Genomic DNA, 71,830 nt, shown 5'->3' on the forward strand with positions numbered 1-71,830 from the left:
AACGTGGCCAGCACCAGGTCATTTTTATTCAACGTAACAAGCGTAGGGTTCGGGAACGTTATGTGTGCATGCGTCTCCAGTCGGCGTTCTTTCTCTCGCCTTTTCTGCCTTACACTAGGCCTTCTCTCGTGGCAAGAGCGGTCGCTTTGTTGTTGCAGAGGTGTAGCAATACAGGTTATGTAATATCGTAGCTTGCTGCAATATATAAATATATATATATATATATATATATATATATATATATATATATATATATATATATATATATATATATATATTCACGAAACTAACTGTATCGGGCGAACCGGTACCCAGCAGCGCAAGTAACACCTCAGTACAGCGACAGCGGCGATCACAGTCGGCGATCGTCCAAATCTGATCTGCGGATCAGACGCGTCGATTATTCGTATACGTGGCTCAATGAACATTCCAGCGTTATCGCTGGCGCTTGCGGACGTTGTGGAATGTACACGAGTATTCGCATCGCGCACAGAATTTGAATACGCAAGGCTCGGCGCGACTACGCAGGCAACAGACAGAACCATCGATAGCATTCGAGAAACTTTCGACACGGAAAGGCGCGTCTTGCTCTAGGCGATAACATTGAGCATTTGTTAGACGGTGTAATGCGGTAGCCGGATAAACAAACATTCGTGTCAATGTACTGCTGAAGCAACCTTGAGAAAGCTGCAGGGCTGGTAATTGTTTCATTTTGTTTTATTACCAGCCTTTAAATAGACGGAGCGCATGTGCTCTATCCCTCCGTGTGTCCCTTAACATCCTCTTAATCGAACTCGGGTGGAGGAAGTCTCTCCCTGAACACTTCGGGCTGGGGGCGGTCCTGGCCCTTACTCTCTTCCGCAACCTGGGGCCCAGCACTTAAATTCCTTGCGAAGTGCCCAAAGTGCCCTGCGCCCGCGTCTGCAGCAGTTCGACATCTGCTTGTGGGATGTTTCGAGGGACAAAGGCCACTAGAAACAATAGAAAGCTTTAGGTTGGGGTTGCAGGCCGTACCCAAGCACTGGGGGACGCAAGGCGAGCACTGAACTGAACTATGTCAGTATAGAAGAGACTACTAGGTGCTTGTAATAGATCAGGCGCTGACTCTTCGTTACGCATATTGCTCCAAACTCCTCAGTGTCCATACTAAAGTTTTTTATGATGATGATGCTATTCATATTTTAGCAACCTTATGTCAAACTCGTTGTACGAGTTTCTCTCCCCTCGGCCGTCAGCGCAAACAGGAACCCAAAAAATGCTCGGATTGAGGTCAAATTTCTCAGGGAGGTTCCTGTAAACAATGAAAATTGATGGCTCTGAAAAGAAAACTTGATAATTCTTGGTGTGGGCGGGAATCGAGCCCAGGCATTCGCAGTGCGACGCTAGCACGCTTCCCTGACGCCACAGCGGCTCCGTGTTTCTGGTTGGCGAAATATGTGCTGAAGTAAGGCACGTTCTTGGGCCAGGAGGTTCATAGATTCAGCAAAATATTGAACTGCACGAAGAAGACGGGACATGAACAGAAACAAAGACGCACCCACAAACCACAGACTTCCAAATGACTTTTTTTTAAATATGTATAAGACAGAAAATTGATAAGGTTCTACAAAATAGATAAACAAGGAACAAACAATCGTGATGAAATTGTGCACGAGGCACTGACAAAAAATTGCGCTCTAAGAGCATGGTAGAGTCTCAATATGCCCATCTAAGAAATCAGTTTTCTCCGTTGATAGTGATATAGAAGGTGAGCTAATGCAGTTTCCACCCCTTTCAACGATATGGAATGTCTCGATAACTTCTCTTTCTGTCTTTGATTTTGCCTTTGAAAGTAATTCAGTGTGTTCCAGATACGGCAAACAGCTTTTGCTGTCGCATCTCTTGCAGTGCAAGGGGAGATTACTACCCGTGCTGGTGCACATTGAACGCTCATTATCTGCGAGGTACCTCTGTCGTGCGGCCGGTCCTACTGGTCAAAGCGAACAGCTAACACGAACTATCCATGCGCACCGGTGCGGGTAGTAATCTCCCATGCCTTCAAAGCACGGCCTTCAAAATAGGTCGCGCTTCCTAGAAACGCCTCACTTAGGCAGTGCTTAAAAAAATATAACGCTTTCGTATCACTTTCTGACCTGTTTTGCTACTGTAATCACCCCATGGCACAACGCAGGCATTTCCTGCGTTTCAATTTCCCTCTTCTCGATGCTAAGAATTTAAATATGGCAGACGTGACGTAAATATTGTGCAGTCTTTAGCTACGGCACACAATAACATGGCCTTAAAAATTAGCATCCGTCGCTGTGGATATCTCGGAAGCCTGTTAGCGCGCAATAAGCATAAAATGAAACAAAATTGTGGATTTAGCAACCTTCGAGTTTTATATAGGTGGTGTGCAAATCCACGTCTCTATTAGAGTTACTGTATATGCTACCTGCGGTAGCACATACAGTAACTCTACGTCTCATGGGGTGGCTTTAGAGTTAAAGTGCTAATCTCAAAGTCTGTGTTGTTGCTTTTTGAATGCGGTGGAAGTAATCTTGAAAGCCGAATACACGTCAAATGCATCAAATTTTGGACACCACCTTTTTTGTGTGTGTGTGACTTGACTTGCGTATGGAAGCGTAGGTGAGAGCCAAGCCGAAGACACGTGGTGCGCAATTCAATCCAACGCCTCCTATAACTATATGCCTGGAACGTCGCTCTCTTTTCCATTGGGAGCTCTCTGCCGAGTGTTGCGACCATGCGCCGCAGAACGGCGCGCGCCACCGTACCGGTCCCCATGGCAACCACTGCCGCCGCCGCCGAAAGCTCACGACGCGCCAGCCGCTTGGCTGCCGACGTCGCTCCCGGCTGGCTCCCGGTAGCCGCGCCACCGGCGTGTTTACAAGGGCTGGCCACAAGAGGCGCTCGCCACCGTACCAAAAGGAGGAGAGTACAGGCGAGGGAAGGGCAGCGCGTTTGCGGCTCATGTTCCAGGCATAGGCGTTGTTCAATCATACCGGCAAACCTGTAGTTGCATTTACATTGTGTTATAACATTTTTGGCGCCTTTTAAGCATAACTTGCGCCATTGCATTGTCTGCAGCATGAATCCTACATCGGAGGAAGAAAAAAAGAGGCTGGCTGATGAGCTGTAAGTTTTTTGAGAACTATTAAGCCGTCTGTAAATGCTGGTGTTTCCGGTAGTCGGCTGTTCCATGTCTGCTCTTATAATCGCAGGAGGAAGCGTCAACGTTATTGGTTTATGGAGTCTGTAGGCATAGATTCCCAGGAAAAGATATTGACCGAGGTCTAGCATTTCAACTGCTTCCCAAGAATTTCCCGAGCGCTGTTTCCAGTTTACTAAGCGTTCGCCGTATTCCACCTGTTTAGAAAGCGCCTGAGACACCTTGTTTTGAATCGTAGCGATTGAGTGGGTGGGAGACTCAGCCATCCTGCAGCACATTCCATGGCAACAAAACGTTGACTATACTAGCAAACGGTGTTACGTTGCAAACGGCGGCAGTCGCAGTCCAGTCGGTCCGGTTTCAACAACATGGAGGGTGTCGAAATTTTCCAGCCAAGGACGTAGCGCCACCTGCCTGATGTATTGAGAAAAACTGATCTGTTGGCGCGATGTTTTGAATGGGGTAGCGACTCGAGGTCGCGCAGTTAGATTTCTTCTTTCTTTTCTTTCTTTCTTTTTCGTGCATTTTCTAGTCCTACCGTATACCTGACCGTATGCTAACCCTCAAGTGCGTATATGTAACTTCGAATAACAATGAGCCACTCAGTGACAGAGCGTAGTTTTGCTCTGCCGATAGCCGTTCAGCAGCGGAGTCGCCAATGTGGCGAAAAATAGCAAATCGCGCACTGCAGCGTGATAAAGCTTCACACCATACTTTGAACATAAACAAATAAATGTAGGACTGAAGCTCTTTATTATATATATATATATATATATATATATATATATAAATGCCCACTGTGCATTTCACCTGAGTCCTTAGCATGGCTGATAGTAATGGGCAGCCTATTGTGTTTCCTCAGATTTAACATAATAATTGTAGTAGACCACATAATCTATTTCTAAACATTTCGTATTACTTTCTAGAATACTTGTTTTTTTTCTGTTTGTACTTCCACAACCAGTGTTCTTTTACTTGGGATAACTCAACAGCATCAATTGGTATTGATTGTTGAATCAGCTGCTCATAACTTTTTGGTGAAGAAGGCATTGGAGAATAGAAGTGTGCAGAATACTCAGCGCTGCACTATGCTGCAAAGATCTGCAGTCCTCAAACTGAAACTGCTTCACAAGAAATAAGAATTGTGCTTTGACAAGAAGATTGATAACCTGCTAAAAGAGTACTGTACACAAGAAGCACATCTGAAGTATTAAATTTTAAGCTCTTGACCGCTTGGGACAACCTCTTTCAAAGGACAATGGCCAATTATGGCAGTGGTGTTCAGGTGGGGGTTAGCCTCCTAGGTCAGGCCACAATTTTTCTCCTTGAGCGCATTTTTTTCTGGCACTAAGACACTTACTGCGTGTACATTAGTTCAATGTTGCGCAGAAATGCAAGCAAAGTGTATGAGACTTCATTTTAGCATTATTTGCTGTCCTCTAGAAAAAAATCATGCAAGCTGCAGGATGAAAGGATATTGCTAAGAAAAGTTGCAAATACCTCTGTGTGAGGATTGTGGTGATCTTTGCAAGCATGAGGGCAAAAAAACTAAGCAGCAGCCCCAACAATCCCAAATTCATAGTGTCATAATTGCTAATGAAGCCTGATGCTTTTTGCAACATAAAGTAAGACAGCTGTGGCTATCACAGTGGCTGGATTGGCGTTTGCTGTCACTGCTTAGGTGATAACCGCATGTACACCATTGCGCGGACGTCAACAACAATTTTTCAGTTTGACAAATGTTTCAACCTCGAATATGTAAAAAAGACACTCGAGATAGACAGCTGAGTTTCTCTTCACCACGCTCGAAGCCTTTGTTGGCCTTCATTGGCAAGTACGGAAAAGGTGTCAGCTGCAGGCCGACTGGATGAGGAAGAAGGTGCTTCACCATAAAATTCGTCATGCCAGGGTGTCTCTCCTCAGCATTTTTCTTCCTACTTGTCCTCTTTACTTGTTTCTGCCTTATCCTCATCTTCACACTCATTAATCTTTGTCGGTACGGTATGAACCAACTGACCCAGCAACAAATAATCTTAAGGCAACGTGGTAAAGGGGTACAGCATGAAAAAATCCAAGAACGTCAGAAGACCAGATGCCACAGTCATAACATGTAGTGTCTGCTCTTCTGTTGTCGTTGTGTTTTTCGCACTTTTAACATTTGCCTTTTACCATTAATATGTACGAACTTGCCCACCTTTCCCTCTTGAGTCATCTTGAAGTGACACTAAATAGAACCACTAGATAAATTTAGACAAATACAGTATTCTGTAAAAGCTATATTTTTTTTAATTTCAGTCATAGGTTGATCATTAGAAGAGAGAACGAAAATCGAAGCTCCATTTTTCGGGTTTCATGCTGATACGTCTGCACATTGTCACAGATTTGAAAGTATTTTTGGGGCCATTTTGGCTTTGTAAAACTTGTTGAAGCTTGCTAAATTCAATTTCTGGATCCTTTAGAATGAAATATAGTTCCATCTTTTTCAAGAAAGAATTGACTAGCTTCAAGGAGACTCTGTCAAAATCCGCAACATCACTGCAAGCTGGTGCGGGAACTTCAAGGCACCGTCATCACCCATGTTTTGTTTGTGCTTCTTTGCTGGCTTGCCGAGCGTCTATGCTTCTTCTCACAGTAAGAGTGGCTTTCTTTGGAATTGTAGAAGGGTTATCTACCGGCACAGCTCAAGTTATTTTTCTCTTCACTGTCCCTTTGTTATTTTGCCTTCCTCTGTTTTCCAGCCTCACATGCCTTTTATGGTCTCTGCCTTCCCCCCTTTCAAGCACAAATGCAGAGGTAAAAAATTGATGTCTTTATTGTTTGGAATCTGCAGGAGCGACTGCACAGCCCGCCTTCTCAGAATCTCGGAGCAGAGCTGTCCGCTAAAACACACAAAGCGCACAAATTACCTCTCGTGGCAAGACTACTTCATGTCTTCAGCTTACCTTGCAGCCATGCGTAGCAAGGACCCCAATACACAGGTAAGAACGAGCTCACTGTTAGCTCATATTTGTCAGTGGTGCACAATTTTTTGTTGCTTAGTTTGCTTTACTTCATTGCTGTTTGAAGGGCAATTAATAATTTTGGAGAGACTGTGCCAGGCAGGAAAGAAATGGTCATACTTGGCAAGACTCTTTGAGGATGGGTAAATCTGTATGCCTGTATTATTTCATTTATTCTACTTTAAGGGCCCATGGACATCGAGGGAAGGGGGGGTTGCATTTGTGGTGAATGTTATCAGCATCAAGGAAAAAGAAAAAGAACACTTTGTTTTTCTTTTCTGTCTTGGTGGCACTTTAGTTGGTGGGGTAAAGGCAGCCAGTACAAAAAAAGCAGGAAGTAATGAAAGGAAAATGTTGTGTCATATAAAGACAAATATTGGCCAAAGTGATGACTTGGTGAATGTTACAGCCGTTCATGAAGTGCACCCAGGCACTGTTTGCGAGGCCGTATAAAAAGACCAATGCCTGTGCATAACTTCCAGACACATACTGCCATTGGCACACCATGCCACATCTTGCAACCACTGCTACATTTCTTTCCTTTTCTTTTAATTTCACACACAATGAGTTTGCGTGCTGTGAAGACCAGGAGCCTATTAGTGTTGTTCGTGCACTTGTGGGTGCCGTCCTTGTACAAAGTTGCTAAATGTCTCTAACGGCATTGGAGGCACTTCCAGACCATGGTCATTCATATTGTTGCCTTGGTGCACGGATGCCATTGGGTGTCTTAGTACACTAAAACTAAGACTTCACTGTATCATGCATTGGGCAGACAACCAAGGCACTGTCGTTTCACCGTCTCGGAGACCATGCAAAACTATCGTACTTGCATTACTTAATTGGCAGACTGTTACAAAGTGTTAAAAGCCCCATGCCTGTGCATTGTTTTCTGACATGCACTACCATCAGCGCACCAAGCCTCAGATAACAGACACTTCTCCATTTGTTTACAATCTTTTCCATTCTGCATGCCTAAGGTTCACAATGTACGATAAGGGAACTAGAAGCGCCTGGTGTGGTTTTAACACCATCTGTTCAAGAAGTCTAAGCTACCATTCTGGCTTGAGTTACGGACAACTTTCTGGGGCAAGGAACGAAAAATCTATGCAGACAAATCACACAAAAGTGAGGGCGTTGCTGAAGAAAGTCCACATTTTCATCTGGCAATTAGTTAAAAGCTGCGAAGGAGAAAACACCAATATTTTATTTACAACAGCAGAATAAGACAAAATGCACCACTGAGTGTTAACGTCTACTTATTTTTCTGCTTTTCCCTTGAGCGTATGGGCACATCCATTGGACATGGAAGCTATGCTGATTCAGTATGTGTTCTGAGAAACTGAAAGCATTGTCAGGTGCTGCCTGATTAGTGGGCACAGTAACACATGTGAATAAGCTCTGCTTCTATAGCTTTTCCTTCAGTGCCACAAAAGCTTGTCCGCAAGTAAATCTCGTCTCTTTAAAGAAAGCCTGCTGTATTCCAGTCTGTCCAGGCGTCTTCAATTTTCTACAATCTCTATCTAATGCAGGTGGGTTGTGTAATCGTCAACGAAGAGAACAGAATCGTAGGAGCGGGCTACAATGGAATGCCCAATGGACTGAGCGATGATGAAATGCCTTGGGGCAGGTCAAGTGAGTCGCCCGTTGAGACCAAGTATCCGTATGGTGAGTATTCCTGAGGCTGGTCCTTCCATGCTCCTCATTTTTGCCTTTTAGTGACAGCTGTAAAATATTTTTGAAGTAAAAAATATGGTACATAAGCAGCTAGCAGACTTTGGCAATTTCTTTGGCTTTGAACTCATTCACTATTACAGCAGCATTCTTTCATAGTGGACGATCACCTTCTTGCTTGCTTGCTTGATTGCTAGCTTGCTTGCTTGTATCTCTAATAATCGCAATCATTCACTATGGGAGAATGGCCAAGAAGCCAATGGTTGCTTGGGGGAAATGGATGGGCGGGTATGCACTTGAGAAATAATGTGTTAAGTGCAAGTAAGAATGGGCGAGAAATTAAATGTCACACAATACTTAAACAGATAATTGTAGAACTAGTGATATTAAAGAAGAAAAAGTATTGTTTAGATAAATCATACTGTGAATTTTTCATTGTAATGCACAGAACTTCTTTTCTGCATTATTTAGTATCCAGCAGTAAACTCATACATGACATGATATGTGCAGTACCACTTACAAGATTTGTGCTAAAGAAGAGTTTTTTCTGGACCTTCACAGGGCTGATATATTGTGTGAGCTACTAAATAAACTGTTTTCACGTTTATGATGGCGGAGAACTGCACACTGATACATCGCCACCCTAACAACAATTTCTGTGCGACACGTGCACCACCATTGTCGTCTATACAGTGTTGCACATTGTGGCCTGCAAGATATCTTGCACCCTAGCTTTCTGAATCTGTGTGGAGTCCAAAGCCTTGCACTAATCACCAAACGTGATAGTGCAGCGATTAGCAGGTCCCCCGGCTCAGAAGGGCCCATTCATGCCGTGACATGACTTTAATTGTAGTGTCAGTCGTTTTAAGTCTTGTTTTACACACTTATTTGGCTAGGTGCTGTGTACATTTTGCCCACTATCTTAACACCTCATGTCTCCCATCGACATAGGTTTTGCAGCTCTGTTATTAATCTGCTAAATATCATGCGCTTTTATATTAGCAGGTCTGTCTGCTTTAGAGATGCCTATGAGCCTACAATACTATACATTAATACAGGTACTATGGTGTGTGTATTATTTGGTTGCGCTCTATTACCAAATCTGTCTGCTTTAGAGATACCTATGAGCCTACTATACTGTACATTTATACAGGTACTATGTTGTGTTTATTGTTTGGTTGTGCGGAACACATGGGCTCACTGGCATCATTCTGTGGGTCAGAATTGCTCTTTTCTATAAGCCGGTTCACTGGGGCTTATATTGCCTGCAGTGCAAGCAATGTAGTGACTATGTTCTTTGCCTTAGTGCGATGGTGAAGCTGAGATTTTGAAGACTGTCTGATGATGACAGGATAATGTCATTGACAACAATGGCCATCTTCAATGTAATGGAATTGATGGGCTGACAAACAAAGCAAACTCAGTTTCAATCACTTAACTGCTGTCACAGTAAAATTCAAAGTACTTTGTGCATTCAGCCATTGTCTGAGCCTTCCGATTCTGGGACAGATGCTCATTGAACTATAAAGGTGTTGGTACGAGCAAGCTTTAGGAGATACTGTAATGGACTTTTTCAAAACAAACAGAAATGTATCTTGGAACTACATTTGTCGGACAGTGTGAAACAGAAAGTGAAAAGGGGATAAGGCCAGAATATTCTATTGACACATTGCCCGACCTCATGCGTAGACGTACAACGCATGGTGCCTTTGAAAAAAGGATTGACTTTGTGTTCACCTATAGTATGGCAAGCTGATCAATGCAGTTTTTCCTGCACCACTAAACATTCCCCAGAATGATGCAACCGAAAATCATTCAGGAATGATCCTTGGTTCTGCCCAGAATGATTTCAACTATGTTATCAGAAAGCAAACTCAAGCTTCAGGTTAAGTATGTTACAGAGCATCCTAAATGCAAGTTGCATTGTAAGTGTTTGGAAACTGGAGAAGTAAAATGAAAATGGGCAGCGACAAGCATTCTTTTTCCAGTTCCAACATAGGGAATTCCAATAAGAAGGATTTCCGACTAGCTCCTTTTGATTCCCTGCTGAGTAGCAATGAAATTTTACTTTTTCTTAGATTAGTTATAAATTTCTAGTGTAGACTATTGTATTAGTATAGAATCTTGGCAAAGCTGCAGCACAGGTAATCGTCTGGTTTATCGCTTACGTTAGCAGATGGCGTTGAGAGGCTAGCAAATATTATGCATATCTGAAGCCATGACCTCCAAGATTTTCAGCATGCCGCAGGCACCATCTATTCTCAGAGTTCATACCCAGCCACCCTGCTGGTTCTCAATGTTCTATCTTCTGCATTATTTCCGTAAGCCAGTCATTTATTCGTTTCTTCACCTTTTTTTTTCTTTGTGCACGTTTTTGTATAAGAAACATCTATTTTTGCTAGCTTTTCATAATGCATCTGCATGTATTTCAAACATGCTGCTCTCTGTCTTTACTATCTGAAACCAAGCTTTTTGCCTGCTCCAAAATTTCTTTCCAGTTAGCCTTTAAAAACACAAACTGTTGCACTGTTTGTTACGATCTATCTGCTGCCTATTGACAGCCTATCTGCCTCCTCACTTTCCTCCAGTGTGCCACGCGGAGATGAATGCCATTTTCAACCGCAATTGCTTCGAGTTGCGTGGCTGCACGTTGTACACAACGCACTTCCCCTGCAACGAGTGTGCCAAAATGGTTGTCCAGTCCGGAATCGGGCAGGTTGTCTTCCTGTGCGACAAGCGCCCCGAAGAGCCGACTTATGTTGCATCGAGGCTCATTCTTACCAAAGCTGGGGTTACCTTCAGGTTAGCTCACTGCTCTTTTCTTTCTTTGTTGTTTTACAGCAAGGACGACAGTTGCATGAGAGTTTTTATGCAATGGCGGTGTGAGTGCCACTGCATCGGAGCCCCGAAGTAGCCATGTAACCAGGGCATCGATGGAAACATGGAGTCCGACACTGACATCATCGATGAACAATTACTAAGAAGAGCCAGAGATGCAGCTCTGCCAGGTCGTTGGAACGCACCACCCTGTGCTGGCATTGTTAGAGCTGGCATCCACACAGGAACATGCAATGTACAGGAACAGGAGTATAGAAGTACTAAGCCAACATGCACTGAAGTGTTTGAAAATACTTCACCGGATATAACGAAGCATTTGCAAAGTCTTAAATAGACTTCAGGCAGTAGCAAGCAAGTTCCCTAGGAGTTTTTAAGGGTTTGAAACTCCCTTGTATAGCTTTGCTCTTTCTAAAGTTCGAGTAGCTCGACTCTGCATACATCTGCGAACATGTCTTTTTCGTTGTTGTTGTTGTTGTTGTTGTTGTTGTTGTTGTTGTTGTTGTTGTTGTTGTTGTTGTTGTTGTTGTTGTTCTTGCAAAATCAGTCGGGGCTCATATTTTATAAAGACTATTTTTCTGTGCTTCTATTTATTTGTCATCTGTCCCACCTATCAATCCTGGCATGGCAGGGGTGTGACTTCGTGCGAGCTAATGGCGAAAGGCAGAAGTACTAGAAGTTGAAAAGAATTGTTGCAGAATACATCCCCTGCACTCATAACACCTGCACTATGAAGTTACTGCTGAAGCTAATGCAGTACAGAGAGACACGCGCGGAGGACATAGCAAATAAGGCTGATTTTACATAGTTCTGTCATTCTTGCACCCAGCTATTTCAGTCATGTTTCTTTGTCTATGCTTTTCTTTGCCCCTCCTGCTTGGACTTCGGACTGCAGCATGAAGTAAAATTATGCAGATCCCACGCACTGTGGGAATCGATTTAAGTGACGCTTTCCGTGCTGCATGCTTTGATTGACGATAATTAGTGGTGATGTTGATGGCTAAAGCTTAATTTATTCAACGTTTAAGCTAACACGAGAGTGGTGAGTTGATGTTAAACGTTACCTTGTGTACACCACTGCTGTTTCTCTGTGTAGTACACAGAACACACAGGGAGAGGTGTTTGCTGGAGGCGTTGTTGTGCGCCATATTTTATAACCTCTGAGAGGGTCCTGGTCCGGGACCAGGACGAATTTTTCTTCAACTATGAGGATTTTCTTTCGAGGAGCCCGTATGGGTTTCCTTTGTAGCTGTTGGTACGAACGGGTGGATGTCTCTTTTTCCCTTTATTCATTACTTCTCTCTACCTTGCGGGTTTCCGCAGAACTAATATACAACACTATTCACAACGCACATATAATCTGATCAGGTATGCCACCTTTGCTGTAGAATCGGCAGCAATGTTAAAGGAATTCTGCATACTGCAGGCATGCCTCGCGCTGAGAGAAAACTTGATCACAGTGTTAATCTGGTGACAATGTGCACAGGAAGAAAGAGAAGCAATGACAAACAGTGATTCGTCCTAGTCAACCAACGGGAAGAATGCCTTAGTGTGCAAGGAATTCAAACTCGTGGGAGCTTCGCAGAAAAAATGATAAAAAAAGAGTGTGACAGCCAAGCATGGCACGGGCAGAAGTGTATGAGAAACTTATTGTGACAAAAACTACTGCCCTCCTTCCGCTCCCCTAAAAGAAAGAACTACTCAAATGCATTGTCATGTTTACAAGTTCGATTGCATTTGTAGAAGTTGCTTGATTCAGAATCGAAAACTTGCACTTGGGTCTCTCCCGTACTTAGCAAAGCAGTTATGTATCACACGTCCATGTATGTATTTGCAAAGAACAGGCACTCTTAACTGTTTTCTGTTCGCATTTCAATTTATGCTACTGGTACAAACACTATTATGCTACTTTCCTTTATCTTTAGCAAAGAAATAAGATGGGGAATAGGGGGTGACTGTGCAATAAAGACACTGCGAGGAACATGCAGGAAGAGAACATGATTGGTGCTGATTAAAGCAAAAGCAACTGTTCAGGGGGTGTGAGCTTAAGCAAGTCGGTAAACACGGCATCGTGTTTGTTGCACTTTTTAACGTTTTCAACTGTTCATGGTTAAAACACCTCTTCGTTTTCTTAGGTGAATGAAAACACAATTGGTTTCAAAGCTGGAGTTATTCCTTATAGTACAACCTAATCATCCTCCCTTTAGTGCTGTCCTAAATCTAAGTGCAAGAGCATTTTTGCATTCTTCCCTCATTGGGATTGTGCCTTGTCAGTTGGGGATCATGCTCACGAACTCGTGCTTTTCAGCTAAGTGCTGTAGCTACTGAGCAAGTGCTGTAGCTACTGAGCAACATCTAATCCTCTGCTGCACTCAACTGCATTTCCCATCCCTTGGCACTGATTACTATAACAGATCACTAGTTACCTGCTTTCTGCATTGCAAACCTTTCTGTCTCCATATCTGCCTCTTAAATTTCTTATAGAATATCAGCATTAACCATACACTCTCAGATATATACTGCCATCTTCCTGTCTCATAGAAGTCTTACCTCATGAGATTCTCATCAAATATATGAGAACTCAGAAATTATTTTGCTTGGCACCGACTACCCTTAAATATATAAGGTTTGTTGCATTAAAAAAGGAGTTAAAATCTACTAAATCTAGGGAGCAGAGTTCTTATTTAGGTTACTGAAAGCCATAAATATTAAAAAAGAACTGCAGCATCGAGCTTACTGCTATATATCTGAAGCAAAAAGAAAGGATGTCACAATTCTATAAACTGCACCTTTTTGAAACATCTAAAGTGGACAAAATTGATGCAATATGTCCAGTCTGTCATAACTTTAGCTCTTCTTACGGCATTAGCTTCACATAACTAACCAGCATTATACACTACTCTGAAGTATACGACTACAATTTATGATTACGGCTTTTGTGAAACTCTAGTATAGCTAATATTGTAACGATATCACATACTTTCTATAGTTTCTAAGCCCACATATGTATCATGTTTACCCACCTGAGATGCTCTAACAAACTCAGTTCACAGAATTGTGGCGTCTGTTTTTTGGTACAGAGTTTGGTGTTCTACCAATTTTCGATCACTTAGATTAGTACTGGTACAATACATTGATTTATATTTTTCATTTTAAAGGCACCATTAAGCTGTTGAGTGCCAAGGTGTTTATTTGCAGCCATGGGCACAGTTCATCCATGACAAACCTGACAAACCTGTCAAAGGGGGAATCGAAAGAGGAAGTGAGTGAATGTGTGCAGCACAGCGTTGTGACACCAAAGTCAAGTTCCATAGCTGGTGATGTTCGTTGAAGACATCTGGGATTACCCAAGGGCCAGTGGTCGTTGCACGAAGAGGAGGCTGCTGTTGCGCCATGGGGCTTACTTGGAACTTGCAAGCACTATATTTAGAGCACTGAGCACTTGCGCTGCACTTCACGCTGACGTAGTATGCAGCTTGCTTAAGAGTATATGAAGGGTATTTATGAGAGAGGTCTTCTTCTGGCAGTTTGTCAGGAGTCGGCACTGTGTACTCTACTACGGTGCACTGTATCCTTTGATGTGACTGCGCCTCTAGCTGTGGCACAGGTAGTGGCTTTGGCTGTGGCTTCAGCTGCGGCATTGGCTGTAGCTCTGACTGTGGCTTCAGCTGTGACATGGGGGTAAAATGCACTCTTCTAGCTCAGTTTAACAGGGGGCATGCAGCCTTAAATACATGAAAGCAAAGGCGCCCCATTCATGACAGACACCTCAGCAGGGAGCTGATGGATTGGACCCACTTGATGGATTTCAATGAAGTTTCAGCCACAGTACTAGGAATAGTGGGCGTTGCTAAGAAGTTCCAACTGGGATGCTGTGATTGTAACAAGATATACTGTGTCATGGTATCATTTGGCATTAAGGTTGGCAGCAAGAATGCCACTTTGCATGTCTGCTGATGTGACCATAAGGTTTGTCATTCACGGATGGCATAGGGATATGTGACAGGTTACACAAGAAAGATCTCGCTGACTTTGGCAGTTATCTTCAATGGTTTGTGCCAAAAGTCTTTCATCTCGTTAACTCAATGTTTCATCAGTCACGAAACAGTCATGTTGGTGATGATATCTCTAGTCGCCTTTGAAGGCTGTTAAAAAAATTGAACATTTACCTGAGCTTTCCTTTTACTTGTCTTTTTCCAGGCAACATGTTCCCGAGACTAAGAAGATTGTAATTGACTTTGAGCAGTTGGCTGCCTTCAAGATTTGAAAATCACTTTACTCTATCATCACCAACACCACCAAATGATTTTGTCCATATTAAACAACCTTAAAACTTCATGCGAGGATAATGTGAGTCATCTTTTTTTGTGATCTGACTCATTTCATAATTACACAATCTGTCCACTGATGTTATTGTCTGTGAACTGCTGAGTGGGCTATTTTACAGGTTAAACCACTTCTATTTTCTCCAAAAGTGCTGAGCAAAACTTGCATACGTGAATCCTGAAAGTGGCTGTGGTGTGAAACACTTTGAAATTGTTACCACGTCAAATTGTGTATGTACATTGGATGCATTTTTCATCTGCTAACACAAGGAGGATGCATAGTGGACATAGCATTTATACATGGCGTAAATTAATGGAGCCAATCTTTTGTTGGCAGATATTTCTTGTACACCTCTAGTTAAGTACATATTCTGCAAAACTCATGTTGAAACTATTCGTGTGATTGGTATTATTACATGTAGAAAAGCACAGAATAAACTTCACTGGAGACTCTTTAAAATTTCTGCCATTTGGTAAAGTATCTTCAAAATTGAGTGACACAAACTCATATGGATAGAGATAGGATTTTATGCAGCACTTGAATGCCATTACATCTCTGTGCTTCATCTGAGTTTATGCTGTTCTATTCTAAAGACAGGCAACTTTTTTTGCCAGTAGATTCCTGACCACAAAGTCACTGCCATCTGGAAGACAATTGCAGTGCTAATCTTTAAAAAAAAAGGAAGAAGGAGAAGAGTGCTTTAGAGTTGCACTCACTTATGGGGAAGTTGAGTTGTAGGTTGCCTTGACCACATTGAGATCATGTCATTTCCTTGAGCCTTACATTTCACAGTTCAGACAGTATGCTTTATGTACTATTGAATAATGATTAGATGATGTGATTATTACTATACCTGCATGCGCAATTTTTGTGGGAAGCTCTATGCCTGCATTAGTGGCTATGTAGTCCATTGGGGTAGTCCGCACCACGAAACGCAGACGCAGTGGAAGAAAGCCAACTCTAGAACTTATACAATGTTCTGTAGGCAGTCTTTCCCACGCGTCTGGAGTGATAAGTGGCGAAGCGCTGTGCCACTGTGGCAGCAGGAACGGTGTTGGTGAGCGTTTGTTAAGTCATATCGCTTACGGTCGCTTAGGGGACATAACTCCAAGTAATTTTTTACATGCTTGGTCACATATATCGAACTGCCTTTCAAGTTCTGTGCATGGCTTTGGCATACTCGAAATGCTGCAGCTTTGAGAAGTCTCTCGTGATGGCAGCGCTTTTGGTGCACCTGGTGAGTATCTTTCGCGTTCAGTTCGTTCAGGTCGCCCGTGCCAAAAGTCTCACTGCTAAGTGTTGTCGCGCCAATTAAAGGCGCATTCCTGAACTCCCAAGGAAACGGTTTGCTCCCAAGGAAACGGTTTGCAACCGTTTAGAAATTGTCCGTTGTCAGAACACTTTGAATTGGCCCCGAGCTTAGCTTTAACAGAGCAACAAACCGGTTCATATAATACGTGTCGCGCAGAAGTCGCTAGCAATGACAGCGCTTTCGCATACTTTGGTGGTCGCAGTTGTCCTTCGATCGGTTTTCATAGTTTTCTTTTGCATGAACGGATGCACTATATGGCGTGTAGCGGACGGGCCATCTGTTTTCCGAAACTTTTGTGGGCGTTGTCTGTCCCGAACAAACACGGCGAATGTTCCGCAGTGCCAGTGAGCCGCATATTTACGGAGGCGCCTGGAATCGACGGTGGTGTACGATCAACGACGGCCGCGAAGGCGAGCTGAGCTGGACGACTGCCGAAAACGACAGTAGCTACTGTCGTCGCAATCTCGAGAAACTGTTCGGTCAGTGCGGTGACGGACTCGGTTGACGGCGTATCCGCGAGCTCCAGCGGGAGCAGAAGAAGAACGGAAACGCTCCGCACTGCCGCGCTCCCTTCGCATCCGCGGCTGCCAGCGAGGAGGGAGTCTCCTGCCGAAGCGCTTTCCTTCGCCCTCCTCCTGAGGCGTATAAAAGCAGCCGAGCGCCCTTTGAACACCGATAAGACCGGTTTGAGGACGCGGGCCACTTCGCGAGACACTCTCGAAGCGTTTGCGGCTCGCGCTAGACGCTTCCTTCCGCCGTTGTGCGCCCGATCAGTTGAAACGCGTGTTTCTTTCCGCTGCTGGCCCGTGTGTGCCGGTCCCGAAGTTTCGTCGTCTCGCAACGCAACAAACGGCGATGGCATTCCGCGCCTCGGTCGGCCGCTCACCGTCGTTGTGGTGCCTGGTGTTGGTGGTCACGATTTTACCCTGCCTCGGACTACACAACGGTGTCGCCCGTTATCGGCACTTCGATGGTAAGCGATGTTTTTTTTTCGCACCGCGTGGGGTGGTCGTCGTGTCACTATGGTGTGTGTGTGTGTGTGTGTGTGTGTGTGTGTGTGTGTGTGTGTGTGTGTGTGTGTGTGTGTGTGTGTGTGTGTGTGTGTGTCGCATCATTCGCGATCGGTTGCGGTGGTGTTACAAGTCGATAGGCGCAGAATAATCCAGCAAACAGTACTTAATTAACGAGTCTCCTCTCTGTCAACTGGTATTCCGCAAATACAGGAGTTGGAATTCTTATCTAACGAACAGAATACGGAGTAACGAGCGAATCGGTTTTCTAGACGGTTGATGTGACAGCGCAGGCACATGGCTTTTAAATGCAAACAAAGCGTCGCCCGTCATATGTCGGTCAACAGACAACGTTCCGGACATCACCTGGTCCCAACCGAAAACTTCGATCTGTTAGTTGTCTGTTTTCCTTTAGTAATTGCCGCGACGATTCAAGAAAGATGCGCCGAACAGTCGTATAGTTCACCTACCGTGACCTTGTTGTGTTGTAGCTGCAGCTATCTTTGTTTTTTCTCCTTTTCTCTTCTTTTTCTTTTCAGCACAAGCTGAAGTGTTGTACTTGATTCCCTCCGTTCGACAATGTAAAGCTATTCGGTTTCGAAGTGATGTCTACTATTGCATACGAGCTCTTTGTTTGAGTTTCGTTCGCAACTTTTGTTGCTTCTTAGTAGTTAGATGGTTCGCGTTCACGCCGGCCTTGTTATGTTTACATCCGCAAAGCTAACAGCGAAGCCACACAAAGGGCGTAATCTCGTTCCTAACGTATTAACGTATTTTAGTTGTAACATGCATTTTGCAATCAGAACGCATGCCACGGAAGCGTCCTCGCACTGGTATGCGACTTCCGACACGTTCTGTAGTAATTGCTGATGCGTGAAACTTTGTTCGAGCAGACGACATTCACAAATGCAGACGACACCGCGGGCGCGCTCCTGACCGGCCCGCCATAGCAACAGCGGAGCCACGCCAGAGAAAGAGCGCCGCGATTCGAAAACGAAACTTCCGTGAGCCTTCGGCCTCGTATCGCTTGCAGGAGAAAGCGTTTATGGAAAGCAGAGGAAATTACGCATGCAAAATCGTGCGCATCGATCGCTGGCAGCTGTCCGCCCTTCCTGGGTAGTGTTCGCGCACCGGGTGCCTCTCTCGGCCTAGTTTCGTAAGTGGCTAATTTCCTCTGGGGGGAAATGATCATAGCGTGCGCTGCCCCGAAAGTTTTCCATCGGAGGTTCGGGCGTTTTCGGTGTTGTATAAAAAGAACCATGATGATGATCATCATCGTCATCATTAGCATAGCCCTACAACCGTGTGACAATACGAAACGAAACACACAGAAGTACACTGAGGAGACAGGGAAAAATATCGTAAAAAGAAAAGATGGCATGAAACCAGGAATGGTGCGTACTTGAGCAGTCAAACTGAAACATTTAGTACAGGATGTATTGATAGCTTTGACGTGACGTCACGGACCCAGCTTATCACCTTGGTGGTGCACCAACATAATAAGACCACCGTAATATATAACTCTCACAAATTCTAAAAAAATATTTGTTCTCGCTGCATTTGCGATCTGCCGTACTTGAGCAGTCAAAGTTTTTTTTTTTTTTTTGTAAAAGGGGTGTTCGAGAATGAAAGATAAAGAATCGCGGTAATAAAATAATTAACGACATCTTTCGTCTCGTCTTTCGTTGTAAACTGGAAAGACGATGTGTTATTCGTTCCTATTCCCTTGCAAGCCACGCATTTAGAAACCAGGTCATATGTTGCTGAAGCCTACTTTGCTTATCGTTTCTCTCACACCTCGGTGCAGGTCCTACCCTGCTTGTTCGGAAAACCGCGCACGCATTCATCCCGACGCGCCTCGTATGCCTGGTTTTCTTTTTATTTCTTGCGCAAAGTTTGTCAAATGAGAGTTTATCTATGACCCAATACCCTCAAACATTTGAGAAAACTGGGCCTTCAGACCTAATACCTGATTCGTGGTGAATTTAACAGCAAAAATGAGGACGAAGCCGGCACTGTAATCTTTAACTTTTTTTTTATACAGTAATAACATATCATGTTATCATTTATTCAAATATTTCTTAAATAAAAAAAAACAGACAGAGAATTAAGTTAATTTGTTGCGATTATCCGTTCATGTATTCATATTCCTTTAATATATTTTCTTTAATTTTACACTATTATATTTCTATGGAGTTTTCTTTCTACTACTGCCCAATTCATGGCCAGCTTCTTTTGTGGATACGTGTCATAACTAAGGGTCATGGTCGCATTGCCAATAACACTAGCACGGACTGTCGGCGACAGATTTATTCCGGAAATGGGGTTCAATAGATACGTCTCCGACTGTGCATGCGCTTCCAAGGCAGCGAAACGAACTTGAAAAGCGCACGCAATTCAGTCAGTTTTCGGTCTCTCCGTGCCTGGTGTTCCGGAGTTGGGACGCTCAGCTCGCTGCTGAGGCGTGAGCGTTGACTGCTATTCGTACTCAACATGAAATGCATTTGCCGCTGTCTATTCTGGAGGTTGTCACGGCTCGTAATACAAGGCGGAGTTGTGCTTTGCTCGGCAGGGACGCACCGATGACAGCGGGAGACATTTGCCGGCGACTTCATTGGAACGTGTGTAATGTTTGGCCGGCGGCCTTCACAACAACAACAAAAATTTAAAAAAAAGCATGCTGTAGAGTAACACGGGAATCGTGTGTAGTATACACGTGGATTTGTCTAATTTTTATACTTGTGGCTTCGGACGTTTCTGTAGCGTTAATTATTGCACCTTTCTAGATGTTCAAGAAAACATAGTTTTTCGTTTTTCTTTCTCTCTTCTTTTTTTTTTTTACAGAAGCAATGAGCTTATCCGCACATGCATAACTGCTGTGAATTCGTTTGTTTAGAAGAGAACATCTCGTCTAATTTGATAAATCTGTAACGCAATGCGGCCGCCATGGCAGCTGCATTCAGATGGGGGTGGTGTGCAAAAACATTCGTGTGCCGTGCATATGGTGCACACCTGCAACTTAACAAGAATACATTGTCGGACGCGCTGGTTAGCACATAACGCTATTTTCAGCGCAAAGGACGTAAAGAAGTTGAATAAACAGAGTGCAGACTGTAAAAGTGATGTGTTCGTACAATTCTGCAGAACGTTAGCGTGTGAACCGCGTAACTTGTGCCAAAACTTAACAAAAAAAACGGAAGTGCCACGTAGCTGGACAGAACCAAAGTAATGCTTGCCGTCGCCTGGAGCGGGTCGGGACCATATTTTCTTGCATCTCCCCTAATCATATACAATTAGTTACAATTAATCAAAGAACGTCTCAAATGTTATTGTGAATGAGAAAATTGTACGCCGTCGTGAAAAAAAAAATTACCGATCCAGCTTTCCAAGCCTGAAAGAAAGCCCGCGAAGCACGAGAAAAGTACCGCGCGAACGTAGTCCGAAATCACTGGAACCACGAGGTTGATAAGCTGCCTTCTAACGTATCTGTTTAGGCGCGAGCACGGTGTAAGAATATACCATACTGTGGGTGCGAGTGACCCCGTGCAAGTGTTTGCACAGTGGACGACCTTCGATGCGAGTGGGTGAATGCGACTCGCTCTAAGCCTGTAGTGTGTGCTGGCGAGTGCTCGCTGTACGTGTATACATGCCGCGCGCGTTCTTCATGCACACGGCCTGATGGATTTGCGTGCGTCCCCGCGATAAGGGATCGGCGCTCTCCTCGCGTGGCGTGATTGTTGACCCCTCGTCCCTCTCCTCTGGCGCGCTTACGGCGAAAACGCGTTAAAACCCGAGACCCGCGGCAGTGAACGAGTGAAGCTACGGGAGAGACGAGAGCGTTCTTGCCTCGCTCAGACCCGAGCGAGTCCTTATCGGTGGTGCTCGTTCCGGCTTTTAAGTGTACCTCGAGTGGCATCGCCTATAAAGACAGCGCTGGTCTGAACGGACGCCTTGCTGCACGCTGTACTTGCCTCTGCTTTTCTGCGTATACCAAGGGGCTTGCGTGCTGCCTTGGAGAAGATCGGACGGCGTTCTGGAAGGTTTCGACGTTTTTGTTTAATTTTCTTACTGAACTTTCCTTTTAATGAGCAAGCGGCCTGCGATGTCTGCTCCAGCCTCGTTGCGGGACGAGGCGCTGGCCTCGGCTTCTTGGCGAAATCTTCTCGAATGGCGATAGCGAAAGTGCTTGTAACGGGTGGCGCTGTACGCATACGCATATGTTGACATCGCCACGAAAAGAGCAAGAGAGTCGGTAAAGGAATTAGAAAGCGAGGCTGTGTGCCCGCGCCACGTTTATCTCCAAGCATCTGCTCTGGTCAGTTTTATCGGCCTTGGGCAGTGTGCTCACGTTGAGACCGCCTATACGTCAGGATGGTTTCCTTTCTTTCTTTTTCTATTTCTTCTTACGCCGTATATATGCAACAGTCCGCAGCGAGCCACTTACTGAATCTTCTATGCAGCTGCCGTCGTCGTTCGTTCTGTTTGTTTTATTTTTTATTTTTCTTTAACTCAGCTGACAGCACATACGGGACGTTTTCGGGCCACAGGGGAGGGGCGTCGACCCGGCATCGTGAGCAGGGAAGGCGCCACCGACTTTCTTCTTTTTCCTTCATCTCTCTCTCTCTCTCTCTCTCTTATTATTATAATTTTTCCTGAGGGACGCCGCGAGGCCTAGCTTGGTCTTGTATAGTAGCCCAACTCTGCGGGGTCTGGTACGAGTCGCTGTGTTAGCTGAGCTGTTCCGATTTCTGACCCCGCGGCCGCAGTCCAATGGAGGCGCGATTCAAGGACGCCATCCATGTCTGCTTTGACTTAGGTGCGCGAAAGGAAAGCGCAAACGACTTTTAAAGGCTGTTGTTTGGTAGACATATGAAGTTATCCCCAGTAGCTCATCTACGTAAGCTAGGATGAAAGTCTTGAAAGAAGGGCACGGTGGAGTATGCGAAAAAGGCGGCAGCGCTATCTCTTTTGCGCCTGCCGCCTTTTCAAACATGTACCAACACGCCCGATTCGCCACATTAATCGAGTTTATTTCTGGTATAAAGGGCCAACAATCCTTGGCTGAAACGTAGGCGTGGTCCAGGCCCACCCCGCCAAATCGCAGGGCACTGAATAAAATTATTTGAATGAATGAAAGGGCTCTTTCTCGTCCTGTCCAACCCATGCGCTACCGTTTCACGCATCGCGGTATGCCGTGTGCTCGGGAACTCTCTTTCTGTCTCCGGCCCAAGATGACTACCTCGAGAAGTCCGCCTGTTGTTCGTTGGACTCCCGCCATTATCCGTCGGCCATGGCGGGGAGTATGTATCTGGGTCAATTAGGTTATCCCGTTGGCCGTACTGTGCTGTTTGAGACTTTGCCCACACTTTCGGTGAAAAAGTTGACGCCTGTGGAGGTTGTTCTAATCTGGGTCAGTTACGGCGACAAGCGTTTATATGTGAGCCGATGGTTCGGTACAACAAGATTACTGCTACACGAGATTACTGATATTGCACAGATACGCCGTGTATAGCGGCACTACTGAAGTAGAGGACGAATCTTTCCGGAACTTCTCAAAAGTCTCATCCTCCGGTTTCTGCAGGTGCGTTGTTTAATAGTCTGACTATGGGGAACCTTTGTGAGAAAGGGAGCCGTTTATAATCCCTGCCAAGGCAGTCAGTTGTTGCCCTGCCAAAGACAATAACCCTTGTCGAGACGTTGGCCCGTCGAGCTGAGGCCATCCTCCTTCATCCACAGCGCGTGTACGCGTGCGTTTTGCCTATGCGTATACCGTACCCGATGCTGCCATCATGTCGCGTGGCAGATCAACGTGTAATACGTACAACTGTCCTTGTGACATCCCGGCCGGCGCGAGCTGTCGCTGAAGGCTGCCAGCTGCGTTCTCGAGGATGCCTCCTCCTCTTGCGGCGTGCTGATAAAGCTCTCGAGGGGCAGTCCTTCGCTCGGACGTGTCGCCTCATTAAACCCGCGCAAAAACCTCGAGCGAGGTTGTCAGCGGAGATACGGCACTCATCGCGTGTGCCGTCACTCCTCGTCACAAGAACGTTTGCATATAGTGTCCACCAGTGGCTTGCTGTAGAAGGCTCAGGTGCTTCTTCCGGAGGCCTCGTATAGCCAACACTGTCCTACATATATGCCTATCCGTAAATGCCCACGTGTTTAAAGGAACACCGAGAAACAACCGTAAATCGGTTTTCATACTCGTAAAGTCGTCTTTCGAAATTCTCTTTTCACTCAGGGCTTCTTTCGCGCTCGGAAAAAACACTTTTACGTAGCACGTATCGAGCAACAACAGCTGTGTCGGGAGTTTTTCATGTCGCTCTACAATTTTCTCATTTACACTTTTCATATAGCTAGAATATTTGAGAAGTTCATTAATTAATTAAGACTAATTTAATCAGGGGGAATCAAAAAAATAATTTGACCATCCTCCGAGCGACGCCAAACGACATTACCTTGGTTTTGTCCAGCTACGTGGCATTCGCATATTTTTAAACTCTGGCTAAAGTTAGCCGGGACACACCCCGCACACTAGGCCGAGACATGCGACGACGTCTCGGCAACCTGGTGGGAGGACTTCACGATGGCTGTGCCAGCTGTCATTTCTTGTTGCGCCTTTTGCGGCTTACCAAGCATCCTCTGACTGTAATGCGGCCTTTTGTTAATTGACTAGTATAAGTTAATTTAATATTCCACAGGTTAAGAAAGCGAGCTTGGTGGAATGCATGCCTCCACCTTGTTTCAAAGGGGGCCATGCTCATGCAATCATCATATTGTGCGGATATCTAAACGGCGACAGCATGAGTGCACAGAGACGTGTGCCTGATTTCTGTTACGGATCGATCGCATTTGTGTATGTCGCTTTCGGTTAACGTTGATTGGCCGAGCGGGCGGGTAGAATGCCAATCGCGCCGGACGCCACGTGTCACGAGAAAGTGACAGTCCCCTAAAGTGGCAAATCGAAACTACGGTGCCTGTTTTATTCCGGCCGCGGCTGCCGAATCCCAGTGGGGCCGTGATGCAAAAACGCTCACACGCCGTTCTTTTAATTGGTTGCACTTTGATGAAACTCCGGGCGGTCGAAATTAATCCGGAACCTTCCACCACCACAGCGACCCTCATGAACCAGTGTGCAGTTTCGGGACGTTAAACACCACAACTTCACTTAATAGTACGGTGCCTGTGCCCATAGAAATTGGGTAGACTGGGTGGTCACGCGGGGCTTTCGGAGCAGTGTCCCGACACTGCGAGGCTCAACCCTGCCTGCACGCATGCAGTCAAGATGCTACAGATGCAACTCTTTATGACGAAATTGGCCCCATACTCATCTCTTTATAACGAAATTGATCCCTCACTTTCAGTTGTCATTCGTAGTCAACAGAACTTTCGCAACTGAAAGCACGGACCTGCATGTGACAAAGGTACACCAGAGAGGACGCGCGAAAATATTGCCGCGAATCGTTGTTCGTGCCACACTTCGCACCGACGCAGATCAGATATCGAAATAGCCAACGATAGCCAGATAGCCAACAAGAAATGATCATCGTCACGCCGTCATGACGACGAGAAAGCTCATTTGCGAACAGCTGTAGAAGCATGTGCCGCCATTTTAAAGGCCGCGGCATCGATTAATGCCGCACACTGTACCGAAGTTGACCAGCCATGTCGCGTGACCTCAACGAGATGTCATTATTACTATCATATCGTCATGTTACGTTAACAAAAAAAAGAAGGCGTCGCTCGCTACCTACCGCTGGGAAAAATGCGCTCCAGGCAACTGCCCCTCGACGGCATATAGGTAGATGGAGAGAGTGCTCAAGTGTGTGTGTGTGTGTGTGTGTGTGTGTGTGTGTGTGTGTGTGTGTGTGTGTGTGTGTGTGTGTGTGTGTGTGTGTGTGTGTGTGTGTGTGTGTGTGTGTGTGTGTGTGTGTGTGTGTGTGTGTGTGTGTGTGTGTGTGTGTGTGTGTGTGTTCTCAGGACCGTCAGCAAGGCGAGGTGCTGTGAGTCACCTTCGTATATTACGTGGTCCTTCTCCGTTTACCCCCCACAAAGGAAGGGAAAGAAACGCACAGCCCGCGGAAAGCCGCCAGCTTACTAGCTTACTTTTCCGCTAATGCTTACAAACACTCGATATCGAGGGCGCATTGCGTCGAACCCTTATCTGCTGGCAGATAGAGCCACTTTTGGCGCATGCGCGTAACACGTGTGGAGCGCTAATCACCCGCATGGTGCACCGTACAGTATGCTACCCGGGACCATGGGTCAAGGTGAGCCAGCACCTTCTATATAAATAGCTTGTTGGCCTGCGGGCCACGTGAACAAGACGTCATTCGACGACTGCAGCTTATGAAAATGTGGTTGAAACTCCGCGTTTTGGTCCTGATGTTTGCAGGTAAAAGTTAATTTCGCTAACTTCGCTAGTCATGATGATGACAAAATGTATTTATTAAGGGATGGCGCGAAGGCCTATAATGGGGAATAGGAAGAGGAGGGGGGAGGCGCTAGTCATAATTGCGCTCATCGGTCTCATTCGCACAAGCTGAATCTCGTTGGTTCGAATGCCGCGAATTAGCGTTTGCGCCCCTCTTTATGGCGCCTCGTGCAGCGTTCTAGATCAACCGGCGGTCGTTGCGACTATTCGAGAAGATGCGACGTGCGTCGCGTACAACGCGGTCCACTATACGCCTTATCAGTATTACGTTGCTTATTGCAGCTGCTGAATCGAAAAAAAAAAAGCGAAGAGGAAGCCCTGCAGACTCACTCTTTATCAATAAGGTGTCCCACTGAGGCGTCGCAACATCCACTTTTGCATTAAGCAGAATGTTCACTTTAAACTGAACATTTAGCCTAAGTAGTATCCTAGACAGTATAATTATATACTGACTCGCATGCTACTTAGGCGTTCCTATTAGAAATGGACCTCACTGCACTTCTGTTGACGACAGGTGCGGCGTGTGGGAACGCTGCAACAATTGTGACGCAATGGTCACCTGAAGCCACGAGCGCGTCTCACTCAATAGCTGAAACATAAATTCAAATGGCAGACACTATAACAGTGACTGTATGGAGAAATCGCACGGATACCCGTGACAAGGTCGAAATCTTCGAGGGCACCTGTACTATTCCGTATTCTGTATTTGTGCTATTCCGCGGTATTCTATAGATGGTCTCAACTCAAGAACGCTGCCGTAAATGCACTGTTGTCCAACAGAGAGGCTGTATAGATGCGCCAACCAATTACCTTCGCTCATTTCTGTGACGTCGTCGCGGAGGCACGGAGGACAGGTGCAGTGCGGTTTTGTGGGCTGAGCTTGCACTGAATTCTTACGCTGTCACCGGGTGTGACATGGGTGTGGGTTGACGGCAATTTTTCAATACGTTGCGCGTTTTCCACCGTGCAGATTTCTGCAGACCTTATTCGCGAAAAACCACCGGTGCTCGTTGCAGTATGCGTCAGTGGTTATTGTTAAACAAAAATTGGTAGTGGCTTAGCTCGGCTATGCCAGGATATACGTAGCGAAAGCTAAGGCATAGCATGGTTAGCCATGGTTAATCTTGACTGCAAGTCCAGGATACTCTGGTTGTCTAGCTATGTTGCGGCGTTTAGTCAAACGTTCGGCGCGCTGTTCGCCTGTTTCCTGGGCGATTCGTTTCCTCTTCATCTCGTTCCGATGTCGATTCCAGGCCTCCTCCTGCTTATCAGAACTGTCGCCGTCCATACTGCCGCCTCAACTGTGGTTGCGGCGCACGCGAGCTCTCCGTTTCAGTCCTCCGACATGTTATCAGGCATGCGACGCAGCTGGCGAAGCGAGCGGAGGTGAACGCAACGACGAGGAACGCGGTGTGAGGTCATGTGCCTCCTCGGAGCACGGCAATGGCGAAATCGCGAGTTTGCGGCCAGTGAAGCTTTCGCTTTAAAATCTGCGCGCATGGTGTGTTACTTCTTTCGAAACCCGAGAGCCGCGTTTGGTCGGCGGTTCGAGCGAAGCGAATGCCGTCCGATACTTTCGCGAGGCCGGAATCGGCGGCGTTTCCGCAATAACAGCACCAGGTGCGCGCAGCAAACAACTCGCCGGATGATCCTTTCAGCTTGTTGCTGGTCACGTGATCACCCAGCCCCCATTTATTTCGTAAGGGGCGTGTGCCCTCCCGTGTGCCTGCGGTTGTTCGGCTGGGTGGCGCGACCGGCACGTGGTCGCAGAGCAGATGTTGGAGCACGGCGGGGTGGCGCGACCTTGCTCGCGCCACGCGTCCTCCTCTCCCGGCTTTCGAGATCTCCCTCACTCACGCTAGCGATAGCTCCCGTTGCATGGCCAACGAGCCCACCCGAAACCCACAAACCGCGCTCTGGCTCGATGTTCCGTGCAGCGTTGTGGACGCGAGGCTGCGCGGGCAAACCGCGATCGTGCACTGTTTGCGGACACCTTACCGTGCAACGGTGCGCTGTTTAAAGTGCGCGGTGTTGTGCACTTTTGCGACACTGTTCCATGGAGGCCCAGTGGCTATGGCGTTCCGCTGTAGAGCAATAGGTCGCGTGTTCGACTCCCGCCCACGGCGACCGCATATCGACGGAGGCTGCGCGATGCGATAACGCTCGTGTTCTGCACGTGCTTTGGGTGCACGTTAAAGGACTCCAGGCGGTCAAATTAATGCGGAGCGATGGCGTGCCTCGCAGCCTGTATGTTATGAGTATGCTGCATACCAGTTTCACAGACGGGAGATGCGGGCATTAGCGAGCGCCGTAGGATGTGAGTGTAGACGCTAGTGCGAACGGGAGTGAGTGCCTGTGAGTTTGGGTTGATGCGAGTATGAACATGGAGGGAGTGCCGGGCGATGTGACGATGAACAAATGTCGCCCATGGGTGAGTTTGAGTGGACGCAAGTGAGCGACTGGGCTCCAACCGGAGCGTGAGTGATGAATGCCGACGAGTGCGAGCGCGCGTGAGTTAGTCCAACGCTTGGTACTCGGCACAGCAGCCCGATGCAGCTCGTCTGTCGTCCCCTTGCTGGCCGACCGTCCTGTGATAGTCCGCCCTGTGCAGCGAATTATGAACCACACCAACAACGTTGTACGCACTCTTTGTGTTCATCGGGCGGGACGATTTGCGTTCTAAGCTTCCACCGCGCTGCACGCAATTATTGAGACAGGGTGTCTAGCTTCCAAAGCAAGGGGCGACGTGTCTTCGTGCACGTGCGGTGCTGCAGAACGGTAGCAGCGCACGTGCACGGGGACACGTCGTGCCTCACAAAGAGGGGGGGGGGGGGGGGGGGGGGCTCAAATTGACCGCGGGCAGCGGCGGAGTCTTAACCGTTCTGACCCCGCCCTCCCCGCCGCGAAGTTCGAGCAGGCATCGCTTACAGCGTTCCCTCGGCGTTGGTGTTTTCATTGCCCACCGCCACGGTGACGTAATAATTGACTTCCAGGGAGCTCCCCCGTGTTACGCTGATGCCTCGAGGGGTGGATGTTGCCCGAGGGCAGTGACGTGTTCTCGCGCGATCACTTCGGAGATTGGTACGACTCGAGAGCGCCAGCGATTAGCTGCGAGAGAGCGCGCCAGTTTCGGCCAGTTTTGCGTGTCACCGTCCCCGCGATATCGCGGGGTCAGATCTCAGCTTGTCGTGTTTCCTTTTTTTTTCTCTATCTTTTTTTTTATTTTTCTTTAGGGGATTCTGTGATGGCGAGTGGTCGCCACCACGCACCGCCTTGGCCCTAGAGGGCCTGTTTTGTAAGTGTATAACTAGTCCGGTGCGACCAAACGGCCTCGTAATCGTTTTCGGGAACTTCCTGAGCGTCGGATGCAGCTCTGCGAGCGCAGGGGCGTTATCGCCGTTGTCGCGTTAACTCTTTCGTTACCGCGAGAAAATGGCCGTTTTTCATAGGTCTCGGAAGAAATTTTTTTGCCAGTACAAATAATATTCCAGAACACGTTGCAGCATGCCAAATTGCACATAATGAAATGCTCTTTCCAAAAACATAAGTTACAAAGCAAACAATTTATTAGGGAACATACAAAAAATTCGGAAAAGTGCCATTTTTGTGGCGAGTTGATAAAAACAAGAAAGAAAAGGCACAATATCTACATACACATTATTAAGAAAGAAAATTTAGAATATACATTTTGAAGATCAATGACTCAGGAATACTGTCTAAAAAAATTAATTCTCTGTACCGCGCCGTTCTTCAGCTACATAAAAAAAAGTAAAGACCGGGAACAGCTTCAGCGCTCGTGCCATGCGGTGAAGCAGATGCGCGTTTTCGTGAGGCACAGGTGCACTTCGCAGTTTTCGCAGAAAACGTTTGTCTTTTGTTCGATTTTGCGTTCCTGATAGCACATCCTTCAGTTTCGCCTTTTCGGCATCTTTTGCGGATGGTGCGGCACTTCTTTTGGGACAGGATGCACTCTGGGAACCTCTTCATCATCAAGCTCGAGCAGCTGTTGGGTGAGCTCCATCCGAAAAGAAAGTTGGTCGAAGTGGGCGCTCCTCTGCAATTCCGGTGTTGAGAGGTGTTGCTGGCGGTGCTCTTGAAAAAGAATGAAGCTATTCACAACAGCCATGTCAATACAATGAAAGAAGAGCGTCTTCCGCCACCTCACGCACTTCATCAAAACGTTATAGGATGCAATCAGCTGATCCGACTTATCAACTCCAAGCATCCCGGAATTATAGTCGTCAATCAGCACCGGCTTTTCGATTGGGATGATAGTCCACACGCCGCCTCCTCTCTCCTTTCCTTCTCTTTCCTTTCCTATAAATGAGCAGTCCAATGAACTTCACTAATTCGTCGGGAGTCACTTCCTTCCACGACCCATCTCTTTCAGCATAGCTTGGAAGCTCCAAAATATGCATCCAAGCATATTTATTCGTGTTCTTGCAGATAGTATTTATTACTTCTGCGGTGAAGAACAGGAGGAAAAAATCGCGCGCCGTTGTAAAGCGTCTTGCGCTGCTCCGAAGTGCTGGGCCGAGATGTGCTCCGGGCGGCCTTGTTGGCGTGAGCTGAAGTTTCTTCACAGCCGGTGGCAGCACATCCTGGCCTAGCGACGTACGGACCCTGCAGATAGCAAGAATAGCTCTAAGCTTGTGCACAAAGGTCGGCAGATAAGCGCGCGCGACGCCGGTGACTGCTCAAGGCCGTAAAGGTAACTCACCGGTGAGCAGCTGCGGATGTCCCGGGCTGACTCGAAACATCGTCGCCGTCAGAGCTTGAAGCAGAAGTACTGTCATCCTCGGACTCGAAGCTCGAATCCTCGTCACTAAAATCAGGTGCGGGTGAAGAATACTTTCGAGCAGAACGCTTTCCGCGCGGCGCAGTTGCGTCCGACGACGACGCCATGGCAGAGACCGGAGCGACTGGCGTTGTTGCGATAGTAACACCGGATGCGGCCCTCTGGCGGATTTAACAAGAGAAGCGAAACCAAAACTGCTGCAAACTGGCTGTAAAGGCTAGGTATACATGTTGGACATGAGGCGGACCTTCAGGAATGCGTTTTCGTGGAATAAAACGACCCGAACTCCAAGTCAAAGCTCACTAGTGAATAGCTGGCGTCATTTTCGGGTAATTATCCCCACTCAACGCCGCCAGATAACAAAGCCGACAATATGATTCAATATTTGACTTGCTGGGAGCCTTTTGATCACAAAAATTTCACGCTAATGCTGAATTACCACGAGTGGCAGTATTTTTTCTCAAGCGCGGCCGCCACGCCCCCTTTTGCAACAACACGCGCACATTAGTTCTCAAAAAGGCGCATCAAAAATCAGAACGTCGCCAGAGCGGGAAAATTTAAACTGGTTCTACAAGTGCACTGCCTAGACTAACCACTGGATGGCGCTAGCTGCACGAGAAACGATTCCAACATGTCGAAATCGGCCGTTTAAAGCATCGATCACCGGTGATCGATTTGAATAGGCGTGGTAACGAAAGAGTTAAGTACTGCGTACTTTTGGTTGGCGGTCGTCGTTCTGCGACCTGGTCGTGTTTTCGTTTCGTTTGTGCCCCTGCGGTGGACCGGAGCGGTGTAGTTCGTTGAACCTGCACCACGTGATGCGGCTTGCGTTGGCAGACACCGGTACCCGGGTTGATGGCCGACATTGTTTTGTAATCCATAGTTTGTGCAGTTCGCACAATTCAACGTTATCTTTAAATGCGGTATAAGCCTGTGCGGAAACCAACTCCGCGGATATGTCGTGAACCCATCGTGGCCAACCGCCGTAGCCATCGAACACCATGGATCGCAGCAATCGTGAAAGAAATAAAATGTGTGTGTATGTGGGCGGGATGGGGGGGAGGCTTGACGTCTCTAATGTGCACAGTAGGTTATAAGAGACAGCGTAGTGGAGGTGCTAACCCTGCACCTAGAGCAGCGAAAAGCCACAATCACTTGGTCATTTCCCTTAACAATCTAATTAAGTTTCCATTTATTTATTTATTTATTTATTTATTTATTTATTTATTTATTTATTTATTTGTTTGTTTATTTATCAGCCCTCTAAAAGTATTTCCCATTCGCCTTTCGTTTGCTTCTGATGCTACTGCAATTAATGCAAAAAATAAATCTTCTCGTTCAAGCGACACATCGTGCTGCTATTCCCCATTTTGTCACCTCTTGCGTGTAGCTTATCTCGCTCCAAGGGAGACCAGATAGCGCTGAGGACATTCACGCCACGAATCGCGCCGTATCGCCCCATCTCGAGTGCCACCCACTCCAGCTGTTCTGCACGAGCTAATGCGCAAGCTTGGATAATGTCCAGCAGCGAATATGCGCACGATTCCAGTGTTTCTTCGTGACGTTGGATCTGACTTTCCCAGAAGAAGGGGGGGGGGGGGGGGAGGTGAGTGTAATGCAGAATAGATGTGAACTGTCGATGAGAACTCGCCAGCGCTAACACAATGAAGGCGCCTGACAACAATTACAGTGTTTAATTGCTTCTTAAATCTCCCTCCCCCAAGTGTCTTTAACCCTTCAAAGTATAAACACCATTCCACATACAGTCGCCCACAAAATATTGCGGACCACGGAATTTGAGAAAAAGCTTCATATCTCCGCAGCCCCACAGCAGTCTTGTGTTTGCATTTCCAGACGCTGCTACTTATTGCGAACAACATAGTGATGTATGGCTTTATTGGCTACCTTTACAGGCTGCTCTGAAATTCAAAGTTTTATGAGATCCCGTGGTCCATAAACTTTTTTGGTTGACTGTACATCACGGTAAATGACACAGTTTTGTCACCTTCATTCCCGGCCAAGGAAAATACATTCGAAAGAAAAAAAAGCATGAAATATTAAGTTATAGATGAATTAGTATATAGCGTATATTTATGAATTAGTTTTCTTAGTACAACACGTTGTTGGGCTAGTTGGTGCATTGCATTAAGAAAGAAAACTGCTAACAGAAGATGCACTGAGGAAACGTACAAGAAGACAGGAAAGAGGCTGGGCTACCAACTGTTTATTGGACAGAACGGGGCTCTAATTTATAAAGGGCACTTGGTCACATGACCATCGCACAATCGGCTTATCAAAACCAACCGTCAAGAAGAAAATTTCCAAAAGCCTCATGCACCTTCTATCTTCCATGGGGTCTTTGCCTAAGCCCAGTGATGAATATGTTAGCAATACGGATGTTAGGTAACCCTAGCAAAGCAGAGTCACACGTTCATATCAAAAGCAGAGTCAAAACCAATAAAACAACTAAACAAAAACAACAGTACAACAGAGCAGTGAAACAGCACCGAGGAACACTTATAGTGGCTAATAAAACCAAATGACCAAGTACACCAAGCAGAACTGAATATCATGTCGCTCCTAGCTGTTTCCTGTTAGGTCCTTATGGTTACAAGAAAGATCCCACGAATTCAATTGAGGTGTTGAGGTGAACAGGAACAATTGGAGTTGAGCATAGTCGTGTATTATGCGTATCTAGGGCAGATAGCCGGTGCTCTATTAGAGTTGCGCAGGATGGAGTAGTTCTGAGCATTCACAGTGCAAGGAACGAAGGAAGGTATTCAAAAGTAGTAGTAATATTTCAATAACAACCGGGAGAAAAGATCGCTTACATAATACGGAGTAATTAAATACACAAAGAGTACACTTTACCAAATAGGCAACGTCCCCGTATAAGTATACAATTATACAGTTTGTTACTACACGTTATTTCATCTTAATTAATGCGTTCTTGAAACGAGTGGGGGGTCATTGATGCTTACTAATGATGTATGCAGATCATTCCAGTCGATCGAAGTCATATAGGAACGATTACTTGTGAGGACGCGATGGTGTTATGACGGGGTACGTTAAAGTTAGGCACGTGATCACGGCTAGTTGAATAATAAGGCACTGGGTGCATCCAATAGAAGTCGAGATTCATTGCGGTAGTATATTTTATGGGAAGAAAAGAAGGGAAATGTGTGATTCCTTTCTGCGAAGAGATAATGAGATGTGGAGGGCAGTCTTCACTAATCTATCACTAGCAGTGCGATACGGTAGCTAACTAGAATGAAACGAACATAACGATATTGTACTGATTCGATTTCGTCAAATAACATGACCTGGTGAGGATCTCAGACGGGGATGAGGGTTCCAATTGGGTGACGTAAGTTGTGTGTGACGGTCGCTTCGATGGAACAGGCGCAAGCGAAAAATTTTTTCCTCGTGCACGTTGGCCTTTTGAGGCCTGCGCACCCGAAGAATACTAACCTATGGTGATCGCGAGCGGCCGTCTTTTTCTCTTTTTTTTTTTGTATCGCGTGGACAGACGAATCGGATGATTGCGATGTACATGTGTTTCGCATTTAAGAGCTGTCGCCTTGGAAGGCGGACTTCCGCCGCACGCGGAACGCATATACCCTTTACACATAAATAGCTCGGCGCTGTGAACGCAGCGAACGATTATGTAAACGGCCGGATGTAAATCTGCAGCGCCGACGGGAGCGATGTTGACGCAGAAGTTCCGTGTTGCTTTGTGTAAGAGTTTGTTTTTCAGAATTTGGTCCGGCGATATCCTTACTCCGCTTTGCCGCGCCTCTGTTGTCTTTAGTGCGTCTCTGCTTCGGCTTCGGGACGTGATGCAGTGCCATGCATTATGCGTGGCTTCTGTGCCACGAGGTGAAACGCTGTTTTGTATGCTTGGTGTTGCCAGTATATTCTCGGCACTATAGTCTGGCCTTAAAATGGGGCCATTACCACGGAGTTTCCTACAATACTCACTAGAGGGAACTCTGCCGTGGCGCTAGTGTAACTACAGTTTCTGTATAAGCTCCCTTTTTGGAGCTAGGAGCCTATATAGTAACTGTTATAACTGTAACAACCTTATCCGTTACAGACATAGATAGCGGTACACGGAAGATAGAGAAATTTTGAGGAAGAGAAAAAATTTAAATGCGAAGTTAACATGTGCCGGTAGCTCCGCGGCACGGCGCTGCTGTCAGTTGTTGAAGATGGCGGTTGTGCTTCACGTGTCCACGCAGTACACTAATTAGACAAATGTAAACCCTTCGGGGTGTATATTTGCCACACAATAATAATCATCAGCCTTGCTTTCGTTTCCTTTCTTGAAAATGCTGCGCCCGCTACTTAACTGTCGAGAATGCTGTGTCATGCTGATAAAGTGCATGCCATTCCTGACTTGGGTGCACCGGGCTTTCAGCGTTAAAGAAAGGAAATGCGGACAAGACAGATGACGATTATCGTTGTGTGGCAGGATACGGCCCAAAGGGTGCAATTTTGTTTAAGAGTATACGAGCGACGAAGTGCGAGTCCTTTTCTTTGGAGCGAGGGAATGAACGCATATCGAAATCCACAGGGAAATGCGGTATGGGGAAAGGTGTCTCGCTTTGAGAAGCGTGAGGTGGTGGTGTCGCGAGTTCGCAAAAGGCCGTGAAGACTTGCATGACAATGGGCGTTCGGGGAGGCCGCATGCCATGAATTCTACCACAGGGTCATCTAAAATTTAGGGCTGCGATGGGACAAATGTCTGAACCGGTGCGGGAACTACGTCGAAGGATAGTGTACTAGGTACGCAGTATAATTTGTACTCATAATCACCTGCATGTACCATATTTTGCCTAATAAAACATAACGGCAAAGACTTTCTGATTCGCCATCGTAGATGTATACAAAAATGCTAGACTGAAGAGCATTGATAGCGTACCTGGATAACTCAAGCAGGTTAGGTGGCTATTTGTCACCGCCTTTTCAATGGAGATGCCAATAAATCATCATTGCCATCACCTATAGGAGCTACAAGCATGGCGGTTTAGGCAGCATGGAAATTATGGACAAGTACGTCGACTTGCCTAAACTTGGTCCTTCTGACTTCAAACGGCCTTATGATTTTGCAAATTGTCCGTTTTCAACAAAATATCGCGTTGTAACTGCAACAGTTCGCAGCAGTTCTGCAATAATTCTGCACGTGCGCACAGTCTTACTGCCTTCTGCGCTTAGAAATAAAGCATTCCTTCGAAATTCAGGCCGACGAAGGCAAATGAACGGCAGTAAATGCGAGTCACAAGAGCGTTTGAAGGCGACAAACAAGAAGGTCGGACAAACCAACATTCCAGTGTGCCAGCTCTACGATGGCAGCGCCACAGTTCGCCCTATAGTAAATTTAGTAGGGCACTCTGGTTGTCCAACTGTGCTCAGTTCATCATTGTGACTCAGTAACGAAACTGCAGCGTGCGCATCGGGGCGCCTTGTGTCCAAACGGCTAAAATACGTGTCTACTTTAGTCAGGTCGCCGTTGCAGGGTACCCGCAATTCTTTCAGTTGCCTGATATAAACGGCGCAGACCAGAAGTCGTCTCCAAATTGTGCGATATATATATATATATATATATATATATATATATATATATATATATGTATATATATATATATATATATATATATATATATATATATATATATATATATATATATATATATATATATTTCCCGTTAATTTATCACTTCTTTAATTCAATTAATAAGTACAAATAATTTCCCCTATGCGGTCCATGGTGTGTTTCTTGACTGCTTATGACGTGACTAATAAAAATTGGGCACTCGGTTTCCTTTCTTTTCGTTCATACATTAAAATACGATAAGAACCAAACACAGTTAAAAAAGGGTTTGCGCCTTTTGGGGCTTATCTTGTCCCACAACAATTATCGTCTGCCTTAATAGCGTTTCCTTCTTTTTTGAAAACGCCGTGCTGGCTACTTTCCCGTAGAGAATGCTATGTCACGCTGATAACGCGCATGTCGCTTGTGGCCTGGAACTATACCGACCGCGCAGAGTTAAAGGAAAGGCGCGCAAAACTGATTATTATTGTAGTGCGACAAGGTAAGCCCCAAAGTGTGCAAACATATTCAAAAGTGAAGGGTGCGAACTTTTCTTAAGAGGGCCAGAAAGCTGCGCTTTAACCACTACACCATTTGGGGCTTAACCTTGCCCCCCAAACAATAATAAGGATCATCATCTGTATTGCGTGTGGTTCCTCTCGTTAACACACTGCGCTCCTCCTATTCCCCTCAGAACCGCTATGCCACGCTGATACAGGTATGCCGTTCAGTTTTCATCCACTTTCGTTTTCCATTAATTTATCACTTATTTAGTTCAATCAATAACTACAAGTGATTTCCATATGCAAAAGGATAGAAAGTTGGGCGAGTTGGTAAGGCAACATGATCTTGAATTGTAGCGCTCGTCCTGTCTGCTTCTATTCTCTTTCTGTGTCACTTCGCGCTACAATTCAAGATCATCATTTCACTATGCTTGTCCTTGGCGTATTTGTTTGTTGGCTTCTTATGATACGACGTGATCTGAAAGTACTTGCAACGCATCGTGAAAGAACGGAAACGCTAGACAGATGCCAATTTTGATTGGGAGCTTGCCCCGTAAATGGTGCACATTTTTAGAGTTGTGAAAGTGCGATATAGATTGATGTTTTCTTTCTCTCTCTTTCACTCTTCATTCCCCTTTCCACGTGTAGGGTAGCAAACTGGACTCAGTCTGGTTAACCTGCCTGCCTTTCCCTCCCTCCCTCTCTCTCTCTCTCTCTCTCTCTCTCACTCGAGATGTGTGTGTGTGTGAGAGAGCGTGCTGCGGTAGAAAAGGAGCATAAAGAAATAACTGTCGCGTGATCCGAAAGACCACGCTCAGGCCTTCTTTTTCATTTTTCTTTTTTTCTGCAGCCGATCAGTAAATATTGACGCTGACGAGTGCGTGTGCCCGCATGTGGTGCGCGTTTTGATTCCGTCTACGCCTCAGCGCCAAGGCCCCTCGTACGCCGTTATCTTACAACCTTGGTCGTCTGGCGTTTTTCGTCGACACGTCTGCTAAATATAACCGGGTTTGGGCCGTTCGCCGGTTGGCCAAGGGGTGACATCCGTGCGATGGCGGTGCTTTCAGTGTCTGTATGTACAAGGAGCCTACGACAGCGTAGACAGGGAGTTGTTGTGGGATATTGTCAAGCACGAAGGCATAGATAGCGATTTCGTGGAGCTGCTGAGGGAGATACATAGAACATGATCATGGACTGTAGCGCCAAGTGACGCGGACAGAGACTAGAAGCAGACAAGACGAGCGCTCGATATGTCTGCTTCTATTCTCTGTCCATTAGGATTTGATTTATCGTACACGCGTAATGGACAAATGGTGCAAGTGGTCCCTGGACTGATGTATGCAGACGACACAGCGCTACTAGCAGACGATGCAAGAGATTTACATACACTGGCCAATATGTGTGGCAACGCAAGGACAAATCTAGACCTTAAATTTAGCACAGAGAAACCAGGAATTGTGATCTTTAATGACGAGACTAGTAACTACGTGGTGTCAATTCAACAGCGAGTCATACCCATAGTCAAGCAGTATAAACACCTCGGCGTATACATAAACTGAGGAAAAACCTACTCGAGCACCCACCAAGATAACCTGAAAATTAAAGGGAAGCGGAATACAGCAACAGTGAAACATGTAGTCCACTTTGTGGGCACAATAAATATGAAGTGGTGCGTGGGATCTGGAAAGGAGTCATGGTGCCTGCTAACGTTCGCAAATTCCATTCTGTGCCTGAAGTCGGATATTGTCGGTGCCGGAAGCTAACCAAGATCGGTGGGCCGGAGCATGTGAACGTCCGCGGCTGGCAGTGCTGCTCGAGGCCTTTGCCATGGCGTTTTCCCACAACATATATATATATAGGATACGCTGGCGCTACTTTCGCTCAACTACCTTGGGAATTGTGTGTATACGTATTTGTCTCATCTCCGTGCTTACTACTTCGAACGTTCTTATCCCCTTATTTGCTGTTACTTTTCTTTCTAAATTTCCTAGCATTACTAGCTTTCTAAACACAGCACGGTAATCAGAGTTTGCACACATGCGTAATCATTGCGAGTTCTGGCATTTACAGTGCAATGTTCTTTTGAACACTTACAAAGCTATAGCCATATGAAGACAGAGGACGAAGTTTGGGCAAATGTATGTACCGCGCATCATTTCCGCGCTCTCTAAATCACCATACTTGTAACTTCCATAGAAGAATATAGCCCGAGTTGCCTCTAGTGGTTTTTGTGAGAAACGTCATGACTTTATGGGCATGACGCGAAAGGATCGAGCCGATGCAAACACTTGCTCGCGGTTGTTTTTGCACGCGATCGTGAGAACTTGTTCGATCGAGCCAAGCAGTGCGTTTATTTTTGTTTGCTCTTCTCTGATGCCTTTCGCAGACTACCTGCGGAATATGGACTCTGAGGAGCGGGCCATAATCACCGACGAATCAAGTCCAGACGGCGCTGGCAGCGACAGCGATGCAGAGCGCAGCATCACGACAACGCCGCCCACGACCCCGAGTGAGTATTCGCACGATGAACCGTCAGCCAAATGCATGTGGCTGGACCGCCAGACACGTGACTACGCAAAATGACGAGGTACACATCCGGGCACCTGGCTGAGTATATAGTATGCGTCAATGGGACTGTGAATGCGTCCTCGAGCTGTACAGCACCGCGATGTTAGCGCTACAAGTAAGTGGAAGATCACTGACACCCTGGTCATGGAAAAGTGCGTCGGGGCTATATTTGTCTGGAGTGAAATGGAAAAAAAAACGCGTACCCATAAGATTCAGGCGCGCGTTTGAGAACTCCAGGTGGTCAGAATTAATCCTGAGTTCCTCACTACGGTATGTCTCATGATGAGAGTGTGATTTTGACACGTGAAACCCCAGAATTGAACGTAACGCCGTCTGTGATTCTGAGCGGAAAAGAATGTTTACACATGCATTTCTTTGTTTTGTTTGACCGATGTTGCAAGTGTTAGGAATTGGGATCGAAGCCAGTGAATAAACATGCGGATTTTGTTACCAGTAACGTAAGTAAGTTACGTGACTTCGCCACCGTTTTCTCCGTCCTGTCTCGTTTTTCGCGCTCTCACGGTTAACATGCAAGCAGACGATCTCTTCTGCTGTCTCATCTGCGATGCTGAAACCTTGGCTGCAATCGATGCTGACTACTGAATAGCGTGAGTCTTCATCGTGCGTTGCGCCTTATTTTGCAATCGCCGAGTCCTCGTTACTGGCTGATGGATGAGTCTTCGCGAAAACACAATTATATTGAGGGCCACAGGCACAAGGAACCTATGTTCTCAGGACCTTGAGAGCTAAAAGTCGCGCAATAGAAAGCTACATCAGCAGTAAAATCCGCTACTGATTCTTACTAGATATTTTTTCACCTGCAATTGACACTGAACCTTTTTTTTTTTTTTTCGTGTAGTGTCTCTTCTGCGTCCGCAGACCATCTGCTCGGCTACAGACGACGCTTCTTGAAGCGCCAGACGATCCTTCTGTTCTCCGTCTGTGTCTCCTACGTCGTATGCATCGCTCTTTATCTTTGCTTTTTTTGACTTGCGTTCGTCAGCCAATGTCATCGCTGAGATTGTGGACGTTTCACGTTTCGTTCGCGGCCCTGCTTCTGCTTTTGTATTTTTCCGCGTGTAGGAAACCGTCGGGACAGATGCGTGTGGACTTGGCAGCATTCGCTGCCTTTTTATTATTTTTTTTTGTCGTTTCATTCTCTTACGTATCTCCAAGCATTGCTGGTTTGCTTTCTCTTTTTTGCTAAAGCATGCTATGCGCATGGTAAGTCAACATTTTTGTCTGTTATCTTTATTGATATGTTGCATATATAGCAGTTTATATTTCTCCTGCTTTTCGTTCTTTTGTTTCTTTTTGATGTGTTGTTTTGGCTTCGACTAAGCGCACTTCATGTGGTATCAGTGGTACCAGCCGCTTTAAGTAAGTTTAGAATTAAAAGTATGAAAAGTAAATTAAGAAAGACGCGGTGAGGTTGATCTAAGTTGATCTAGAATTGTAGATTGAACCTCTGGAACTATGTACAATATAAACAGAACTCACTCAGGCAAACTCGCAAATTATACCCCAAGCTTAAGGTTCACTCAGGCCCTAACTCGAGATCTCCAACTCGAACTCGAGATCTCCAGGAATCATACTTCGGCGAACTCACTACGACTCACAATAATAGCCGAAATAAGACTTAGGCAGGCTCACTCAGACTCACAAGCTCACGGATTCATATACTCACTCAGGCGTACTCATATACGCGAAATCGGCTCTTACTAGGACTCGCGGAATAATTGGCTCAACCCTGCTCGTATAGATACATAAAGTCATGGTCGGGATAGCGTGGACCCAGCCTCGCGTAGAGTCTCGTGGACTCAAAAACTATTTCAGTTATTTCTAATTCACGCTTACTTGAACTCACTCGGGCACGCGCAAGGCTCGATACACTGGGAAACACTCTGACTGAGACTTCCGCTCATTTCGACTCATTTCGATTCAGATTCGCTAAGCGGACTCATCTCGACTCATTCATATTCCCACCTACTCGAACTCGCTGGAGATCACCGAGACTCAAGGGTGGTTCTGAGTTTGACTCAAGGGTGAGCTCGCCGACGTATGCTTCCGTCACACCAAATAAGCCGTTCTTGCGTGTCATCGAGGGTTTGCAAAACGTAAGTGACGCAAGAATCATAGACCGGGGGCGACGGCGCCTTGAAATTTCCGCACCATGTGCCCATGACGTCATGGATGCCGACGTCGACTTGTAGGGGCGCGTTAATTGTTCGTATTTAAAGAAGGATGAAATTGCTCGAAAGTACTGAAATAAAGGGCTTAATCAGTAGGCTTAATCGAGTACCACAGCGATCTGTGTCGTTTTCTGTCGCCTTGTCTAATGCGCTTTGAAACGTCGATTAACCTTTCAGAACTGTTTTCCTTTCGTGCCAGAACGGTCGAACTGTGCGAAAGTACGGCGAAGTATTCGTGACACCACGTTTAGTCGCCGCTAAATTCAAATACCGGAGTCCTGTACCTTCGTTTTCTTCACCAACAGTCAACGTTTTTCTGGCATGCAAGCAAACGCTGGGCTTTGAAGTGACGTCCTGCTATAGCACAAACCGGTCTATAGCGTTCCTCGGCAGTGTCGTCTTGAAATTTCAGCTCACGTTGCCTCCCCTCCAGCGCTCGTTTTTCGTCTTCGTTCTCGGACGCATAGCTTGTTCAGTCACTCCGTGACGACTTTCCCGCTCGCGTGCGCGCAGGGAGAAGAGGTATTCTTGGCGGTAAGAAGGAGCGGCGGTCGACAGGGCTAAGGACCGATAACGATCCGCGCGGCATCCACAGCCGCGGGTCGTATATCCGAGTTCGGGGTGTGGGAACCCGAAAGAAAAAACGGAGGCGACCGGAAGTGGTCCGGTGATCCGTGACAACTTCTTCGCCTAGCTGTCGCCATCCATCAATCGACTCGGCGACGTCTCGCAGTCGCTGGGATGTGACAAGCCTCGAGCCTTCCAAACAGGGTCGTTAGCGTTCGTCCGAAGCGTTCACAGCCAACCTTGGAAACTGTGTCCTGCGAAAAAAGACGGTAGATCATACTGCGCCATCCCCCTGTTCCTACCGCTTCGAGCGAGGCCAAAGTTTCGTGTTCCGGTTGTTTTACTGCATGCGACGGCAGTTGAAAACTTGAAATTGTATTTGACGTGTCGGTCCTTTCTATTACGCTGTTGGTTTGGTTGGTTCGTTTATTAATTGGCTTACCTCTATAAACGCGTCATGCCCATCATGTGGTATTGGCCGAGAATCGCCACTAAGAACTGAAATAAAGCCCCCCTGCGGCAAAGCGCCAACAACTGAGCTGGCGCTTGGCTTAATGTTTAAGAATGTACGCAATATTTCAAGGAACCACGAGGAAATTCCTTACCGGATGAAGATGTTGCGCGCTCATTGCTAAGAAGTTTTTTCTGAGAAGCGTCATGTTGGAAAGGACTCGACATAAAGAAGATGCCGTTGTAGGCACTGCCGCTATAGCGATAAATGAGTTCAGAGACGGAGGGATCATTGCAGTTTGCCGATTTTCTTCAAAGGATCCCTCACCAGGCCCCATAGCAAATTTTGTTTAACGGGCTTGAAGTTGTTACGTGTTCTCTAAGGAGTGTTCTATACCGCAAGAATTTTTAAAATTAGTTCATTCATAGCAGAGATAGAAATATTTGAAATGCCCCGAACCCTTGACTTCAGGAAACGTTGGTTTCAGGAGGCGAGCGTCACCGCCAGCCTTTCTGCTGAGTGACGCACTTCCGGTGACGGTCTCGCGCGCGCGCTGTTGCGTTCGTCTCGTTTCGCGCGGCGAACGATTTTGCGTGCTCAGCACGAGAAACCTAATTAGCGGTATAAGTCAGTGTCATAATCAGGAGTACCCAGTCAGGCGCGAGAAGGTGAAAGAGCGGCGCTGGGACACGGTAGAAAATGACAGGCTCCTTCCTTGCGCGCGATTAATAACTTCGGAACAAGCAGACGAAATGAAAGTACATCACTCTTGCTACTGTGCGAAGTAAAACAAAAAAGACACGCAGAGATTCGGTTTGTATGTTTTGTTATTTCTCCAAAGTGTAATTCGTCTCTTGAATCAACAAATTGAAGAAATAACTGATGTTGCCTTGAATGATTCTCTAAATCACGTGTCACTACGAGTGACGTCACAGAACTGCCATGTACGTAGGCGCACTTGCGCTATCGACATCGACTCTCCGGCTGGGAGCGCGGCAAACGGCGTTCGGCGTGAAATTTAAGCTCTTTCCGCGGCGCGTAGAGAGAGAGAGAGAGAGAGAGAGGAAAGGGAAAAGGCAGGGAGGTTAACCAGAGAAAAAAAAATTCGGTTGGCTACCCTACGCTGGGGAGAGAGGGGAGGGGGAGGTAAAGTGGAAACAAAGTAGAGATAAGGAAAGGAAGGAGCATAGACACACAATCACGAGCGGTCACTGTCACCGAACACTGTCATCGCACAGCACACTGACACGTGTAGCACTAAGCGATGTATAATACTTAGCAGACACGATTGTTAGCGCGCATCGCATGAACTGCGCTTAAGCGTGAGCTCAAAATGACCCAGACCTGGTGTTCGTAATTTCGACAGTAGCTACGACATTCGCCAGAAAGACGTGCTTGACGCGTCGCGTAGTCGTCCCCGAGGGCTTATCTTCGCAAGCACGTGTCCTTCCTTGTCAGTCGGGCGAGAAAAAAAAATCGCTGTTACGTGCGCCCGGAAGAACGAGGCAAACATGTTTACGCGGAACCGGGAGACTTCGTTCTTGTGGGCCGTGTCTCGCAACACAGCCGCTAGGTTTCGAGCCGACGTAGTCCTCGGCGAAAAGCCTTGCGTTGGTTTTTTTTTGTTTCTTTTTTTAAGGTCGAGTGTAAGAAAATTTTAGGCCGCGTAGAAAGCCTAGTTTCTGATAGTGTTGCTACAAAGCAGCCTTCGCTGAAACATACTGCAAGGAATAGTCGTAAATAAACACAACAGACGGTGGAAGGACACGACTAGTACGAACTCTAGATGCAACGCATGTGTCCTTCCGTCCGTGTGTATATCTGTGCTGTTCCTGGTAACATGTCGCACTACAAGCCAGATGCATTTACTCACAAGTGTTTTTGTTTCTGTTTTCCTGCTCCATTGCTACGTTTTCTTAAGTGTTTACTGCTATATATATTGCCGTATATCAACTTTACAATTCTTTCTTTAAAACCAGGCAATTAACTGTCGTAAGTGTTACACTGAATGACGTAGACTCCAAAATGCGATCCTTCTGCAAAATTTCAGCAAGAACAGTGCAGTGGTCAGCGCAAAATCTTTCAGCGCAAAACGGCGACCACGGCATATATATCAGCATATATATATCAGCATATATATATTGCCGTATTAAAGGTAGTCATCGCTGTGTCATAAGTCGTTTAGCCGATTGTCCCATCTTTGAGATTTCTTTTTTTTTTTCAACGTATGTACATACAGGATCCGCCATATATCACTTAACGTGTTCGAAAGATTTTGCGCTGACCACTGCTCTGTTCCTGCTGAAATTTCGCAGAAGGATCGCATTTTGGAGTCTACGTCATTCAGTGTAACACTTACGACAGTTAATTGCCTGGTTTTAAAGAAAGAATTGTAAGGTTGCCTTGCCTTAAGCGGTTGTGACCTCCTGCCGCAAGCATAAACTTGTCGCCGCCTGCCGGCAGCTACAGAAAGCAGCCGGTCAGGGATGAGGCTTGTTGTATTTAAAATAGAAATTTAAGATCTAGTGACTGTTGGTAGTGAATTTTCTATTTAGGCCGTCAAATTGGTAATAAAAATTCTTAAAAAACTAAAATTTTGAAGAAATGAAACTATCATGTTTACAACTCTAACTCAGCCTTGAAGAAAGGTATCACAATTCTGTAAATTGGATCTAATAGTAAATCTAAAGCTGACAAAATTGATGTATTATTTTTGGCTCTCAAACAGACCATAATTTGTGAGTGGGACTTTGCATAACCCTCGTAAACAATGTAACAAATTCACGTAAGTTATAAATTTATATATCAAATTTGTCCAGTTTGAACATTCTAACGGATGCAGTTTACAGAACTGCGATATCTGTTCTTTGTGCAGAGCTAAAAATTCGTAAACTGCGTGCTTCTATTATTTTCAAACTTAGCAATTTTTGGAAAGTGCCTTTTATAAATTCAGGCCTTATTTCAAAATTCCGCCTCCAACATTCACTAGAATTTAACTTTCTCTCTGAAATAAAAAAATTTCATTAAGACCGGCCCTCTGGTTATCTCCTAAAAGCGTTTCTGCGTTTCACATGTATTTGAATAGCCGGCGTCGGAGTTAGGCCCGAGCTAAAATAATGCTTCCTCTTACGCGAAATGTGCAGGACTCTGCACATACATACATACATACATACATACATACATACATACATACATACATACATACATACATACATACATACATACATACATACATACATACATACATACATACATACATACATACATACATACATACATACATACATACATACATACATACATACATACATACACACATACATACATACACACATACATACATACACACATACATACATACATACATACATACATACATACATACATACATACATACATACATACATACACCTTTTGAGACCTATTGTTTCCGGATGGACGGACAGCACAACAGTCATTGTTGATACATAATATTAATATATATCATGTTCTGCCACAAAATAATAGCACTAAGGCGGTCACCACCGAAGCATTACACTGCATAAAAATCGACAAATTTGCGAGTATGCTAGCATAACGATGCGCCGTGTTCGCAGGTTCTGCACTACATTCGTAGAGCTATTTTAAGGTGTTGTTCGCAAAAGATATCTCGAAGTATCGACTCATGCGCCGGCTCGTTCTTGTCTTTCGCCTGCAGGCTGGGAGAACCAGCGGGACATCACGTGCTGCATGCTGGGCCAGATAGCCGGCGACAAGGGCTACCACTGCTTCGCCAAGTTCTACGCGGCGCGCCTCCGGATGCGGAACAGGAACCGGGCTCACAACCGGAAGATGGGCTTCTACGGCCGAAACCGGATACCGGACTACGGTCACCGGCTTATGCGGACCTTCGAGCAGTGCGTGGTGGGCGACCATGGTACCATCTTCCACAAGTGCTGCCACATGGTGGCGCTCGAACGCCGAGACCGGGTTCGCTACGACACGTCTGCGTCGTCTGCTGGAAGAGGCCACTCCACAGCGTCTGCTGCCGAGCCGGAGTCGTCTGCGAGCCAGCAGGGAGAGTCGTCTGCTTCGCAACACGAACGGGAGATGAACCGTTATCACCACCCCCACCACCGCCAGCACAGAACGCAAGAAGAAACCGGCGGCGATTCTGTGGAAGTCACCACGACGACCACGGAAAGTCCCCGTCACCAGAGAGTCCACCGCCATCGTAGCAGTGATGACGACGCCAGCACAGACACGGCGAACAGCAGACGGTAGAAAACGAACAAGCAGCACGGTCCAGACGACTTGTTGGCATACTGGGCAGGGACATTGCGCGTTTCCCGAGAGTTGTCGAAATCGAGTCGTTTCTTGTAGCGGTTACCGCGGGGATATTGTTTCTCTCTCCATAGAGAGTTGTTCAGAGAGAGATATCTGCATTCGAGCCAAACCAAGATACTTAACGAAAGCAGATGACGTAATCGGTGTAAGTGCTCGCGATATGGGTTTCGTTTGCATAAAATGGGTGGGAGTGCGTGCGCCAAAACGTACAGAGCGGTGCTCAGAGCACTGAGAGGTATGACATGGACAACGAAGGGCACATAATATTTGTGCACAATATTCCAGACCTTGCAAGTGGTACAAAGCCTTATTACTCTATGCATTGTAAAGACTACTTCACGAGCCAAGATTGGCACAATGCAGCACGAATTATGTCTGTGACGTTGTTCGCTGCAGGGATTACAAACTTCGCTGTTCATTTCTGTTACCTGCGCCAGGCGGACTAAAGATGTCAGTGACCTTTCCCTGAGAGCAGCGACGGAAGGGGTGCCAGAACTGCATTCCGTGTGCACTAATATGGAACACCTTGACTTCGTCACGTTTCATCTGCTATAACCTTGCCTAACCCGTATCCCTGCGAAGAAAGGCTGTCACCAAATATGCAATCCTCTTTTCTGATGCACAAATTTTTCGTTTCGATAGCACCAGCAGCGGAGCTATCTCAAAGGGGCCAAAGTATTTGAGAAGAAAGCTGAGGGAACGTAAAAACGAAAAGAAAAAGCTTTCGGTTTGCCTAACATGAGATTTGCGTTAGGTTCCTGTTACAAGTGCGTGTGTGAGCGAACAACTTGGACAAAACGTACAGAAACATGCCTAAGGCAATATTTTGATCGCAATACTCTGATAATTGCACTTTTTTTTCCGTGCCTTCTTTCATTAATGGAGGAGAGGTACGCTTGGACTCGGTCCATGCACAGCGTGCGATCTTGCAGACTCAAAGTGGGTCATGTTTTCTCGATCGAGTTTACAAACTCTGCTATTTTCTTTTTTCTGTGCAAAGTGTAGTGATGCCAGTGGACAAAACCACGGTAATGACAGTACCACTAATGATTCCGCTCAAACCTTCCTTATTCACGCGCGAGGGTGCGCTAGTTCATTGGAGGTGAACTTGCCGGGCAAATATGATATTTTCTCTTAGACGAGCTCCGGCAACTTTTCGTGTGCTGTAGATAGGCTGTGCATAATTGTTGCCGTTAACAAGTACGCGTTAGTGTTGCGGGTAGTTTTGTCATGTTAAGAGAGAAAGCGAATTTTCTGGTTTACGTTGCTCCAGCGCATGCCGTATCGCGAAATCTCGAACGGACCAACTTGCTTCGCTTGCGAACGATCGTGTTTGCAAACGCTGCAGCGCCACGGGCGGGCACGTGGCTTTGTTTCTGAAATAGCAGTACTTTAGGGTTCATCATCTGCCGTTCATTTTTATTCACAATCGTCGAGAGACAAAAGAAAAGCATATATAGAGATTTTCTTTTCCTTTCTTTTTTCGCATATTTGTTGTTGTTTTTATCTTCAGTTTCACCAAATAAGGCATGGACTTAAAGCTTTCACAAGTGTTCATTTCGTATGTCTGACGTCATCCGAACGTACGCCATTTAAACTTTACGACATTGTTTTTTTTTTCTTAACGTTTTAATGTCCTTATGAACGTCATTTCTGCGTGTCCATTCGTCCGTATTGGTGCGCCCATTTTATTTGTAGAATGCGTATTATTTAAACATTTTCGTGTGTGCGAGCTTTATGATGCTGCTTTGCGAGGTACAGTGTTATCTAATGTTAAAGGGAACACCTAATTAGTGTGCAGAGCAACATAATTAGATCCTATCATTGACCCCATAAGGGAAAAAATAAGTGCTTGATGCGAAGCGATAGGTGGACCTATGTTGGTCAAGAATTGTTGCCTGTGCCTTCTTGTGAAGCCTGTAATTAGTCCCAAAATATTAATTTGGCGTTCCCTTTACCACTGGGTCATACTCTACGTCCACGTATTCCTCTTGTTTCTGTGCTTTTGATATCCTTAGGATGCAGTAGTTTTGGTAACTTGGCATGTTTTGTGACGGTGGAATACTTCTCTAGGAACCTGCGTAGAGAGCAAGCGCGAAACACTCACTTTGAATGTAGGCGCTAAGAAACTGTCTTTTGTGTTTTTACTGCCACATGTGATTGCGCCAATGGGTTGAGCACACTTATCAGGAGCTGTACCTGCGACAACAACTCCAAGTCAGACAAAAAAAGAAGTCGACTCGGCAATGTTTCTTTTTAGATTATCGGTTTTTAATGGTGAAGTCATTACTGGATAACACGCTTTGACAAAAACACGCGTGCAAATGCATAGTACAACATTATTTTCGCACAAATGTTTATCCCAACGTGATAGTATACGGACGCCGTTTCGGTGGTACAGAAATGCCAGGTGCTCTGGCATTTACGCTTCCTTAGAAATTGTGAAATCTACCGTTGCTGAGTTTTCTTTTTCTTTTTTTTTCTTTTTTTTACAGTAGGGATTTTTGTGGGTAATAGACTTGTGTTCCCACCGAAATCATTGTCTTTATGTACCTGCAAAGTGACCACTTAAAAAAGAGTTTTTGCCTTGTTTGCTTTTTTTTTATTTCAAATGGCGCAGATGAAAATGTTTGTTTTTTCTTCGGACCTTACTACGACTTTTTTTTAAAGCATTCGACGGCAGCCGCATAGCGTATTTTCCATGTCATATCGTATCAACCACCGACCCGCATCCGTCACCAAACAATGTCTCGCTACACAGCGTATGCTCTGTTAAAACAACCTCGTTTTATCTCTCAGATATATTACATGTGTATCGCTCTAAAGAGTACTCGGTCAAGTGTAGCGGATGTTAAGCCCGTGTTATCTCTTGAACAATGCATGTGTATCGCTGTATAGGGTACTCGGTTAGAAATAATGAGTGCTAAGCCTAAGTCTGCAAATACTCGAGCCTGTTTCCATGTCTCCAGCTGTTTACTCCGACTAAGTTTTCTTTTCCTTACCTCCTTTCTTTTTTTCTTTAATTAAGTGAGGAAAGTGCGTGCGATATGACGTGTAATATGTATTACACGGTCTTCTTTACCGCCTTGATGGGACGCTAAAAGGGAATATTAAATTAGAGTGCATTAATAACTTAATGCAACAAAAAGGTAAATCTTTCTTTTACAGGTTGTTTGGCGAGTCTGAAAACATGCCGAAACGAAATACAGCAGTCGTGCCGCCTTGAAGTTATAATGACGCCATTGATTTGCACTGCTTCTGTTCGGGCATGGTCAATCTTTTTGTTACCGGTAAAACTGGGCTATAACTTATAGTCAAATGACTTCGGAAGCTTAGAGAACGTTTACAGCGCCACAATGGCGTAAATACGAAAATAAAATTGAAATGCGTGAGGTCACACTGACGTAACGGCACTAGGGTATCGGTGCCAATTTTTTTTTTTTTAAAGGTGCTGCCCTTAATTTTTTTTTTTTAGTAATAACCCTTATGCAATGAAATCAACGAAAATGGAGTTTTAGAACACCTTGTTTAATGAGTGAAAACTCGTTTAGTGTTTGTCCGCACTGTCCCTCTCGGCGGAGCGCACAACTGCGTCGATGCATTCATCTAGTCCTCGAGTTACGGAAGCGGCGAATCGCAAATTACCAGCTCGCTCCAGTATGCGCGTGCAGATGTGAAAGGGGGGCGTGTTAACGGCGGGGGAAAATCGGTGAGCTACACGTGTAGCGAACCTAACGACCGGTGGGGGGGTCTCTTCTTCTCGACGTTGAAATCGCTTTGGCTTCCGAAAGCAATCCGCCGACGCAAACGCGTCCTGTGTCGTGCATAGTTGTTCTCCCTTTTTCTCAAGCAATTAATACCTCGTGAGGAGAAGGGCGAGGCTCTGCCTTGCTCAGGTCGAGGCCCGACCTTCGGGAGGCCATCCTGGAGTGGGCCGAGAGAATGGAGGAAGCCCACTTCAAGTAGTTCCTCCACCCCCCACCCCCCCTCCACCATCTATCCCGTTGCCACCTTCCCTTTAATGAGATATAAAGTAAGTTTTTCATTCATTCTGCGAGTTAACAGGAAACCAGCGAACTGGCGCCTTGCACAGTGGACGAAGGAATGGACGGGGCGAGCGCTATAGGATTACCACCGACTTTATTCTCGTAAAGTCTTCGACAGCAAAAAAAAAAAAAAAGAACGGCACATTCGCAACACCATTCGTGAAAGAACGAAAGAGGTATCAATGTGACCCGTTGTCAAGACAACGGAACTCTTTTTTTATTTTTTCTGTTCAAAACAACGATGGCGCGGTCACGCATCTTTCGTGGCCCAATTTCCGTACGCGGTACGCTCCGACAACCTCGCGTTCGGTCTGCGTTTTCGTTTCTTTTCTTTCTTTTTTCTTTTATTCTCGTCATTTCGTCCACCTTGCTCCATTTGTGTAAGCGCCCGTTAGATAGTTTCCTGTTCGTTCGCAAGTATGTACCCGCTGCCCCAGCAAGAATCTTTTGCTGGTATAGCTGTGCGAAACTGACTATCGTCGCTTCACTATCACAGACGTGACCAAAGAAACATTCACTTCGTTGCGGTTACCGGGCGCTGGCTGCTTCAAAATATTAGCGGCTGTTGACGTCCTCAGTTTTCTTTTTTTTTTAGGACACGCGGAGCCGTCTCTCATTAACAACTTATTTAACACATGTGTGGTGGCAGATTGAGAATCGGTAATTTCAGCGCAACTGCGAAGTTTTTCTTTTGAGCGACAGCTTTGGTCCTGGTGTTGTTAACGCGGCTCGCAGTCCGCTCCTCCGAGGTGCAATTTGCGCATGCTCCGATCGTGAATTGCAGTAGCTGGTATTGCTTCGCTTTGCTGTTCAAGCGTCATCAAACCTTCTACTCATAGCCGAGATCGGCGCAACAATCGAATACCGCGAACATTTATTTCGGTAATAGTCGTGAGTGGCACAATATCATCTTGCATCACGGACCCCCACAAACCACAACGGTCCTCCTCGGCTATACAGGCCTCCTCTCGTCAACTCGGTATATGTGCAGACGGTGCAGACGAAGCTGTTTCTAGCTTGGCCATACTAAACTGGTTCACGTTGTACTCACCGGTTGGCTTGGCTTGGCTACGGTGCCGTCGAAGCACGCGCGTGACCTTTAATCACGTGACGGCAGCTTAAGTTTTCGCCTAAGGACTCGAGTAATGTCTGTATTCCGAGGCTTTGCTTACACAATTGCTGCTCTACAACCGTATGCATCGTAGTTTGTGTGCCTGTTTTGCATATATATTATATATAAATTTATATATTGCCTGTTGTGTGTTGTACTTCAATGAGTGCGAAATAGTAGTGTTTCTTTTCTTGTTTTTTCATTGTGGCAATAAAAGAAGTGCCAGCCAGAATGGCTTTTGTCCGAAACCGAAGCTCGCTCTAGCATCTTCTTTTTATGTTGGCGTTTACGTCATTTTTTTTATCCGTGCTCACACTAACACTGTCTTCCTTAAAGCGTCGTAAAGTCACAGAAACTGGAAAATCCGCTTAGTAGGTGCAGCTCTGTTTCGAAATCACCGCGGCGGAATCGCACTCTGGGAATCTATACGAAAGTGCTGCGGTGTTTTAGGCGTACTTAAAGGGGAAATGCGCACTTTCTATACTTTCGAATCTCTTCGCTGTTATTGGAGTTCTTCGTGTTCTCCTATTGAAGTTCCTTGTCTTGTTCTTGTCGCACAGGATGCGTGGCTTCGCTATTTTCGGCGGGAACTATACTTCGATCTGTGCGTCTTACGGGCATTCTACTCTGTGCAATGTACCATCGTAAATCGCCGTGAGTGGAGTTCAAAATAAATATAATCATTCTCCCATAAAAATAAGATTATCAGCTTATTCATTGTATCTCAAGGATCTAAAAGCGTATGACTAGTTTTTCCGTTTGCCTGTGCCTAACTGTAATCATCGTGTGAACAATTTATTAGATACGTACAGCCATAAGTCCATATCTACACTCTTAGCAGTTTATGGAGTGTCGAAAGAGTGTTCATTGTTGCAGCTTTCGTCTGTAGCGTGGGCCACAGAGTGTTTATGAACTGTCTAAGTGTCTACAGAAATTATCAGCAGCGCGTAGACACATCTTAACGCACGTATAATTTGTGTACGCAACAAAATGAATTATTTCGATCATAAATCGATATAGCAGGCGCGAAACGCGGCAATTTTTCCGTAGCCAGTCGGCGTGCCTGACCTTGCCGCATTATGGGCGTCATTTTCCACCGCGCGAACACCTTCCCCGTTCGCAGTCCGAGGAACGATTGATGAAAAATATTGCGACGGGGCGTGGGTGATTGCTTCCCCTGGCGCCAAGCCGTCTCGGCGTGCCAGCCAGTGCCGTAGTCACGGTGAAAGCCATCGATTGCGAAGCTCCTACGCGCGTGCTTTGGCATCTGAAGCGCACACGAGATGCACGCGACCCTGTAGTTCCCGCTGCACCGCGGTGTACCCCCCTCCTCTGCTTTTAGCCAAACAAGTTTACATTTCCTTTTTCGCTTCGGTCATGTATAGCGGGTGGGGCTGCTTCTGTTGCTGCTTTTCTCTTTCTCTTTAGTGATGTAAGAGGGCCTTCACGGTCACGCATGGGAGGTCAAGCAGCGCTGATGTATAAAATGAGGCCTCAAAGGGACCTGCTCAAGGCGCTTTGGAGGATTCTCGGAAGGCCTGCGAGGTAAATTTTGTTCGTTGCGCTTGGAGTTGTTGGGAGTGTGCGACAGCCCGACTGAGAATGTGAGGGAACGTGCAGCGCAAGCCACCGCGAAGAACAAGCAGGCTGGTGTGATTTAGGGGTCGGGCTATATAAAGTACTATACGGTATACTGGCGCAGCTTCTACTCGTGCGACGACGTAAAGGAGTGAATAAGAATAGCGAGGTGGGCTCCACGGGATTCTCTTGTAGACAGACACTTGGTAAATCCCTTGTGAACAGTATACATGCAATGTGCGTTTTTCATTTCCTCTATGTTCACGTGGCCTGTCTCCTTTTACGCCCTCCGTGATCGATGGACTCGCTCTGTTACTGTTTTGCTATTTTCTTATAGACTTTTGACAGTGTTTTGCAATTCCATAATCATCTTTCTTTTTTTTTTGCTAGCTGTGGTTTTGGGACGCCGGCGGTTTCTGTGGCCACATTTCCCATATGTCGCATTTAATAACGGACGAGGCCATCTGGCTAACTCAGTCCGCACTGGTGGACACGAGACGATGTTCTCGTTCAAGAATGCCAGCTCATCAAAAATAATCCCCAGCTTCCACCGTAGCCAGAATATGGCCTCCACATGGAGCGGCAAATCCCTTAATTTATTTTTTATCTAAAATTTAGCTCCGGGAAGCTTCCAAAGAGATGGGCTGGTGGTTAAAGCGTTCGCACATGGTGAGTGAAACTTGAGGAAGCGACACTCGAGAAGAACGCATTTGGGCGGTTGCGCAAAACTTGAGCAATGGACCGCGCTGTTGCGTGGGTGTGTATATCAAAAGCGAAGCGCTCGCTTTTCCGTCTGGCCCTGCAGCGTCATTAAGGCATGCTGTAATATAGCCGGACGCCGCGAGCAGGATCACTTCGCGGAACGCACGATACGTATCGTGTTACGTCGTCGTTGCGAGCCAAAAAAAATATGTATGCATAAAAAGCACCCGTACTCACATTGTTCGTCACCGAGGCAGGCATGACGAGTCGCTGGTGAGTCGTGGGTGTATTAGCGATCACGTGCTCGGCGCGTGCTGGAGCACTTCGTGCACGCGCAATGATAAAAGCGTGTAGCAACAGCGTGAGCTCGGGACGGGTCGAAAAGTCGACCGCAAGTGCGGGTTTCGCGACTGGTTCCTTTAAGCATAGCCTCCGTGATTGGCTTCCCGATGTTAGAGGCCACGTTTTAAGCGTATAGTCGTACCAAACTTTACGAGCGAGAACTCTCGCTGCAGTGTCTATGGGCGCCGCAAGCACGGCGGTTGTAAGAGGTGGGGTCGGGCGTGTAATAAGGAGTAGCTGGCCCATGCCTTCGTCCAACTCATCCACCCTAAGGACGTTGTTGAAGGAAGGAACTTGTTCTCATCTAGAACAAGGAATACGGGATCTATTTACAATATCTACATGAAGGGTGAAGAACGTTACATTTCATCAGTGCAGCACGACTGAAAACGAAGCGCAGAGAGAAGCCGAAAACGGTTGCTTAACCCCCCCCCCCCCCCTCCCCACTGTACTCCCTGCCGTTCAACCTTCGTCCAGTCGGAGCGCTGAAAATCGTCGAAGGACCCACCTTTGAGGGCGAGGGTTCACGCTCTCATTCACGCACTTTTGTTTTACTGAACACACTGAACGGAGCGGGGCCTCGTAGACAGTATAGACAGGGGTTGTCACGCTTGACCCAAGCTGGCGCGTCTCGATTCCGGAGCTGAGTTCGCAGTTAGCTGCCGCGTATGTCAAGCGACTGACGATTGCTGGAGTCCGTAGGAGACCACCGTAGGACACCCTTTTCCCGGAGTGTTGTTGTTCCAATTGGTACGTGAAGGCGTCAACGAACCAGCTCACAATACTCGGTCCGCCAAGCGGGTCTAGCCTTACCGGTGCCGTAAGACTGTCCGAAGAGGGCGCATTGTTGGCTTCACGAAGCGATTCGTCGCAGCGGGCTGGGAGAGGTTAGAAGGTCACTACCTCCGCAGGCCGGTCGTAACACGGTTCAGCCAGCGCGCGCACGAATGATGGTTAACGCATGACTTTGACTGGACTTCGACCTTGCGGCTTCAATACAGCTTGGTGACTTTGCGAATTGTTCATTTTAATGCGGTACGAATGCAAACATTCGCAATACTTTTGCATATGCGCAGAGTCGTGTTGCCTTCTGCATTGACAGATATATGACTGTTTCAAAACTTGGGCAGACAAAGCGCAGTAAATGAATCCACAAGCATGGAGATCAGACAAGTTTATGTACTAACCATCATTATCATGCTAGCTGAACGTTAGGCGCGCCAGAGTGCCCTCTGTAGTAATTTTGGGTGGAAACTCTGTGATGGCATGGCAATGATGGATAATATATGGATTCATTCATTCATGTTCACTCAATTGAACATTACCCGCTGCACCATTTCTTTCACTCTTGTGGGGAACACAAAGGATCGTAAAATGAATCTGCAGTACTGCCGCCAACCCCATCTGCTGAAACTCGCTCCATTTGGTTACGTTCCCTGGGAAAGAAAGGAACATATCGAAAGATCCTTCATTGAGGTGTGAGGCCGGACCTCAAATCTTATTTCCTACTTAAATCCTGCTCACTTCTCTTGCCAAATGCCGACTAAGTGCTGTCTCTCTCTCTAGGATAGTTTGGTTATCCTTCCGACGCCCGAAGGCAGCTCAAGGGCATAAAGGGCGTTTTAGCAAACTCTCCGTGTACCTGCACAAAATAGGCCTCTCCTCCCGTTTGTTGTGGTAAAAAGCCCTTGGCCTAAAGGCAGAGGTCACGACGTAACGCGGCGTATCCGCAGAACTATTACGTCAAACGGCGTATCGTGCTCACACGTCGATGCCGACTCGCGGACATTCAGATCGTCTCACTCTATTCTGAACAGCTTCCGTAGGCGATTTTCACGGCCCGTCACGTTAATGACAATTTTGTGGGACGTTCTCGGCACGACTATGACTAAAACATTTGCATAAACTTCTACGGGCCTCTGACATAATATTGTTGCGGGAAGAAAGCAGGCCCACGAGTGTAAAATAACTTATATTTACAAATGATGGATATGGCGTTCAGGCAACCGCCAGACTTCGTCTTTTTCTAGTCCAACTCAACGTCTTCCTTCACTTCACCGTAACATCACCCTCCCGGTGGGGGAGCTCCGTCCCGGTGCAAGTTAAACAGCCTCACTTATTGGGGGGACATAGGGCTTGAGCCTGGTGACGTGAACAACATCACTGGTTAAGTTGGGAGGCACGGAAGGCTGACCGAGTGGGGCGATCTCGTAGGTCACGTCGGACAGTTGGCGTAAGATCTGGTACGGACCAGAAAAACGGGACAGTAATTTTTCCGACAAGCCGACACGACGTGAAGGCGTCCAGAGAAGGACAAGGGAACCAGGTGAAAAATGGTGGTCTCGGTGCCGAAGGTCGTAGCGTCGCTTTTGAGAAGCTTGCGAGACTGTGAGGCGATGACGGGCGACATCTCGGGCCTGGGCGGCTAAGTCAATAGCCTCGCGAGCGTAAGCAGTGCTGGGTGACTGTACTGCGGAAGGTAGCAACGTGTCAAAAGGCAAGGTGGGGTCGCGGCCGTACAAAAGGAAAAATGGTGAAAATCCGGCAGTGTCGTGACGGGACGAGTTGTATGCGAAAGTGACGTATGGTAAAGCGACGTCCCAGTCGCGGTGATCGTTGGAGACGTACATGGCGAGCATTTCAGTGAGTGTGCGGTTGAGTCGCTCGGTGAGGCCGTTCGTTTGAGGGTGGTACGCGGTAGCAATCCGATGTTCTGTAGAACAGGAGCGGAGCAGATCATCAACGACCTTCGATAGAAAGTAGCGGCCGCGATCCGTCAGCAACTGGCGAGGGGCGCCGTGGTGCAGGATGACGTCTTTTAGTAAGAAGTCGGCGACATCTGTAGCGCAGCTGGTTGGCAGGGCTCGTGCGATGGCATATCTAGTGGCATAATCGGTTGCTACAGCAATCCATTTGTTTCCTTTGATGGAAATTGGAAACGGACCAAGGAGGTCGAGGCCCACACGGAAGAAGGGCTCTGTAGGTATATCAATGGGTTGAAGCAAACCAGCGGGAGGCATAGCAGGCGTCTTCCGGCGCTGACACAGGTCGCAAGAAGCGACATAACGGCGCACAGAGCGATAAATGCCAGGCCAGAAGAAGCGGCGCCGCAGGTGGTCGTAAGTACGAGTGGCGCCCAGATGTCCAGCAGTAGGAGCGTCATGAAGTTGCTGGAGCACGGTGAGTCGAAGGTGCTTGGGGACGACTAGGAGGAGCTCCGGGCCGTCAGGACGAACGCTACGACGGTATAAAGTTCCATCGCGCAAGGTGAACATCCGAAGGGACGGGTCATTGGGCGAGGAGCTTAGGCGTTCCATAAGTGTTCGAAGAACAGGATCCTTGCGCTGCTCGTCGCCAATGTGGAGGAAGCCGGAGAGGGACAGAATACTGATGTCCGAGTCTGCATCGGTATCGTCCGGTTGATCCACGGGATTGCGGGACAGGCAGTCAGCGTCTTTATGCAGGCGTCCTGACTTATATATAATAGAAAATGTATATTCTTGTAGGCGCAATGCCCAACGTGCAAGTCGTCCAGTTGGGTCCTTCAAAGAGGAGAGCCAGCAGAGGGCGTGATGGTCGGTGACAACGCAGAAGCTCCGACCGAAAAGGTACGGGCGAAATTTCGCGACCGCCCATACGAGCGCGAGACATTCTCTCTCAGTAATGGAGTAATTTCGCTCGGGCGTGGAAAGGCGGCGGCTAGCGTAAGCGATGACACGGTCTTGGCCCTGTTGACGCTGAGCGAGGACAGCGCCGATGCCATGACCACTCGCGTCAGTTCGTACTTCAGTGGGCGCAGAAGGGTCAAAGTGGGAGAGAATCGGGGAAGTGGTAAGCCGCTCAATCAGGGTAGAGAAGGCTTTCTCCTGTAGCGGTCCCCAAGAGAAAGAGGCGTCTTTCTTAAGAAGGTCAGTGAGAGGGTGAGCGATGTCCGCAAAATTTTTCACAAATCGCCGAAAATAAGAGCATAAGCCCAGAAAACTACGGACATCGTTCGTTGAACAAGGTACAGGAAAATTTCGCACGGCGTGAACTTTCTGTGGATCAGGTTGGATTCCGGCGGCGTTGACGAGATGACCAAGCATGTTAATTTCACGGCGACCGAAATGGCACTTGGAGGAGTTTAGCTGAAGGCCAGCCCTGCGAAACACGGAGAGTATGGTTGTGAGGCGCCGCAGGTGGCTCTCAAAGTTCGGCGAAAACACAATCACATCGTCGAGGTAACACAGGCATGTAGACCACTTCAAGCCGCGCAAGAGAGAGTCCATCATGCGCTCGAATGTAGCTGGCGCATTGCATAATCCAAAGGGCATGACTTTAAATTGGTACAGACCGTCCGGTGTGACAAAGGCGGTTTTCTCGCGGTCCATCTCATCGACGCTAATCTGCCAATAGCCGGAGCGGAGGTCAATTGATGAAAAGTATTGGGATCCGTGAAGGCAGTCAAGAGCGTCATCAATGCGAGGCAAGGGATAAACATCCTTCTTTGTTATCCGGTTGAGGTGACGGTAGTCAACGCAGAAGCGCCACGAGTTATCTTTTTTCTTTACTAAGACAACCGGTGATGCCCACGGGCTACTGGAGGGTTCAATGATGTCCTTGTCCATCATCCTGTCTACTTCTTTCTGTATGATGGCCCTTTCTGTTGCCGAGACACGATATGGCCGCCTATGAATGGGGCTGGCGTCACCGGTGTTGATGCGATGCGTGACAACAGATGTCTGGCCAAGTGGACGGTCGTCCAAATCAAAGATGTCCCGATAAGATGACAGGAGATGACGAAGAGCTGTTGTTTGCTCGGAAGGAAGGTCGGGGGCGATCATCTTAGAAACATCGTCCGCAGGCGTCGAGTACGAAGGAGTGGATGACAAAGGTCCGTTCGTACTGAGGAAGGATTCAGAGGTCAAAAAAGAAATCTGAAATTCTTCCAAAGGAGTGATATGCGCTATGGCGATACCGTGTGGCAAAACATGTGACGAGAACCCAAAATTGAGGATGGGCACGCGAGCGCAGTTTTCGCGGATCCGAATTAAGGTGCTCGGTAGGGCAATATTACGCGACAAAACCACGTCAGTAAGCGGCGACAGGACGTACTCGCCATCAGGTACGGGAGGACAGGGCGTCAGCAGGACATTTGTAGCAGCCTGTGGAGACAGCCTTGCAAATTCAGCAGCACATAAGCGGTGTGGAGCACAAGTGGTTGCGTCGGCAGGAAGCGGCAGGTCCAACTGTACAACACCTGCGGAGCAGTCAATTTGGGCAGAGTGTTTCGAAAGGAAGTCGAGGCCGAGAATTAGGTCGTGTGGGCAGTGTTCAAGGACGATAAATAGAACAACGGTATAATGGCCCCCAATGGTCACACGTGCTGTGCACATTCCAAGGACAGGTGACGTACTCCCATCGGCGACTCGCACGGTGCACGGTACGGCGGGGGTCAGAACCTTTTTGAGCCGGCGGCGGAGAGCAGCGCTCATAACTGAAAGCTGCGCTCCTGTATCAACGAGAGATCTAACAGGAACGCCATCGACTTCAATGTCCAGCAGGTTTCCACATGTAGGCAGGGTCAATAGAGGATTTGTGGGCCGGGTCGGAGTTGCAGCTTCACCTCCGGGAGCTGCACCGCCTAGTTTCCCGAAGCGAAGCGACCGGTTGCAGAAGGGGACGAAGAGCGGTGAACGAGAGGCGAACGGGACCTACGACCTTGCGGAGACGGGGATCGGCTGGATCTTGGTGGAGCACTGTCGGCGTTGATGTTCCTAGTCGGCGTATAGGGCGAGAAAGTGCGATTGTCGGGTACTTGGCTGTAGTGACTCGGAGACGACCACCGAGGAGGCGACGACCAGTGGTTGCGGCAATGACGGGCGATGTGTCCAATACCGGAACAATTAAAACAGATGGGTTTATCATCCGCTGTGCGCCATTCAGCTGGGTTGCGACGGAGTGGTGGAAAGCTTTGCGTCCGGGAGCGAGCGGTCGGAGAAATTTGGTAGGTGTTGGTATGGCGGACTGAGCAGAGAGATGGAATGCCCAAACTTGCTATTTCCTCCCGAACGACCGCTTGTATAAGGGAGATAGCGGGTACGCTTTCCCGACAGTCTGAACGAACGGGAGCCGGGGCCATGGCCTCAAGCTCACGGCGAACGATGCGCGTTATTTCTTCCGGTCCTGCGGGCTGAACGAACCGCGGCGGGTCTTCGCAAGAAGATGTCGCGGCGGTATTGGGCAACCGGTCGAAAGTTTGAGTGACGCGGCGGCCCTTCGCTTGTTCGAAGCGCCGGCACTCCTTAATAATTGCATCCACAGTGGCACAATCCTTACACATCAAGAGATTGAAGGCATCGTCTGCAATACCTTTCAATATATGGCCAATCTTGTCTGCCTCGGTCATGTTGTCATCAGCCTTGCGACAGAGGGCCAGCACATCCTGTATGTACACGACATAGGATTCTGTGGACGTCTGAGCGCGGCACGCAAGTTCTTTTTTAGCTGCCAGCTGACGACCGACAGGTCTGCCGAACAGGTCTCGCATTTTTTCTTTGCAAACATCCCAGCTCGTTAGGTCAGCTTCATGTGTGTCATACCATTGCTTCGCAGTTCCCTTCAGATAAAATATTACGTTTGCAAGCATCATTGTAGGATCCCACCTGTTGTTGTCGCACACTCGCTCGTACATCGTAAGCCAGTCCTCGACGTCGACGTTGTCCGTGCCACAAAATGTTCCCAGGTCCCGTGGGTGAGTGAGGATGACCGTGGGCACGGGCTGCCGAGGCGTTGTCGCTTGTGTCGGTTGATTTGCCATTGTGGCAGCAGGTAGATGACGTCCACTGCGAAGTTCCGTGGTGGTACCCCGCACCTTCCACCAAAATGTTGCGGGAAGAAAGCAGGCCCACGAGTGTAAAATAACTTATATTTACAAATGATGGATATGGCGTTCAGGCAACCGCCAGACTTCGTCTTTTTCTAGTCCAACTCAACGTCTTCCTTCACTTCACCGTAACAATATTTATCGTGAATACTTTATGCAGTAGTTGCTGAGTTTACGTCGCAAAGGACTGAAGACAATGGGCAATATAAATGTATAAGGGGTCTCTGGAGGATATCGCTCCGTAGGACGGCCGACCCCGTTTCAGCTACCACAGAGGTAACGTGGTGACACCCTCGCGAAACCCGCACGCGGCGGTGGCTTACTAGCCGCCATGGCGCTACGCTACTAAGCACGAGGTCGCGAGATCGAATCCCGGCCACGGCGGTCGCATTTCGATGGGGGCGAAATGCGAAAACTCTCGTGTACCGTGCATCGGTGGCACGTTAAAGATCCCCCAGTGGTCAAAATTAATCTGGAGTCCCCCACTAGGGCGTGCCTCATAATCAGATCGTGGTGTTGGCACGTATTGGAAAAATACCCCCGCAATTCAGTTCTCGTGCAACTCGCACCTTCGCGAGGCCTACCACAGCGAGAGAACGGCACAGCCGCACGCAATAACGCAACAGCATCGGCGTCCGCCTCGAACAGACGTGTTATTGCGCCGTCGGCACGCAAGCACCATTCGCGGCTCTCGCAGCCATTTCCGGTTCGCATTTCGCGCGGTCGTTGGGAGCCATTGTTTCGCGGTCATCATTGACGACTCGATTCTCGCCGTGACCTCTGCGCACCGTGGTGCAAGTCGAGTGAATGCACCCGTTGAGCAAACCCGTCTGCGAGTGACTGCGCATGCGCAGGTGAACTATACGTCTGCCTGTACACGACCACTCGGCTAACTGACGCTCCAGCAAGCACGAGACAAAGGGAAACTGTGTTGTTTCCGCGCGGAGTGACTTTATTGAAGCGCGCTGGAAACGACAAACATATGGTTGAAAAAAGAAATGAGCCGTTTCCAAATGTACACTTCCGCATATGTGAATGTATAGAGTTTTACTATCCTGTTAGGGGTATTTGCTTCGATAGTTACGTTGGCAGAGTACTCCAGGTGGGAACACTAAGGTCAATCTTGTGGTCGCCACGTTTCGCACTTTTTCGCCTACAGCTAGCTGGCGCTACCATCAACAGAATATCCATGGATGTAGTAAAACCTCATTAAATCAAGAAGTCTAGCTGACTATTTGTCCCCTCTCCGTTTCAAAAGAGGTGACGTTAAACATAATAATAATCATCATCACCAACGTAGAAAATGGAAACAAGAAAGACCATATAGATTTACAAGAATGACTAAAAAGAAATTAGAAAAACAAGGAAATTTTGTTCGACAAAACCACCCTCACAAACCTTGTGATGTGAGGGAGGAGCTGGTGGTTGCCTAAGGACAAACACATACCGGAACAAATATTCGCAAAGGGGTGGGTCATAGGTGTCTGCTGCAGCAAAAAGTCCGGAGACAATCGGCACATGCTAAAGGAATGGGATTATGTATTCACCCAGTGAGACCCGTATAGGTAACATACACCTTCCACAAGCTTTGGGATTCAAAGCGCAATGAAGCCTTAACCAGTCGGCTGTCTAGATAAGCAAGAGACGTTTAGAATATTGGTTGCGAAAAAATGAGCGGGAGGGATTGATGGGACGGGATCCGTTACAGGCATGTGTAACTGCACAAGGTAGAAATAGATGTTTTGAGGAAGAGAGAAAAGATCGAGTAGGTGTATGCAAAATGCTATATTGATAAGCATGCATAAATTACCCGTTTACTTCAAGCAGGCTAAGTGACAATTGATCGCAGCCCCGCCCCAGTTTCAAAGGGCATGCCAATAAATCATCGTCACCTCAGAGCTTCTGTAATTTTGGCGTCCCATAGTTTTTCAACGCGAGTTTCATGGAGACTTCGTCACTGGCACAGGTCAAAAACGTTCTTTGATTGTAGTCTTCTGAACCACTGGAATCCTCGGCTCATTACTAAGACCACGCGTGACCCGTCACAGCATCCCATTCGTTCGTCGTTTCCATGGCATACCCAGCCTTGAAATTGTCACTGCAGTTCTAGTTAGCTACGAGTTAAGTATTGTCATTGCCCCTAACGATTTAATGAACAAATGGCATATTTATAGTGTACTCCTTATTAACTAGTCCTGCGTCCCCCGAAGAGCTGCCCACAAGCCACGGAGTTTCCAACAAAAATTACCAAAGACAATTGTGGCACTGCAATCGTTCAGCCACCATGTGAATCATGCTAGCTGCTAGAGTTGTCCAATCTTCGTTCTTCCGGCTTCAGACACACTTGCAGCATCATTTTTTTACTCTTTAGCTTCTAAATTTTCCAAGCCATCGTAATTTTCTAAACGCAGCAAGGCAATAAGTCACTGCGTTCATGCACGATCACTGCGAATTGTTGCATGCGCAACGGAATATTTCGTTGAATATTATCAGCTTTCAAAGCCGCAAAGCCGTTTGAAGCCTGAAGGACATAGTTTAGGCAAATCTATACACTACCCATCATTCCCATTCTAAGGTACTATTTTGGAGATCGTCGAATTGGCCATCTTGTCAGCTGCGACTGGCACGGAGGGCTGCCAAAACCTCTCTCATTGGCTCAAAACGCCGGCATTGCACAATATGCCAATATGGCGGAATATGACAATCTCCAGAACAGCGCTTTTGGCCGAGCCACCGTGCTTACGGCTCACAAGCGCCCGAGTTTCCTCTAGTAATCTTTGTGGATAACTTTACGCTATAAACCAGCTCGCGTCGTCTTCTTTGGTGGCGAGTCAAGAAGCGTCTTTATTCAATGGGTATGTGACAGTTCTCAGGGGCATCACGTGACGAAGGACAAGTGGTGTGCGACATAACGCATCGCGTTGGAAAAAAAAAACGAAGACGGGCAGGCGATGCCAGAGGTCTGGATGACTCGGCGCCGAAATCTTTCCCCCCTGAGAGGGGTGGTTTGTGCGCGCAGTATTTATTCCGTGCGATGGCGAGGCGTTGCGCCGGGAATGCGAGCCGGCGCCTTGTCGCGGAGCCGTCGAGGGTCGCACACGCGACATCCGAGACGATATTCCCAGCGAGGTCGTCGCCCGCACGCCCCGCTTGCTGTCGCGTGGGGCGGCGGCTCGAAAGCCGTGGCTCTGCTTACGCCGCGCGTATCGGCGCGCACTCGCTATTGTTTCTGTGCCGCTGCTGCTGCTGCCAGATAAACAAACACTGAGGAAGAACGACACCGCAGGCGTTTTATGTATACACACACTTATGGATGGATGGATGGATGGATGGATGGATGGAGATGTATGTATGTATGTATGTATGTATGTATGTATGTATGTATGTATGTATGTATGTATGTATGTATGTATGTATGTATGTATGTATGTATGTATGTATGTGTGCATGTATGTATGTATGTATGTATGTATGTATGTATGTATGTATGTATGTATGTATGTATGTATGTATGTATGTATGTATGTATGTATGTATGTATGTATGTATGTATGTATGTGTGTATGTTATGAGCGTCCCCTTTGGAACGGGGCGGTGGGTTGCGCCACCAAGCTTTTGCTATTATACTGCCTAATGTCCTAAAAAGAAAACAACACACGATGAATTCTCATAACCAAATTTTCTGACCCCCTATTGTGAACTTTGTTTTTGTACGTCTCCGTTTTCTGTCGTTTCCCTACTTTTCTTCCACCAATCTTCCAATCGCATCTTAGCAATCTCTATTGCGGACATGTTTACTTTCCCCCTGCTCTCGCTGAAGCCAAGTGCTTCAAGGAGGCCAGTGGTGCCTAAATTGACCGCTGGGCAGACGTCTTCACATTCTAATAAAACATGCTCCATCGTTTCCCTAGGTTTACCGCAGCAAGCATGTGCTTCTTCGTCCTTCTTATATCTCGCTTCTATTCTGTGTTATGCGCACGCCCTCGTGCGACATGTGTAGTGGCGTCAAATGCGCACGTGCGTATATATATATATATATATATATATAGTCGGAGTCGGAAGCTTACGGATTCAACCACCTATGTAATCCGTGGCCGTCCTCGAGTGAGTTTTCCTTCCCTTGGTACCGGCTCTGTAAATCTAATAGACCGCCAATTATTTACTCTGACCTGCCAAACTCCAATTCTTCATGTTAATCTCAGCTAGATAGAAAGTTGGGCTAGTTGGGGATTGACCAAAAGCCATAGTAGCCTGTTGCCCAATGAACGCTATACAATGCAGTGCGCCTGCGCGAACGTAGCTATTCACTGCCCTGCCTCCCCCACCCCCCTTTTACTGTCGCACCGCGTGTGGATGTCAGCCACTTTTTGACAAGCACATTTGTTCTTTATTGCCATCATGACATGAGCAGAAGGGAGATCGCAGAAGCATTACTGCGGAGTCAGAATCGGATTTTATTCTCCAAAAATTTGGGAGGAACCCCAGACAAAAAGCCGCACTCCGTAGCTTGACTGGGTCTGGCTCCCTGCTTTACATGACATATGGCATGGGAGGCAGGAAATAAGAAAAAAAAAAACGTAACAGCTGTAATGCCGCTTTGACTGTTTGTGTACTTAACGAGTCGCCCTCGTGCTTTGTGTATAGAGAGGGTGTTCACTTCTCTCCATGTCAGCGGGGCAACCGTTTCTGTCTTATGAGGGGTCAGAAGTACCGCGCGGTGTCGGGTGACGAGTCACGGCAGGCGCCAGGGGCGAGCGAGGTGCGAATTCAGGGAAGTCGGTATTGTGCGCACGGAGTCGGCAGTCCGCCGACGGCCACATCGGCCCACACAGACTAGCCTTGAATGGGACTGCTGTACGCGGTGTTCTGGTCCCGGCTCCCGAGTGCCTGGCTAATCGGAGGCGCCGCTGAGGTTAAGAAGGGCTTAGCAACACTGACCACGTGCTGCATGTACGGAGCGGGGATCTATTCTTCTACGCGTACGGAAGGAAATCGGCGGCCTTTGATGCTGGGTGCGGAGAAAAGCGTGTGTGGTGTCGAGTGACAGCTTACAGCGTGCATGCAGTGCGCACGTGAGGTGCACATTCGGACGGCGCCGCCTTGTAAACATGCACTCGGAGAACTTTGTCTTGTAGACAATAAGTTCGGCTGACATGGACAGTCATAAATCTCCCACGCGGACAAACCTTGAGTGCGGCTGCAGCACGCGGTGTCGATGCCCCGGCTTCCGAGACATTTGCGGTCTAGAGACGCCATCGGGGTTTGAGACGGCCTAGCAATAACTTGTACGGGTCTGGCGTGTTTTGCTGAGGGCGTCACTGACTACGCAGAAATGAGAGGGCAACGGAGTTTTAGGGAAGAAGGAAAAGAGCTCTGTTTTCCAATATGTTTACCTTTAAGAGTAAGCCCATCCCTTTGGATAGTGGCTTAACAAACTTTTCCATCTCATTGGCAACTGAATCTGTGGGACGGGCCAATGGCCCTACCGCCATTTTTCTTTGTCTATTTGAACTATAAAAATCGGGACAACATACTGTCCCTCAGACTTGGCTGAAATTAGGATTGCTGATAGATCAGTGAGGCTCAGTACTATGTACGTTAAAACTAGTCTGGGCTCTAACAGTCATTGACACAGTCGAAGAGTGAGACCTTGTTTCTCAATTGTTCAAGTTTGTAATGCATTTTTTTTTATCTGCCATGTATATAGAAAAGTTTACCTATAAATATTTTTTGTACATCTGATCTCCATCGCTTCCTGTCTGCATTTGATCAACAACTGCCGATCATCGCCCGAGAAACTTCACGTTCCAACGGAGAAGAGAGGACAAGAGAACGAACGAAAGTTTACTACCGCGAAATGAAATGTAGACGTGAGTGGAATGTCGTACTAGGTGAAATAAACATACATGCTCAATCATTTGAGCCACGACACGTCTAAGTCAGGTTTCAGGATCACTGTACAAAGAGAAAATCGCCTTTATACACGGCATGTGATAGCCGTTGAGTTGCTGTTCTATCTTCTCCCTTTCATGCGACGCATTGTTTGCCTCATTCCGGGCACCACTTTGCGGTGGTTAGATAGGCATGTAGGTTGCTAGCTGTCTCGCCTCTTTTCGGACTGCCTTAATAAAAAGAAGCGCATGACCGACAGTGAAATCGAACGTCTGCCTTCGAGCACAGCACCCCAATGTTGTAACCATCCGGGCAAGTTCACACGCATAAAATCATCTCGTGCCAAATCCGACTAGCTCTTTGAAACAATTGGCGCGTGATCCACTTGCCGGTTTCTCCTGTTCTGTCTTCGTTACAGCATGCATTTTGAGACGCTGAGTTAAGAGTCTTCGGGATCGGCCCTCATTACCCAGTATTGTCCTCACGGCAGCTAACGCTACGTAGGAGCTGTGCAATGCTGCACCGCGTTCATGAACGACCCATGTTGATCACATTTTAACATTTCATGGCTGCAGTGCAAATGCCATCACCGTTTTAACGTAGACCACATGACGTATGCATACGTACGTACTATTGCGTAACAAGTAGTCGCAGACTATGTCCCAATCCGCGTATCTCTCGTTTACGCCCTTTAGATGCCCATAAAGAACCCAACAATCAGTATGTTGTATAAATTCGCGTCGAACGTACGTAGTAGGAATCATGCCATTGACGTCACACGATCGTCGTCAGCGTCGTCGTCGCCGTGCTGCTGTCGTCACACACACACACGCGTACGCTCGCACCGCGCACACAACTGTACTCGATTTACACAAATGCGCTGGTCTACTTGGTAACGCTTCGCGAAACTCCGAACGATGCTGGGTGGTCAGCCACTTGCAAAATGCTTCGCATAACATCAATTCACCCTGCGCGTGGAATCTGTTGAAGTTGTTCGTTGTATCTGCTTACCCGCCACTCTCTGCGTGTAGAAGTGCTTGATTTCTTCCAATAAATCGTACTTGTGATTGCGGTGCTTCTTCTGCATGTCTTGTGTCACGTCTGTCGTGCGACAGTAAATCGCGTGCACAGCTAGAATGTCAGCTGCTTCTCTACAATCCATACTATTCGCCTCTTAGCGTTGAGCCTATCATTTTCCGTTACGTCGCCGGTGGTGTGGTGCTGCATAATCCACACTGTCGTGCAAAGCCGGGCAGATGCACTGCACGGTTTCACGCGCACCTACCAAATGTCGGCCACCGTCTGTGAAACGGAAAGCGGGCTTCCCCCCATAAATACTCTTATTGCGGGAAAGTCAGCTTAGCCGAATACTCTTCAGCGAATTATGAAGGTTAGTCACTCGTGCGCACAGAGCTTTAAAGGCCTGTCTCACGTATCATGCTCATATTAACGCTGTAAATGTGTCGCCTAAATTATTCACGTAAATAAACATAGGAATAACCGAAGTTTCGTAAACAGCGGAGCGATTTATACTGACTTTCGTTTGGTTTACTGGGCTGGAATTTCACACAAGTGACAATGAAAATGACATCAAACTTGTGCGCAAACTTTCAACTGTTAATTGTTCACAAGCGCTCGTCAAATATGTAAGGCAAGTAAGGGTGACAATTTTTTTTAATTAGAAAATGAAAGAGGAGAATAAAAGTCATATAAGCAATTCTAAATTCTCAGTGACGAGGATGGCTTGAGTAGTAGAGAGTTTGCGCACATGTTCGTCCGCGTCCCTGTCCCTTGTGTGAAACTCCATGCCAGTAAACCGAACGATCTTGTAACCCCACTTGACGCCCTTACTCCTACCGCCTACGCCTCTCCACTGACTCCTTCGCGCTGAAATTTCGCGCAGTGTTGGCATGTTTTGCCTGTGTGCGCTATCGAATGCCGCATATGGCTGCATGACTTACCGTACATGTCCAGACAAGAAACTCAGATTTGACTTAGACTGAATGGTGGCGCCATCTGTCGCTCTTGCGGCGAAACATGGCGCGCGATTACGCTTGGCGCGCCTCTCGACCTGGTAGCATAAAATATATAATTTACGATAAAGTCCGCGTTCGAGGCCTCATATTGTGGTTACGGAGTCAGCGGCTATCTGTTCACGGTAAATTAAAAGAGATTCACAAATGTCTTGTGACCCCTTCAAGTACAAAAGCCTACGCGTTCTCAAAGAAGTGCTTCGTAGATAGGTTACCAGCAGTGTGAGCCCTTTGTAGACGAGACGCAGGTGTACCGCTCCAACGATCTATTTCGATGCAGCTTGACGTAGCACCAGCTTCGGATTTAGGAAACTTACAATGGTCAAGAAGTCCGGTCAGTGGGAAGAAAACAAAGACTTTATTGCGTCTGGCGCATCTCACTGCGCCTAATGACTGGAATAAACAGCAAGTGTACAGCGCACCTGCTAATCTATATATGGCACATACAAAACAACACGATGTCGCCATTTGTTGATGGACACAGTGGAATGTTAATATCAATGGCGTAACCGAGGAGGAGGTGGCGGTTGCTATGTCGGTGTAAGAATAGCCCCAGAAAAGTGATTAATTCCTGTGAGAACAACAACAAACAGGTTATGGGCATGCCGAGAACAGCCCCCACAATTCAGCCTTATATGCGGCATTGAATATCAGAAATCAGCACACATTATCTTTCTCCTTCCACCATAACTCGACATATATAAACACTCTGCATGTACCACACATCAATATCAAAAAAGGCAGAGTCAGCTGCACGACGAAGATCTTGAATTTTACATTTATGCAAGGGCGGGACATATTTTTGAGAGCCTGATGGTACCCTGACTAAGTATAAGAAACGACAAATCTTCGTTACTGTCGTGTCTGGCGCGCTCGATCATTTCTAATCTATTTACGCGCGGTCGCATCGAGTAGATAGACGATTGTGTAACTGTAGACCACGCTGCGTCATTTAATCCGTAAAGGGCTAAAAAGAACTGAAAGCACTATTTCTCTCGAGCCAGGGATCTCCGGATATATATATATATATATATATATATATATATATATATATATATATATATATATATATATACATACACTCACACACACTTCCCGGTGTTTATACTGCGTTCATAGCCGCCTACCTGTTCTGGTAAGAATGATTATCAACGTAGTGATAACTGATTGAATTTTACGCGCCAGAAATTTGACAGGTTTCATATATCAGTGCTAGGGACAAAAATTTTGACCGGTGTCGCTTCTCGATCCTCTTGTTTGTACCTCTCATCGCACTGCTTATGCCCACTATAGAAGCTGGAGGATAAAGCGAATGACCATAAAAAAATTAAATGTCACTCGCAAGTTTGCGAGAAAGGATAGCTTCTAGTGTATTATGCAAAAAGAATTAATCAGGCAGCACGAATTGAAATGTATCACAAAATACAATGAGACAAACAAATTTAACACGGTAATCGCTTGGAACCAATATTGAAATCGATTCACGCAGAAATCTGAGAACTGAGACGTTCTTCTTTAACCTTCACATCACAGTCGTCGGAATGACGTCGCTGCGACCCGAGCGAAGGAGTCGAACCTGAGACATCGTGTTCAGCATATAAAACACCACAGTCGCCGAGCTATGCACAGCGGCGGGTAGCCATTGTACTAGTCCCTCATTCCGTGGACACTTTGCAAATGTTGCATTTGCCATGTTTCGCCACCAGCAGTTTGCGAACCGCCACCGTTGTCTGATGGAGAGAAACGGCATAAAACAATCAAAGTCGGCGAGGAAGCGATATATATAGTACATCGGGAAAGGATCGCGAAGGAGGCGACGTGTGAGAGCTACAGAGACATGACGAATACGGACTCGTCACTTGTTTTTTTACAGGTGCGCAGGCGTTGCGTTGAGCTGAAGGTCATCTAGGCCGTACAAAATTTAGCAAACGTAACCTTTGCTTCGAGCTGATGTTGTATACGACTGCGCGCTCTGCGGTGAAAATAGTGACGGCCGTAAATCTATATCTATAAGAGCCTTAAGCCACTTCGATACCCATATTGAGCCTGCACGTCCCTGTACTGGTTAATTACCATTCAAATAGAAAAAGTAACATATATTTCTCGATTAAAATGTTGGTAAGGTACGCGTTTACCCTGTTGAACCCTGCGTAAGTTTTGAACTGTCAGTGCGCTCCACATAGGACGTTGTTCTGTAAATTGTGATATGTATACGGAGTAGGAACTAAGCTATAGAGGCATTGATTGTCAGTTAATTACATATACGCGGTGCATTGCTGAAGGCTGCGACGTACCGTCTCCTGTGACAGACAGTTACGGTAGTGCACTTATGTCTTCCATTTCTCTAAAAATCACACACACACAGGTACCGTATGCCGTGTGTACCGTTATGCCCACAATTTAACGCACAGCTGCACGGACAGCGTGGCAGCGCCGTCACAGCACCGACTGCGTTACGACCAACGTGTAGTTGTGTGCATACATATACCACGTGGCAGCAACCTGAAAACGAG

The 71,830-nt window shown here is 46.9% G+C and overlaps 2 protein-coding genes and 1 long non-coding RNA gene across 4 annotated transcripts; 2 read left to right on the forward strand and 1 right to left on the reverse strand.

Moving 5' to 3' along the window:
• Positions 1-2,912: 2,912 nt before the first annotated feature.
• Positions 2,913-15,009, forward strand: LOC135900753 (deoxycytidylate deaminase). The gene is made up of 5 exons (XM_065430304.2): positions 2,913-3,132; positions 5,997-6,144; positions 7,695-7,830; positions 10,425-10,638; positions 14,872-15,009. Exons 1-5 carry the CDS (start codon positions 3,086-3,088, stop codon positions 14,936-14,938), a joined length of 612 nt encoding a protein of 203 aa, XP_065286376.2. The 5' UTR covers positions 2,913-3,085; the 3' UTR covers positions 14,939-15,009.
• Positions 14,881-47,319, forward strand: LOC135900752 (uncharacterized). Of its 2 annotated transcripts, none has more exons than XM_065430303.2 (3): positions 14,881-15,021; positions 39,031-39,153; positions 46,120-47,319. In XM_065430303.2, exons 2-3 carry the CDS (start codon positions 39,045-39,047, stop codon positions 46,683-46,685), a joined length of 675 nt encoding a protein of 224 aa, XP_065286375.2. In that variant the 5' UTR covers positions 14,881-15,021; positions 39,031-39,044; the 3' UTR covers positions 46,686-47,319. The 2 variants fall into 2 exon arrangements, with proteins under 2 accessions (XP_065286375.2, XP_065286374.2); XM_065430302.2 differs by lacking the exon at positions 14,881-15,021 and adding an exon at positions 16,849-17,282.
• LOC139048594 (uncharacterized) lies at positions 29,295-31,246 on the reverse strand. Its single transcript, XR_011507790.1, has 2 exons — positions 30,471-31,246; positions 29,295-30,373 (listed from the first exon to the last, which is right to left on the reverse strand). It is a non-coding gene; the product is annotated as an uncharacterized lncRNA (long non-coding RNA).
• Positions 47,320-71,830: the final 24,511 nt, after the last annotated feature.

Source organism: Dermacentor albipictus, chromosome 8 (genome assembly GCF_038994185.2).
Source record: "Dermacentor albipictus isolate Rhodes 1998 colony chromosome 8, USDA_Dalb.pri_finalv2, whole genome shotgun sequence".
NCBI classification, from domain to species: domain Eukaryota; kingdom Metazoa; phylum Arthropoda; class Arachnida; order Ixodida; family Ixodidae; genus Dermacentor; species Dermacentor albipictus.

Coding starts and splice junctions, on each gene's coding strand:
- LOC135900753 (XM_065430304.2), top strand. CDS start 3,086: ATGAATCCTACATCGGAGGAAGAAAAAAAGAGGCTGGCTGATGAGCT. Junction 3,133..5,996: donor AAGAGGCTGGCTGATGAGCT/GTAAGTTTTTTG, acceptor TGGAATCTGCAG/GAGCGACTGCACAGCCCGCC. Junction 7,831..10,424: donor TGAGACCAAGTATCCGTATG/GTGAGTATTCCT, acceptor ACTTTCCTCCAG/TGTGCCACGCGGAGATGAAT.
- LOC135900752 (XM_065430302.2), top strand. CDS start 17,165: ATGGCATTCCGCGCCTCGGTCGGCCGCTCACCGTCGTTGTGGTGCCTG. Junction 17,283..39,030: donor CCGTTATCGGCACTTCGATG/GTAAGCGATGTT, acceptor TGCCTTTCGCAG/ACTACCTGCGGAATATGGAC. Junction 39,154..46,119: donor AACGCCGCCCACGACCCCGA/GTGAGTATTCGC, acceptor TTTCGCCTGCAG/GCTGGGAGAACCAGCGGGAC.